General features: G+C 38.8%; 1 long non-coding RNA gene across 1 annotated transcript; it reads left to right on the top strand.

Moving 5' to 3' along the window:
* Window positions 1-32314: 32314 nt before the first annotated feature.
* On the top strand, window positions 32315-42903 carry LOC135446362 (uncharacterized). Its single transcript, XR_010439755.1, has 3 exons — window positions 32315-32396; window positions 33294-33449; window positions 42319-42903. It is a non-coding gene; the product is annotated as an uncharacterized LOC135446362 (long non-coding RNA).
* Window positions 42904-71852: the final 28949 nt, after the last annotated feature.

Raw genomic sequence — 71852 nt, 5'->3', positions numbered from 1 at the left:
TGAAGCAGTAACTAACTGATGTCATGTTAATTTCAGAATGTAAAAATGTGAACACGATGTTTTTTAGAGTCAGAAACTTGTGAAAGTTGGATCGGGGTGCTGTGTCAGTGATTGGATGGTATCCCCTTTTTTTAGCCACGCTAATGTGCGCAAACCCAGGCTGATGCCCTGTGAGCAGCAGCGTGCTGTGCCATGGCAGTGCGGCTGTGGAGCAATCTCTCTGACGGGCTCTCCTTCCCCCACGGGGTGACCTCTTTCCTGCCTCAATGAGGTCAATTCTCCAAGATTCTTGACCTGGTCTGATGGAGGTGGGAATCCGAATGGCAGTTTTAAAATCACTAGTCTCCACATAAACATTGTCTAGCATATATTGCACCGTTAAAAAAAATGAAATAAAATAAGTGCTCTCCCTGCACCCAAAACTCAGCTATGGCTGTAGCATCTTCAGTCACAGAGGCATTTCATGCAATCTGTTGAATTAAAGGGATTTTTCCCTCACTCCTCATATCTAATTTTTATGTATATAACATTGAACTTGTTGGAAAAAACCCTTAAAGCAGTAAGGCAATAAGAATAAATTGCTGAGAGCTCCAGTGAGAAATGTGTCATGTGAAATCATGGAGGAAAGAGCCAGCAGCTGTTACTGTGTTCCTGGGAGAAATAACCCCTTCAGAGTGAAACACAAGGATAAGACAGAAGAAAACATATTTTAGCTTTCCTAAGCTCTATCACTTGATGTAAAGCGAGTTCTGATTTGGAGAGGGTAAAAGAAGGGTATTGGTTTTCTGGCAAGAAATGCAAATTACTTGTCATACTTCTTATTGCTAATTGTAGTCCTGTAGATTGGTCAGTGTATATAATTTTTTTCCACTAAATTACAAGATCAATTTAGATTTTGGCATATTTGCAAATAATCATTATGTTTATTTTTTGTTGCACATCAGATACATGTATGTTAATGTTTGTACTTTTAAAAGAAATCATACGTCAACTCCATTTTCTAGTCTAGGAGTGATACAAGGACATTCTAATCCCTAAGTTTTTGTGCTCAAGACTAGTTGAGAAAGCCAAAACAAATTCACAGTTTAAAATAGCATATTTTTAAGATTTAGGGGTTTGTCAAGAGTTGACAAGTTATTTTTGCCCCATATGAATGACACTAGGTACAGAATAGTTATGGTAAATTTGGGAGGTTACTGCTCAGAATCCAGTATCTCCTAAACTCTAATCAATTCAGGCTCTGGATGTGTGGATTTTATTAATATTCCTGAACTGAGTCATATAGACATGAGTTATTTGAGGTGGCATTGCAATTTTTCCTTCGCTACTCAATAATTGCTCTGGAAAAACTGTTCAAATTCTGTTCTTGCTGCTGGAGGAAGCTGGGATGTTAACCCACTTTGCTTACTTTGCAGTTACTTAAATTTATCACTTTGGGGAGGTTTTTTTTTTCAGAATCATGTCCTCAAATTGCTGAAAGCTCATTTCTGGAGAAACTTTTATCATTGTTTCATCTGCAAAGGAAGGGGTAGTGTAATGGATTCTTCTGCTTCCAGGCTGTATTTTAAGATTCTGATACCAAGTGGTCTGAGTGGAGCAGGATTGTCTCAGACACTGCGACCAGAATTCACAGCTTACCTATTGAGGGCTCTCTGCATTCAGTATTTCTGAGTCTTTCCCTGTCTCTGCCATTTGTTGTGCTGTTTCAAGTGCCTAACTGTTCCCCATAGCCTGTAACTGCAAGTACAGTCTAAGGTGAAGCTGTGCCTTGTTTAGGAGAAAACATGAACAGTCTGTTTAGGCCATATGTTGTTGCCTTGTCCTTTTCTTGAAGCCTTTGGGTAGCTCAGGATGTTGTGTATGATGATTAGGAGCATCAAAATCTTTCAGAGTACACAACTGGGGCCATCTTCGTTCCAGGATGCTTGGCAATTTTGTGGGATCTCTGCTTGAGTCATGGATGGGTAGAGAAAGAAAGTTGTTCTGGTCTGACATTTGATTTTGAGAGTTAGGTACTACATATTCTCTGGCTTTTCTTGCTATCTTCTGTATCTTTATTGCAGAGAACAAAGCGCATCAGGTATCTATTGTTCCCATTTTTTTCCAAAAGCATAATATTTCCCACATCCATGGGTATGGCTGCTCTGTATCAGCCAGTAGCCAGTGTCTGGAGGACATTTTTTCAAATAAACTTGTTGGTGTTCTTTTTAAGAACTGAGACGTTCTTTGCCATGACTGCAAAAATGAGGAAAGGGTCAAACAATGTAAGGATTTCTCTTTGACCAGCAGCTTGCCTGCAGCCTTCCATTGATGTTCAGTCTAGGTGTTTCCTTAGCTATTTATTTGGTAAGATGCACATAAGGACAGAGATCTATTATTTCCTTGCTGAAAAAAAAGCACAGGCTACAGCTTTGTTTTAAAACAGATTATGGTTGCTTAGTAACAGTCCCCTAAATTGAGTGTCTTCCCCAAAAACTAATCCCAAAGTCTTAAAAAGTGAGAAATGAAAGATGCAATAAATCTTACTCTGTCCGTGTGGTTAACAGATATTCTGAGTTAAACCTTGGTCCCACTGCTCTTGGTGGAGAAAGCTTCTGATGACTCAAGGACACGAGTGTTTCTGTGCTGATTCCCTACTCTCCAGAGTGAAGAAATTTGTAGTATAACACACTTATTTGACAAATTTTGTTCTTGTTAATGAGCTAATTACTGGATTTTTCCACATTGCCTTCACCTTCTCACATCTGCAGCATTGGGGTATTTTTTGCTTGCTTTTTTGAGGCAAATAAAGAAATACTTAAACATAGGAATGGAACTGGATATTGTCGTTAATCCAAAAGGAAGAATGCTTCAGATGCGGCTAATGATGGCTGCTTCCATCAGTGTGTATATTTTGTTTCCCAGTGGCTTATTCAGAATTCATAGAATGCCTAGGTTGGTAGAGACCTTCAAGATTGTGGAGTCCATTGTGTTAGCCATGCCCTAACACTTCAACTGAACCCTGGCACCAAGTGCCACATCCAGTCTGTTTTTAAACACATCCAGGGATGATGACTCTACCACCTTCCTGGGCAGGCCATTCCAGTACTTCATTACCCTTTCTGTAAGAAACTTTTCCCTAGTATCCAACCTATATCTCCCTTGATGCAGCTTGAGACTGTGTCCTCTGGTTCTGTCAGTTGCTGCCTGTTGTTCTTATGTTAGTTACATGGGTGTGGCACAGCTCTGCTTTTTCTTGCAATGCTCACAAAAGGACAGGAAAGCAGGTCTAGGCTTTAGGGTTGAGGAATAGGATGACATCCTTCTCCTTCACAGCCGGTGCTTAACAGTGTAAGTCACAGCACCTCTTGATCAAGTCAATAATCTCCTGCAGTGCAGAGACACCCCAGAAAAAGTCTGAGATAGTACCAAGGATGGAAGTGAAAGAGGGGTGGAGCTGGGCTCTGCACCTGAGCTACAGAGCTCTGCCACAGAAGGTTTGTTAGTGGAAGTGCTGCACTGACACTTCTGGACCAGGGTAAGTTCACCCGGGTGTTGCTGTGCAAAGTAAATAAATGAGCCTGGTCAGGCACTTGCTTAGATGTTTAAGCCCCATCCACTCATACTGCAGCCATGACTTCCAATAATTGTATTTGTGAACTTAGTTATGTTGTATGCTTTCTGTCTACTTCTTACTCATCTGAAGATTTCAAACTGTTGACAGCTCACAGAAGTTGCCAAATACTATTGCAGTTAATACTACTACTTTTATGTTTGCCCAGTTCAGGGACCTTCTAAACTGACTTACAATGTGAATTTCTCTTTAAAATACATAGAAAGACAGGTTTTCAAGTCTCTCAGCATAAACTTCTCTGTTTTGCAAATGCTTTTGTAAGAGCAGTACTTTTGCCAGCATGCACAAGATGATTATTTTATGCCTTTGCAATTAACTAGACAACACAGTAATGTGAAATTCCAAGTATATCGTTTCCCAGTCACTTGGTACTTCAGGTGTCGGGGCCTAGTGCACTGGAGGGTTTTGGTTTTTTACCTTCGACATTGAGCATTCCTGCCCATGGCAAGGAGATTGGACCTGTATGGTTTTTAATGTCCCTTCCAAACCAGAACAGTTGTATGATTCTGTAACTGGGCTTTTTTTGGGCCTGCACACATTGCTCATCCTGTCCTTGCTGTGATGCTGTCCTTTTGGGGGTGGTGGGCTCCTGTGCAGTCACCTTTAAATGTTCTGAACTTGTCCCAGGCTCAGCATTGGCTGGTTGGAGCACGTGTTGTTGAACAGAAAGTCTGTGCAGTGTTGTGTTCTCAGCTGAGCATTTCCTGGCTCTTCTGTGGCTGACAAAAAAGCAGGAATAGTTTTAGTTTTAGTCCCAAAGTTTTAGTCCCAAATAGTTTTAGTCCCAAAGTTTTAGGACAAAATTGCCCATTTACCTCCTTTCCCCCCTCACCCCCCAAAAAAGGTATCCGGAATATCACAAGACTCAGGGAAAATGGGGATCTCAGGAGACTGCACTGTTGAATAGGGATTATTAAGTTATTCTTCTTCTCCCTTCAGATTTAAGTCATTGAGGGTAGTTTCATCCTTGTTTGTCTAAATGTAATCTCCTCGCAAGCAGCTTTTTAAAATTAAAAAAACCTCACCTTGTAAAACCAGATTTTTTCTGTCTTCTTCTCAGTAAAAGGAGTGAACTGAGAAAATCCTGCCCATGAACTGTAACCTGTGTTGTTTCTTTAGAGAGGATTTGTGTGTGTGTGTGTTGGGATCTATTTAAAGCATTTTCATGAATTGTGTCCACTTAAGGAAGTGATTCAGCCTGTTTGTAGCAGTAAGCAGCTCCCTCATTGCCTACCACTCCACGAATCTCTGTCAACTAATGTGCCTAACTGCCAAAGATTTTACATTCTCATCCATCAAAAATATCCTCAAATCATTGATTAAAAATATTAATGAGAGGTAGACTTAAAGAGGTCTTTGAAGAACCTCACTGTTTAGTTGTCCAGTTCTTTGGTGTTTTGCCAGTCACTTCATTTCAGATGTGCTGGTAAAGTTTTCTCAATAGTTTTCAAGACCCTCAGTATATGTTAGATGTTGGTACTTGTGTATACTGTCATTTTCAAAAAGCAAGATTTTAAAATCAAGATGTCATGTAGTAGTAAGCAATTTTATTTTTTTAAATTTAATTGTTTTATCAACAGAAATATTATTAATAAACTCATATCTGTTAGAAAAGGTTAGTGATTCAGTTGGGAAGACCTAGTTACCATGGAACTTGTTGACTGAAATAGTTTTATCTTTTATCATATTTTTGATAGTCTATTTTTTAATTATCTATTTAGATATCTTAGGAGCCATATCAGCACCACCTTCCCATTTTTAACTTTAAACTTTTTAATAGACTTCTAACAATGAAACCAATTTTTATTTTTTATGTTTTTGTAATAATGTACAAATCACCTTATTTTTCTAAGATATTTATTAATAAATAACATTTTGGAAAGCCGTGTATCCTTTCAAATAGTAGATTCTACTGTCATTATCTTTACTTTCTCATTATTTCTATATTTGTGGCTTTCATCAGTCCTTTCAAAGCAATTTTAATATTAATAATAACAATAATTGTTATTTAAATATCATGATCATAGTCATGACTGTAACATTACCTTTTACAAGTTCTTGCTGTATTCTTTAATTTTCTGTACCACATGCTGCTTGAAGAAAATTAACACAACATAATAACTGTTTTTCAAACCAGCCACTAACTTTTAAAGTCAGTTTTTATCTCTTTTGTCAATGGTACTCAGTATTGCACTATCTTTGTTACTGCTGCATATGCTTGCTAAACAAATTGTGTGCTTTTTAAAAAATCTAAATGTAAACTGTTTACCAGAATGATATTCAGTATAAAATATTTTTGTCCAATCCTCCACAACACGGGCAGCCACTCAAGAAAGATTTTATCTGTTTTTCTGATGATAGCTGCTACTTGAAAAGAGTGGATGACCTCTCTTTCAGTATCCTATGTTTGTGTTTGTGTGCTGTAGTTCTTTAATTCCACATTATCACTGAAAGGTGGATGTACAGTGATGTACCATGTCCCTGGTAAACTTGAATTCCATTGTCTTAATATTACAATCCATTCCATTGGGTTTCAGTTCTATTTCAAATACTTTGGGATTATTTCCTCTACATAATAATATCTTCAATTTGTGTCTCCCGTTACTTAGGCAACTAACATTGTTGAGCAATTTTTTTTAATGTTCTTCAAAAAGTTCAGTGGAGTGGATTTATGTTGTTATGAGACTAGCTTACATAGCACAGTGTTTGTGCCAGTTATTCTATTGAATGGAAAACCTTTTGGGCTACCCAGTCAAGTTGATGACTTGGGAGGGCGAGATTTGAAAAAGATGGGGCCAGCTGAAGCAACAAATTGTATCACAACAGACTTTTCAGTACTTCTCACTCAAACCCTCTCTCTAAGTCCTGGTGACATTTTAGCTCACCCACAGCCAGCTTTATAGATTTAGTAAATTCCTTGTTCTTGAGGAAAAAGGGACGTTTATGACATAGCTTTCCAGATATCCCCCCCAACATCCTGAGGTCTTCCAGGATCAGAGGAACATGGGTTAGTAAGGTGTCAGAGGCTACCAAAGGAAGCTGCTGCCAGAGGAACTCCTCTTTATCACCTTTTTCAGTAGTGGAAGGAAGAAAACTGTCCTGCCTATGAAATTTCCTGCCTGTTCAGCTGCTCTGGAGCCTTCTCTTCCAAGCAGACTTTCGTGACCTCGTAGTAGGTCGGTGTATTTGGAGCTGGACAGGAGCTCAGTTCTGTCCTCTGGCTGCTTTTCTTCTCTAGATGACTCATTCTGCATATTGATGAACCTTAGATCCACCTGAGAAGATAAACCAAACTGCCATTGCAACTTGGTACATTAGTGAAATACAAAACTTTAAATGTGTATCCAGTCTTTGGCAGCTGGCAATTGCAATGATGTCTACATTGTCACCAAAATATGAACATTAGATCACCTTGACCAATTTTAAAAATTATTGAAGTAATGAATACCTTCATTATGTTTTTCCAAACTCATTTCTCACAAATGAATGATTTGTCTTTAGAAGTAAAATTGCATTGCACTTATTTCTGCATGAATTCAACAATTACCCTGAGAAGGTATAATTTTATAAGATTGACAAGAAGAAAAAAAGTTTACAAGAATGAAATAGTCCATCAGATACAAATTATATTGTGTTCTGTTACCTTAGCATTTTGTTTTAAATTCACCAGATATCCAAATTGCAAGTCTAAGTAATTTCAGTTGGGCTTTTCCCATCATTTTCTCAGATTTTTGCTTTCCTTTCTTTTCTACTGTCACTCACCTTTAAACATCCACTTTTTGTGTCTTGATCAAAGGCAGAAAGATCACTGTTTTTATCTGAAAAGAACTAGTACAACATGAATCTCTCCCCTCTTTTTAGGGTATGCTATTTGTGATCTACTGTAGTAATTTACAAAAATGCTTATGAGGACCTGTACTCATGAGAATAAAACTAGCCAAACAGAAATCCCTGGTAATGTGAGAAATAACTTTCTTTCACTAAATTTAACTGCAGTGTTGAAATGAAATATTACTACAAAGAGATTTGTGTTAAGAGATCACATTATTGTGCTATTATGGTAATTATAAAACATTTTCATAGGTCAAGAAACTTATAAAGAAAATAATTGATCAGGTTAGGGAATCCATACAAAAAACTAAGGCTATTTAAAGTATTCATGATAGACCCCTGAAAATAACAAGTGCCTTATTAAGAAGAAGTTCTGTTGCTAGGAGACAGTAACCACAGTGTCAGAATAACATGTTTTTATTTCATATAAGAAATGCTGGTTAACACACCTAGGTAGATAATGAGCAAGGATAGCTAGGTGATGTAAAAGACTACCCAGTGAAATACTTAGTTTGTGAGATATGAAGCCAATAAAAACTGCAGGTCTATAAAGGCTGCCTTAGAGTAGTGTCCCCAAGAACAAACCAGTGACCAAGCTGGACTGATTTCATATTGTATCAAAATTTACCAGGACATCTGTGACAAATTATTTTTGATCGCCATAAGTGGCTGACACAATGGCTCCTGCCCTTGCAAATAAGGGAATGTGGGTGAACAGCATGAAAATGCTTTCAGATTTTTACTTGGGGACACATGTTTGTGTCCCTCCATCTACTTTGGACATTCTTTTGCCACAGCTTTGCTGGCAGAATTTTTCATAGAAACAGTAAAGGTCAAATCCATGTAAGTAAGTATTTGTGGAAATAGTCTGGGGGAGGGGGGGTTCTTTAACATGTAAAACTATCCTACTAGGTTTAACCATTCAGATAACAGAAAAAATCCCCAGTAAGGGAATTTTTGAACTTGCTCAGAATCCGACTATATGTCTGATTTGTGATTTAAATGAAAACATAAAAATTTTAAGCTGCTTCTGTTTAATTTGCAGAGGAGGGAAAACAGCAAAATACAAAGTTTAATTAATTTGAAAAATGTATTCCCCTACAAAGTCAGCCATTCAGCTTGAGATATATTTTCAACCTGTTCCTCAGAGGATACAGGAGCAGCCAGAGAGCATGTTTTGCACATAATTACATCATCTTGAGACAAATTCTAGTTTGACTGGATTCTTACCTGACAGCTATACTGAGCATGTCCTGCACTTTTTCTCTGGACATGCTAGCAGCAGAAACTAAGGAAAATACCTGTTGATCAGTGAATCCTTTGGAAACATTTCTTATGATGTCAGTATGCTTCAGATAATTCCTCAGAATGGATTCTTGCTATGATGATATTATACTATATAATAATATTATATTTTAAAAATCCAGCTTTTGACCTAATTTAAATTAATCTCTAGTTCTATTTATAGGCCCAGCAGTAGCAGACAACTGCACCAGATAAGAAAAATGCCCTTAATTTTTACATACATTCCTAGATAAGCTGTTGTCCATCTAGAAGTCCATAAGTTTTCCCAATCCTTCATAAAATTCATTTACATATACCATTCATTCTGGAACAAGGAAACAGTTATGAATTGAAAATTCAGACATTTTCTTATAGAAGTCTGAAATTATGCCATGATACTATTGCCCTGGCCTGTTCTCATTAAGGCTTATCTCATGTACAGTTATCTTTGCAATCCTCTTTGCAAAGAATACACAGCTGTTTCCTATCTGAGCCTGATTTTCTGACTCTCCTTTGCTCTTGTGCTTTCTTCTCTTTTCAGACACTCCCTTGTTAATTTCCATGTTTTCTTCTACGCTCCATTTGCTGCAATGTGAGGAATGTCTCCGGCTTTCTATTTGCAGGCTGTTTTCATGGTGACAGCTTCTGCTCAGACCTTCTTGCCATGCCTGTATGATCCTGAAGCCATGAGCTCAGGGTCATGTTCTCCTTCAGATTCTTCCAAAACTAGACTGGAAGATTCTTTCTTTCCATTGTTTCAGATAGCCCTAAATATGAGAGAGTGTAGTTATGACCCTTCACAGGTGATCTTGATGGCTGAGTTGGGGGTGGCTAGGGATGTTTAAAAAACATCCATCCATTCCTAGCTCTTGCAGGGCAAGAATGGCATGGGGGGATTTATGTTTTCTCTAACACGTATAGGGTTTTCATATACTAAGACCATATTGTAGTGAATAAGCAGTAGAAACAAGTGAGTAATTTAAGTCATGTGAGGTTTGGAAAATAAATCTGGTGCATCAAACAGTACATTTTTATTTCATTCAGGTTTTAAAAAATTATTGTGTTGACTCTGCCTTTCACCAAAAACATAGGTACATAATGCAGGACACAAGCCTGGATTAACTAGGAGACCCAAAGACACTACATCTAAGTGGAATAGATAAGCAATGAAAACATAATTTGACATCAATAATTAACCAAAAAAGCAGATGTATAGACATTGCTGGTTTTTGCACGGTGATTTCTTTATTATCATTAACATTTTTTATTAAATTTTGGTATTTGCTGTTGCTTCATCTATATTTATGATTATAAAAAATACAATGACCCAAATATGTTGTCTTATGATTCTCTTTTCTGCTAAGGTCAAGTTCACTTTGTATCATAGTGCCTGTTTTTCATGGCACCACTGCCAAATGATATTGCAATCTTAATCATGTTCTTTTAATCTAGTTCTGCATTTTTAATTTCAAAGTCAGGAAAGGTAATAATTAAGGTTGTCTGTACAGTTTTAACTTGGCTCCTGTGTATATGTCCATCCTGATAAGGGTGTTTATTTACACAGGCATGGCGATTTTTCACCCAGTCTGTGAGCATCCTCAGTCCTGTATGTGTGTGAAATAGCTATTGAAAACTTTTCCTGTTATATGCTCTTAGGTCTCACTTATTGCTTGCTAGCCAAGTCTTGTTATGGAGAGACAATTATTAATTCCATTGGGTCTCTCTAGTGGTGTTTATCACTGTTGTTTTATGTGTCTTTCAAATAAGAATTTCTTTTCACATGAGAGAGGTTAGTACTCTTAACTTTCTATAGAGAGATAAATTGTTGTCACTGAAGTTTGCTGATTCTGAGCACGCAGTTTGAATTGTCTACAATGTGGTTTTTGGGTCAACTACAATACTACTAAATCCACTGAATTCTGCACAGCTCTTCCTTTGGACAGTTTCTCCTTGTTAGCTGGAGTCAGCAAGCAGGACACAGAGAAAAAAGGTCTCTGCTCCATGACCTGTGCTTGAGATGTCTGATCCTGGCCCAGAACTGCAGTTACTGGGGAAATGTAAACACAATATGGACTTCTGTTATTCTGAACCTTGAATTCTCTCTATGAAAACATAGCTTGTACATCTTCTGAGGGTGACAGACTCCACCTTTCCAATGGGAAGAACAATCACTTCTCTTCTATCCAGTATACTAAAGGTTACAATTCCCACCTAGGCTGAGACATGAGTTTCTATTTTTGTTCATTCTGAGGATTTGCAAACATATGTGATGTATTGGGGCTCTATCAGCAGATAATGCTGGAGATAGAACATTTTACTAACTCTCATTAAAATGGTTACATTTTTATGGATAAGTGCGGTTTTTGGTTAGGGTTTTTTTTTTTTTATGGGTTGGAGTTAAACTAATTTGAGAGTGGGAGAGGGTGGCAATGGAGGACTTTCACTTAAAAATCAGAACATTCATGTGGTGACATTAATATTTCACTGTATTGGGGCTCCTGCATAGCAGAAGTTCTTTAACTGGAACAAAATATATGACCAATGCTCTTGACTGAATCTCCCCATGCCCTGTCTTCTCCATCACCATAGAAGAATTCAGTTTCAAGTCCAAATACCCAAGTATGGACAGATAAAAGCAGCATGAAGCAGAAATAAAACAGTGGAACTTCAGATGATTTTATGAAAGCCCCAGACATGTGAAAACATGATTTTATGATGTGACCTTTTGGTGATCATTTGGTTGTCTACTGTTTTAACTTCTTTAAATTGGTGCAACAAAATTGAGAACTAGAGGGGGAGGGTTTCTGAATATTTGTTTTCCTTATAATTAATTTATTTAAATATATACAATAAGAACCATAATCTTTTTGGTATTGATTTTATTTGTGTACAAGTAGTTGACTCATACTTACTCTTCCCCCTTTAAGCAGGAATTTTAGCATAAGGTCACTGTAGCTGTGAACAAGTTTATAAATAAGGAAATGGTTTTGTTTGAAATACAGTTTTGGACTAATAGGTCCTTGAGTCTCATTTCAAAGGTTTGTTGTTTTTTTTTTTTTTTAATTTAGCTAAATTAAGAATTTATAATTTAAATTAATGATGAAAAATGAAAGAGCATTCAACATTAGCAAGAGCTTAACCAGAAGCAAGGAATAAAGGAAATGTGTACTGGTGTTCCTGACTTGGGGTTTTTTTGGAACTTTCGTTGATCTTATAGATGGGAACCTTTTGGAGCGCAATCAGGACAAAAGCAAAGGCCTGTACTTACCTAGAAAGGAAGAACAGCTCCATCACAGGGCAGGGAACAGCTGTGGTCAAGAGACCTAAGGGTCTTGGTGGACCATGAGCTGATCAAGCCTGAATAAAAGCAGAGTTGTAGGATTCAAAGTTTAGCACACTTGTGTATCTGGTAGCATTTAGGACTTAGCCTTCTGCAGGGAAGGAAACATGAAAGGAAGCACTAAGTGTTGACCATTTCTAAAAACATGAGCTTTGAGTAAAGCCTTCAGCAGCTTCAGGGACTATTTCAGCCTGGACTGAATAGTCAAAAGAATAGGTTTCCATGGGACAGTCAGTAAGTTTGATCATATTTTCTGTTTATCACCTCTGCAAGCCTGCCTGTAAAGGGAAAAAATAACAAATAAGCCAGTTTACATATTGCAGCACTCCTAACGTGTTTGAATCAGAAGAATATCAGCAACAACTACTGCAGATTGAGAGTTAATTTTTAGGGTCTTGTGTAGTTTAGTCCAAATCTGGCTGTCACAGACGAACTGTTTCCCTATGAAACAGTAGCTGAGTATCTGATTTCTCTAGCCTTAATCATATTGGCTTTATCCTCTAAAGGATGCTTCAGAAGATATAACCATTGCTAAAAAGCAATACAATGTGTGTTTGCAATACAAGGTTTACTGGGCATAATGTGATGTTGACAACTAGGCTGGCAGCTTCTCTACTCAGGCTGGTTTGAGTCCTACCAGATTGGCACATATAGAATGCTTGTTTCTACCAGTCAGTATCTGAAGTTCTGTGCCTGCAATTACCATATCAGACAAAGAATAAGCTGTGATTATAATACATGCTATGTGGGAGGTCTTGAAATAAGCTCTCTTCTCAGTGATTGGTGGGAGAGCCTGAATGGCTTTGGCATAGAGAGCTGAGAAGAGTATTTCTGAATTGGTTTCACCTTTACTTCAGAGAAACCAGGAGGGTGGTCATTTCATAATTTCTTAAAAGTGTTATCAAGATCTAGAGAAGAATAGTGTTATCTGAATTTGGAAGAGAATCCAACTGAGTGCTCTGCATCAGTAAACTTCAGAGGGCTCTATTAATTCGTCATGCTCGACAGGAAGAAAAGCAAATTGAAGGAAGCGTAGTGCTCTTAGCACAGTTTTGGATTTAGCTGAACTTTACTCTTCAGTTCACTGGCTTGTGTGACATTAAGGAGACAAGAAAGGTCAGTCAAATGGTAACTTCAAAAAGGTGCAAAATTCCAAGTATGGCTCTTGACTTTGGCCAGGCTGATGAATCCTTAGCTAACTATCAGAGAATGCCAGTAAACAAGCACTCTACTCTAGATGTAAATTGTGGTCTTTTGATTTTAAAAGAATTTGCAGTGATAAAGCAAAATTCCCAAGTTCCCACCACAATAAAGCAAAATAGGTTTTGTGAATTTGTTACTCAAAGTTTTTAACAGGCTCTAAAAGAGGGAGGCTTTGATTTGTGTAAAGCTGTTTATGGTGCTATTGAGATTTGACCTCTCTCTTGATGCGATTAAAATGGCAATATAATTAATACTGTTTCCTGACACTAGGGCCAGCAGGTCAGTAGTTGCCAAAGAAGGAAAGATGTTATTTCTAGGAGCCAAATAGGAGCTCTACTTTTTGAAGTTCTGCTTGTACTAAATGGGATTTCAGTTTGGGAGATAAGGGAGCTGTAAGCAAAATCTCAAAAGTGCAGAAATGAAGGATTCTTTGAACTTCTTACAATTGACCTACAAGTTTCTTTAACCTCTGTGGACCTCCTGCATAGACCTGTAGCCACTAGATTTATTCACTATGCCCAACTCTTCTTCACATGAACAGTGCTGAAAATTGTAGTAAGGCTGGCAAGCTTCCAGAGTCAGCAAACCATTGTAGAAACATCTTTAGTCTTTGAAGAGCAAACAGTAAAGAACAAAGGAGTGTTTCTCAAATGTCCACAGATGGAAATTAGCCCTGATCATTTATGGATGGCTGTTAGCAGAATAGTGGCATAAATTAGAAATACCAATGAAATGCTATTCAGGTGATTTAATCAAAGACAGCAAGGCCAACTAGTTCAAAAAAGAAAGTGAAAAGGAATAATTCCAGAGATGACTGCTGATTTAACTTGTTTCAATTAATACACTTCAACACCCTTGAAATGCCTCCAATTGATGAATGCTATAGTAATGGCTACTGAATCAATCAATCAAAAATAAACATGTTCATTGTGGGTGCCTTTTGAATTTAAAACATCCAGAGGAGAAAGTTAAGCCATTGGGCTAATTTAAAGCACCTCATCATTGCAGTACATAGCACTCTCCTTTCTTGGGTAACACATGCCTGTGTGCACTGAGTAAGAGGAAGCTGGAGTGGATGGGCAACCCAACTGAGGTCACAGAACCCATCATGTAGCAGAGAGTTTTCTGTGTGTTCCTAAGAGATATTTATATATCAGTTCCAGGCTAGACATATTTTGCAATTGTGGGTGTGCTTGACAACTGAGAGAAACTCTTCTGTCCATCAGTACAGCCTGATTGTTTCTAGATACTGCTCCATGAGCATTACATCTGTTCTCCCAAGACAAAATGCCAATTTACTCCTTGGAAGTATTTTTTTGGATTCTGTTGACCACCAGTTTTCTCTGCACTGTAACAATTCAAGCAGCTAAATATTCTGATCCTAACCAGATTAAGTAGTGCCCTTTAAAAATTCTGTGTGATCATTGGACCTAATTTTTTTTGTGCAGTAGATTTATAAGTTTCAATGCTTGTGAACACCTGTGAACAGATCCAACTGTGGATGCAAAACACATCTTCAGGCTGATATCCCAGAATTCCTGATAATGAATCAATAGCAGTTTTACTGTCATGCTCAACTGGGGTATAAACACATACATAATGATAATAGCAGCATTGCAATAGCCTGTCTAATAAAAAATAATAGAAAGAAAGCTAGATGTAGGATAGGAAATTTCAGTTAGAAGGGATCTACAAAAATCATTTAGTCCAACTGCCTGGTGGCTTCAGGGCTAACTGACAATTAAACCTGTAGTTAAGGGCATTGTCCAAATGCCTCTGAAATACCGACAGGCTTGGGGGCATCAGCCACCTTTCTGTGACTGAAGTGCAATACAGAATCCATAAGAATTCCTTACAGTAGCTAACTGCCCCAAAGAATTGCATTTTAATCACCTTGTGTGCTTGGTATTTAGAACATAGTTACTGGGTTTTATTTATCATAAAAGATACATAGATTGATTTGAGGGAGTTTTCTGGGGGAAAACTGGAGGGAAGACCCCTTTTTGACTATATGGTTCCAACCATCTTAATTTAAGTTATAATGGACAAGCTCCCAACTTTCTGGTATTCTCTGTTAGAAGCCGATCCCAAGCCTGTCACCATGATGGCAAGGAAGAGAGTCTTTGGAGAGGCAGCATCTCATTTGCAGTGAATTCCTGGATGATTTTTCTTAAATTGGCTCTTCCCCAGGAGTAGCTTAAATGTGGTTATCCATTTAAATAGTTTACTACTGGGAAAACAAAGCTCTATAAAGTACAAGATCTCATTTGCAAAGGGGGTCCTGGGGATCAAAAGTGGATTTACACGTGCCATGTGCTGCAGTCTCCATCCTCTGCTTTTCCTGCTGTTAGGAAATAATTTGAAAATTATCTAAAATAAGAGCAATATATTCCATGGCTGAACAAGAAGAGGTTCAGATCTGTCTCCGCAGCAGAACATGGAGTGGTAGCCTGTAGTATCCCATGAACTCTCTCCTCCTGGTCAATCCCCAAGCCCTCATGCCTAGAAATAGCAGTAACTACTTACCATAGAGGTAGCTCTCCTGGGGGAAAAAACTGACTCCCAAATGGACCCTTTGTGTCACAACTTCCTCTGGTTTCTCCTTCCCCTGATATTGGCTTGGGTGGGCACCCCCCTTCCCCTGGAGTCCAGCCCTGTCCCCTCTGCCCAGCCCTCGGCTCTGCCCCCACCCCTTCCCCTTTTTAGGCTGCCTGCTCCGTGTGGTTCCCCCTCTTTCTGGCGGGGTTTCCCTTCACCTACTGTGTTACTCTGCTGGAATAAAACCTGGCAAAAGAGCCTTTCTTGCCTCTGTTGCTGAGCCAGTTGTGGTGAGTGTTGAGTGGAGGCTTGACTCCATTTCCTGAATGTTAACTCAACTTGCTTTTTTGACAGGAGAGGTTTGTTGGGGACAAGAAATAGGCCCTTCAGCAATAGTTCCTGTAGCCCACAGGAAAAAACAAGTGAACAGTTACTGGGAGGAATAGCACAAACTCTTCCCAGGAGGCATGTCTCAAAGGAAAGGCTTGGCTGTAGTATATGGGGACCTCTGGTCATGGTTGTACTACAGTCCCAGGACTGTTCTTTAGTCATAAGAGCATCTGCATATAGCAGCTTGTGTCCATGATGATTAAAAATAAAAAGAAAAAGGAAGAAGTCTCTCATCCTCTGAAACAGAGAGGCTGCCTCAAAAATGACTGGCTTGCTGATGATGCCTTGAATCATGCCTATGTCCAGACTATGCAAAGGATTGGTCTAAAAGCAAGGAAAGTTACTGGCAACACTTCTTCTCAGAGATCCCTTGGAATTATGTAGTGAAAGGCATTTCTTTGCCTCGTGTTGGGTTTGTGTGGCTTGCTTTTGGTAGCATGGGGAGCCACAGAGGTAGCTTCTGTGAGAAGCTGCTGGATGCTTCCAAAACATCTGGGAGAGGCAATCCCTGATGGCTCCAAAGACAGCTATGCTGCTGGACAAGGCTGGGCCAATGAGAATGCCTCTGTGATAACACAGTTAAGGAGAAATCGAGGTTGTTGTGCAGTTGTAATTCCAGCCAGAGAAGAGCTGAGCTAGAACATATGAGAGGAGCAGCCCTGCAGACACCAAGCAGGGTCAGTGCAGAAGGAGGGGCAGGGGGTGCTCCAGGCGCCAGAGCTGAGATTCCTCTGCAGCCCCTGGAGGAGACCCACACTGGAGCAGAGGAATGCCTGGAGGAGGTTGTTACCCTGTGGGACACCCATGGAGAGAGGGCAGAGAAGTTCATGGAGATCTGTCTCAGGGGAAGGACTCCTGTCCCTGAGTGGGAGAAGCCACCAGTGATGAACTGACCACAGTCCCCATTCCCATCTCCCTGCACTGCTGAGGGGGGAAGTAAAGCTGGAAGGATGGGGGAAAGGTGTTTTTAAGGGCTTATTTTACTTGTCATTATCCTGCTCTGATTTTGTTAGTAATAAATTTGTTTTATATCTCTGAGTTGATCCTGTTTTGCCTGTGATGGTATTTGGTGTTTGGCCATCTCTCTCCTGGGCCTTATCTCAGCCCATGAACTCTTCATTAAATTTTCTGTCCTCTGTCCAGCTGCAGAGGGGAGTGAATGGCTTTCATGGGTGCCTGGCAGTGGGCCAGTGCCAACCTAGAGCATCACCTAATTTAGGGAGAGAATAAGCTAAATCCTTGGGTCCAAACTGCAAGTGATAAAAGCTCTAAGGAAACAATGCTGCTTTCATACATCCAACATTTCTTTACTTGGAATGACAGTTTGGGGAATATCTTTTGGGAAATATTCTCCAAAACCATCCCAGGCACAAGGAGTTGCCCTGAAAATAACAGCCATCTTACTAATGATAAATGAGCACTGGGTCTTGGTACTTGTATGCTTCTTTGAAAAATCAGAACATGTTTTAAACGCTTCCACAAAGTCCATTAATATGATGTTGGTTGGAACAGATTCTGCTATTATGTGTAGTTTTAATTTCCTTATCCAATAGAATTTTAAAAAGTTTCAGAAATAATTTGCTATATTTAGTTCAGTTTGTTTTTTTTTTTGTTTGTTTGGTTTTTTTTTTGTTTTTGGTTTTTTTTTTTTTTTTTTTTACTTTTGAGTAAAAATTTTTTGCTTAATTTTTTGTAAATTTATTTTACTCAATGCTCTGGCCATTGTGTAGTCTGGGTTTGGCTGAAGTCTTTTTTGGGAGTTTAAAAGACCTCAGAGACACATCTAAGAGCTTAAACATAAGTATAAAATACAGGGGAAAAAATAGGGAGACCTTTATATGTACTATAATGTATATAGAAAGGTACATGCTTTTATTGGCATACTATTAGCATTAAAATTTAATAACATATATTGCATCTCTGGACTATTACATATAAATGAAGACGACAAAACTCCTTTTCAGGTAAAATACATAACTTCAAAATATGCATATTTCTCCTACATATTCTTCATTTTTTCTGCTATCTCTTTTATCATAAACACAAAAAGTATTTACAGACCCTGAAGGAAGACATAAAATTTAAGACTGCAGGTAGCACTCCTAGGTTTTTGAATTCTCTAAAAAAAAGTGATTTCAATTTACTAAATATAATCACAGTTATTATATTCAATACGTGATCTTCATTTATTTTTTGAGGGGATAACTTGGAGAAGAGAGTTGAAGTTTCATATACCTTATAAAACCAGCATTTTATCATGTTGATATTTGTCTTCTTCTGTGAACAATGGTTTCCATTAGTGTCTTGTACAATTACAACTGTTTGATTATTAATGCATTCATAAAACATATTTTTTTACCCTACTTCTGTTTCATTGTTCATTCTGGCTGGGAAAATAATTTCTTTCTAAAAATCATAGACCCTAGTTGCCTAATCTAATTGTATTCTCAGTTTACTTTAGGCAGAGACTTTAGTTGATCTAAAGTAAAAAATGTTGGTTTATGCTATATGCCAAGTGAACAGAAGCTGTGCTTTCCCATTTTTCCCTGCCTTTATTACATAATTGTTATTCCTTATTACAAAGTGCCTGCCCTTATGTTATTTATTTATTTTGCAGCAGGTTCCTTTGCCTTCACACTTGTTCTAACTGGTAGTAAACCCTTAATGCCACAGTGACCAATGGTAAATCACCATGTCTGGCGCTGGGAGACAAAAGAAGCAGGAGGGATCTGTGAAAAATGCCTGCAAGAAGCAAAGCACAGCGTGGATGGAGATGATTCACGTCTCTGCAGTGAATCTTCAGTAAAAGGTAGCAGAGCAGAACCAAAGACCATTTTCACTCATCTTGAATTCATTTCACCTGATCTCTAAAGTATTTCCCTGCTACCCACCAGAGCTTTGAACCAGGCTGCATGTTTGAGTACTTGCTTTTTTATTTCTTTTTTCTTTTATTTCTAAAAAAAGTGAGTGCAAAAAAGGCAGCTAACAGAGGGAGAAGCTACAAGCAAGGAATGCAAAAAAGAAACCAATTCGGACATCTGTCTGTCCATACCTTGAAACTTTCACAGATTTTTATGCAATCTGATTTAGAATAAGAAGTTTCCCAAAAACATGTAATGATCTCAAATTCCCAAGTTACTTAAATGCTTTTGGAAAAGTTGCTGGAAATTGATGCATCCATACTTAAAAAAGAAATCCTTTCTCTTTAACAAAGTCTGCTGGTAATTTTTTGTCTATTTTTATTGCTATTTTAGCTGTTTCCTTGAAAAATTAACTTTATTTTTTTTTCTCTCTTTTGCAAGTATTGTAATGCCTTTGATTGAGTTTGATTTAGTAACTTGGGACTATCTTATTCCTGTACATATCTATGTAAGTTTCTGGTTATTTTTAATTAAGCAGAATCAAACCTGTTGCCCTTCATCCTGAAAAGCTCTAGCAAGATGCTTATGAGTCACAGACTCAAAGTAAGTAAATTTAAGCTTGCACAGATAAAATTACACTGAGTTGAGGGTGACTTTATGAATTGTTGTATTCCTTTCTAGCACACACAACTGCAAGCATCATACAAGCTGAATTCCTTGGGGTTTAAACTGGTGATGGGGCTAGCCCTGTAGTATGACTGAAAAGACACTGTGTTTTCCTGCTTTCCTGGCTTTTTAGGCATTCCAGCTCATTTCTGCAGGACAAGAGACTTGGGATGCAAGTCTGCGTGCTTTCTGATTAACTTCAGATGAAGTTGGAAAAAATCAAAACAAGATTTTGCCACTATTGGGGCATTGAACCTAGATTCCTCATATGTAGAAATTTCAACTTAATTTCACTGGGGAGTTTACCAAGATTACCTTGTTAAATTCTTTGGGAAGTGGCTGCATTTTTCCTAGCTGCTGAGGCTCTCTACTTGTTTCCTATTCTGTCCACAGCTGAGAATTTCAATAATCATTCCCCAGGCTCCCTCTTTTCTTGTAAGAACTCTTGGCTTCTTCTCACTTTTGTGACTGAATTTTGGATCCTTCTTAAAAAAAAAAATTCTTAAAGTTTTGGCCTTGTGGAAGTAATGCCATTGTTCCTTGTGTAGTACTACACTGTGTAACCTTTGTTCTAAGATTTATTCTAGATACACTGCTGAAAGTTTAAAAGGAGCTGCTAAGGCCTGTGGATCTGAATCTTTGCTAAAGAAGCAGTAATTTACTACCCAGGAAGTGATAGACAAAGAGGGTTGGAAATCATAACACCATAGGAAAGTGAAGTATGGCCCATTTCTTCTTGCACATTCAGGGTAGAATCTTTTTATGCTTAGTGGTCTGCTTTGCAAACATTCACAGGAGCCCCTGTGCTTTCATCTTAAAAGAGTGAGCCTGCCAATATATCTTATGTCACTGATGCTATATGTTGCAAGGGATAACATTTTCACTAAAGCGGGGCTTTTGATTTGCCTGGGTTATAAAAATATAGCATCAACCCTTTTATTTTGCTGCCATCGGTGATGTTCCAGGCCCTCATACCTAGAGGTGGCTCTCACTGCATGTCAGGGTACTGGCAGAGAATACAGAGTGCTCACCCTGCTCTGTCTCAGAACTGCAGCCACAGCCCAAGGTGGCAGACAAAGGAAAGAGAGAGAGAAAACACGCGCATGTGTTTGTGCACGCGTAGGCAGTGCTAACAGAAGGGAATTAGCTGGCTCAGAGCTTTGATTATTGCCTACAGAGAGCTTCAGCTTTGGTCTCTTGTGTGAATCAGTCAGTTCCACGATATCCAAAAGGGGTTATCAGCTGACGATTGTTTGATTGCCTGTGAAGTAATTAGTTTGAACTGGGCTCCCCCAGTGAGACTCCCCTGGGGTCTGTGCACCCTTTCCAGGTGCTCTGGGGCCAGATGAGGAGGTGATGCCTCCAGGCAGCCCCAGCTCCCTGTAACCCTCTCTTTGCTGGGGTAAGGGCTGCCTCTGCCACAGCACTGCTGATGGCTTGCTGTTGTAATTGCATCCAGACCCATCTCAGTGTAACTGAGCCAAGTAACCCTGAGAGCTGAAATAAGCTAAGCTGGCTGGTTCTGCCAGGGGTGGTGGGGAGATGGCCACACAAACCCTTGTGGAGGAGCTGGTGGGCTGTTAGCAGAGGGGCTGGCAGATGGGGCTGGGGCAGCAACCTGTGCAGCTGACACAGCTTTGTCTGCAATGGGATTGAAGGGGATCTACAAATACTAATCTGTTTTCTTCACTCTTGTGAAGAAGCCCATTTCCAGGGACTAAATGAAAGTGGGAAATCACCCTCTTGGCCTTACTTGCCATCCCTTAGTTTTCCTGTTACAGACACCAGTCAGTAAAGTCTAAACCTTGGTGCCATTATAAGAACAGCCAAATAACCATTGCTTTCTTTTAAATAAGAAGTTAGCTCTTAAATGATGAGAAAGTTTGTAATTCTTTGATCTAAAACAGTGTAAAAGTGCTCAGTGCAGCAAATATAAACACTAACTAGCCTGATAAACAACTACTCCTGTGGCCCTTCCATGGTCAAAGTGAGATTGGCAGACACCTGGATTATTCCAGTCCTGCAGCCAGGCTGCCTGACCTGTGTGTAAAAAGGGCTTCCAGCAATTTTAGCAAGCATTGAATTCACTGTTAAATTTAAAAGAGTGAGAAGTAGAGATTTTCTTTTGGTGCTAACATTTCTGGAGTGGTAATTTTGCATTACAGATGCAGTATAAATCATTTACTGTACTAATGGGATGGGAAATTTCTGTGGGAGGGAGCAGTAGCAGCTATCCTAGAGAAAGGTATGAGGTGTGGCCCTGTAGTTTGCTTTTTTGCAGCCACTTCTCTGCCTGACCTGGAAGTTATAACTCTGTAATAGAAGTTGTCACCTTTTGGCCTCTGCACCAAATAACCCTCAAATAATGACCAAAAACGTGAAGTCTTTTAAGTTAAAAGTTTTGCACCCATCAAGTTATTAATGCATAGAAGAGAAGGTCTGTTATTCAGTCACATTAAAAAGCAGCTGAAAGCTTCTAAACTGGAGCATAGATGCCATTATGTAAGAATACATTTTTAAAGAACATATTCTTATTTTCATGAAATCCTCAATATAATCTTCATTGTTTCCTGTCTCATTATTTGACATGCAACATATGTTAAGTCCTCTAAAACCAACTCACTGTCACAGTTTGTGTGTGTTCTACACATATCTCTCCCCACTGTATCCCCTGTCAGCAAGCTGGTCACCTCTTATGATCTCTTTAGTCATCTGCTTCCCACTATTTCAAGTTTAAGTTCTTTTTCTGACAGTAGCTGGAAATGTTTCCTTCTGAGGGTCTCTGGGCCCAGCTGGGAGGTGCAGCATGAGGGGAGCTCCTGAAGGTTACACTGTGTCAGGGTTTCTGTGGTTGAAATGGCTCCCAAGGTATTAAAAAGTCTCTTTTTCCCAGCCCCACGACTGGAGAAGAAGACGAGATTCATCGGTTCTGCTTTTCAAGGTTGTTTATTTTCTCTTGTCTATAACATTCTTTCTCTGACCTGCTGAGGTCTGTCTGGCAGGTCGGTTGCAGCACACCGACCGCCCTTGGGGAGGTGTTAGCTTTTTATACTATGTGTACTTTATTTACAATAATTTTCCAATGCCTATCATTTATGTTAGACAGTGTCTCTATTCTAAACCAATCCAGAAGTGTCACCATCACAGCAGAAGATGGAGGACAAGAAGAAGAAGAAGAAGAAGAAGAAGAAGAAGAAGAAGAAGAAGAAGAAGAAGAAGAAGAAGGAGGAGGAGGAGGAGGACAGGACACGCCCAGATTCCTCCATCTTGCCTCTTGAATCCCCATTCTAAAACCCCAAAAATATACTTTTTCACCCTGTGATAAATTAACTATCATTCTACTCAAACTCTTGTGGCTTGGAAATCTTCACACAAAGTTGGTAGTTTTTTCCATGGATTAAAATTGAAGGCACAGGTGTTTTTGATTCCGTCTCTGAGCCCCTTGCCAGGGTCTCGAGTCCTCCAGGACAGCCAGAGGAATGTCCTGGGTTCTGACAGCACTGTGGTGTTGCCTGCACTTCTGGAAGGAGCACCAACCCAGAGCAGTGCTGGGTGAGCTAATGTGTACTCTGCACAGTGATGCACCTTGGCTGGTCACACATCCCACACAGATGAAAAGTGAACCAGGGCATTTCCTCTGGACATTTTACTGGGCAGTTGGAGCTATTCACACACAACATGGAGTGACAGGCTTGCTGACTGTTTCAATTGAAACTCTTGTCCTCTCAAAGCATTACTTGGTACCAGCCACACAACTCCACCCCATCCGGTCCAGTAGTTTACATTTTAAATACAGACATGGCCAGATCCAGCCATTCTGGCTGCAGCAAGGTTGGACTAAGCAGTTCCTACCTCTGATCCCACCCTACGCTGCTCATTTCTTCTCATAGCACCAAAGGGTAGCTATTACGGTTCTGAGGCCTTTACTGCTGGACAGGTTGCCAGAGAGGGTGAGAGATTATCCTACCTACAAAACCCTTTAGACAGGCATTGTGGACAGAAGTTGGGAAAGGAGGGAAATCTGAATTACAGCAGGACCAATGACTCTGTCACAGTGCAGATTTTCCAAAATCTGGAGATGTTGCCATGCTGGTGTACTTTCTAAAGAAATGTTGTAGGATAATACCATTTGTCCAGGATCTGTAAAGTTCTTTATTGATTTACTAAAGTTAGTATTATTAAGGTTTCATTTTCAAGCTTTTACTTTAAGTTGTATCTACTTGTGAGTATTCAGAATGCTCTATGCATTCTATTAACTTTTTTCTGTTTACTACATCTAGATAAAAGCATGGACCAACACTTAACAGAGTTGTTATATTATATGGTGTTATTTTAGCACAAATGCTTACTGTTCAGCACTTGTGTAAGATCAGCCATGACAACTGATGGTTTAAAATTTATGATTTTCATGTTGACAATATGATTTCAGCTCCAAAACATACAAACTCTACTTCAGTCTTCTTGTGTTTGCACATATAATTTTAAGCAAGAGGGAACAACTCTGGACTGTTCTGAAAATTGTATATCTTATTGCATTGTGTAATGTGGATTACATACAACAGAGGTGGCCGAAAAGTGGTTTCCCTGCAGACTCTGCCCTGACAGATTTGCTGTCTGCTGAATCCTGCAGAGAATTGAGGATGTGCATTACAATGCCTTATCTCCTGCAGGATGCTGTGAACTTTCAAGTTGTTTTCACTGTGTAATTCCTACAGTTTTTAAAGCCAGATAAGAGCAGTAGATGACTAAGGGATAGATGCAAAAAAAATGCAATTTATGAGTAGTGTTTTCACATGTAGGGTCATACACATTGTAAATCAGATCATTGTCTAGTTTGCTAATACATGGCACAGTTGTGCTGCAATGTAAAGCTACAGCAGAGCACTTACCCCATGAGGAGTACTATTACTTAATTGAATGCAGATCATGTGCCACAAAAGCAGACATCACATATATAAGGACAAAAGTGGAATAGGATGATGTGATGAAGAAAGGCATGATGCTTTTTTGCTTTGACACCAGATGATGAAGTGACTGCAATCCATATATTTCAACCCTTGTAATTCACGTATTTCATGCCATAATGATATTTATTAATTTATCTTCAGCATTAAAGTATTAATATTATAAATTGTGAATAATAGAGTCATATGCAGAATTGTATATTTTAAATCAGTGGTGAATTTACCCCAACACTGCTGAAAAGAAACCATAGCTTCAGGGTTTAAAACCAAAATTAGTAATGAAGTGAAGAAGTTGTTAGTGTGTTGGTGCCAGATTTGGCAGGGCAAAACGGAGCAGTTTTGTAAATTTAATCCCTCCTCCACAAAGATTACCTAAGCTAACTATTAGTAATTTGATATTTACTATTTAATGAGCTTGGATTTAAGCAAATAAATTTTTATCTTTGTGTTTATCCTTGTGAAAGTATAAACTGATTTATTATGCCAATAGCATCATCTCAGGTAAATCCACCAGCTTCCTTCATTCACACTGACTTGTGTGTGTGTTCCCATGTAGACACCTTCATTTTGAATATCCTTCTAATCCCTTATTTATTGATTTGTAGGTCTCTCATCAAGAAAACACTTCCTTTCAGCTTACTTAACTTCTGTTGACTCCAAGATGCTGGTAAAAAGCAGCCTCTTCCCAAGCAGCTTTGGACTTGCTGCACTTGGGTTCATGGCTGGCTCAAGGATTTGCTCTTGAGTGCTCTCGGTACTGTGAGAGAAAATCAGGTTTAAAATAACCTCAGCCAAACCATCCCTGTGGAGTGAGGAAGCCAAGAAAATTTCCATATGATGTAAAGAAACAAGTACAGTAAAGGGGCAAAAGCGATCCTGATGAAAACATGTATGTTCTATGGGTAGAAGTAGGAGCATTTCAGAGCCCTTGGAATCCAAGGGCTGGGATTGCTGTAAGCCATTGGCTTGTGTCAGTATTTAACCCCAGGCCCACACAGCCACGCAGTCACTTGTCCTATGGGATGAAGGGAGAGAATCATGAAGGTAAAAGTGAGAAAACTCATGGGCTGAGCTAAAGACAGCTAAATAGGTAAAGCAAAAGACACAAGCAAAGCAAGACAAGGGAATTAATTCACCATTTCCTATAGGCAGGTGTTCAGCCACCCCAGGAAAGCAGATTTCCATCATGCATAATGGAAACTTGAGCAGACAAATGCCATCAATCCAAATGTCCAGTCACCTTCCTCCTACTTCCCCCACCTTTGTATGCTGAGCATGAAATTGTGTGGTGTGGAATACTCCTTGGGTCAGCTGGGATCAGCTGTCCTGACTGGGTTCCCTCCCACTCCTTGTGCACATCCAGCTTCCTCGCTGGAGTGGTGGGGTGAGGAGCAGAAAGGTCTCGACTCTCTGTGGGCACTGCTCAGCAATATCTAAAAAATCTCTATTATCAACACTGTTCTGGTCACAAATACAAAACACAGCCTCTTAATAGCTACTATGAAGAAAATTAACTCTCTCTCAACCAAAACCAGCTTGACTTACCAGCTCCCATCTCTGGCCGTGTGTTTGTATTGCTTCCTGAAATCCAGGCAAGACCTTCTCATTTATGTACCTCATTGTAAACTCCCTAACACAGTTTTAGAAAGTGGGACAAATATTGCAGCAGTATTAAGACAGGATAAATAGTAGTGTTTGCACCATTCTTTCTTTAGAAGCATGCACAGATTTACCCCTATGATTATTTTCTTCTTTGAAGAAGATAATATAATAAAAATAAAAATAAATTGGGCTTCTGACTTACTCCTTACACCAGAAGCTTCTGGAAAGCAGATGCAAATGTCCATTAACCATATACACAACAGAAAGGGCTGGGTCTAAATTATTTATGTGGTGTGCTCAGTGGGAGGCAGATAAGCACGCACTGGCAGCGGTTGCTGCTGTGGCATGGCGCTGAGCTTGTCACTGGCCCTGGTGTGAAGAAATGCTGCGTGGAGGGGTTTGAGACAAACCCGTGCATGAGAGCTGAGGACTGTGTATTTGTTGTGAATGCTTTTAATTTCTCTGATCATAGATTGTTATGTAGAGTGCAGGGAACAGAGAGCAGCTCTCACCTCTCCTTCCAATGAATGGCAAGTCACCTTATTCTGTGATGTACAAGGCAGAGTAATTGCATCTCAAACGCGTGGTGCACTTTTGTTTAGAAGGTTAGCGCAAAATTGATTTATGAAACAATTTTCCCTGTTTCATGTCAGAGAGCCCATTTTCTGCTGAATAATTAGATGGGGGTTTCTCCTGTATGGTGACATACAGTTTTGTGAAGCAAGGGATAGTTGCTGCTTTTCATTAAATAAATCTCAGAGGAAAGTTTGTCTAGTTGTTCATGAGAATTTTTTTTCCTGTGACATTATTTCATAGATTGATTCTAGTTGATTTTGGAAGGGTAATTTTTTGAATTGTGTTTACCTGTGTTCACCATGACATGCAGTAAACAGCTATCTTGTTCTACTCTGGAGGTAACTGTCGCTTTTCATCTCAAAATCATAATCTTAGATCAACATATGTGAGAATACCTGTACAGTATAATTGCACTGGACATGGAAATAATTGTCTTGCTGGTCCTCAGACTATCCCCTGGGCTTGCAGTTCAGTTGTGAGAACTTTAGGACAAAAATATTCTCCTGACCTGGTGCCTTTATTTTATTACAGTCACCTACAAGAGGCACGCACAGTTTATGCAAATTCATTGAAGATTTTTTTCATCCTTTACCATAGATTTTTAGGTAATTTTTCAAACTTTGGTAGCTGAAGTTATATACATAAATATTGCTTGTTTTTTTCTGGGTATCCATTTTAATAATGTACATACTGACTTGAATTCAGATGGCCAGTATATTTAATCTCCTAAATTTGAAATAGTTTGAAATAGTACTCTACCTTTTATTAGTCATTGAATTGAACTATATTTTTTTTTTAGGAAATTATAGGGGTTCCAATGAGTTTCCTTACAATACAATTCAAATCTCATCAAGTTTAAACAAGTAAAGTTGAACATTAAATGAGCTATTTACTTTTTACAGCCTTATATTTAATCTGGGAATACAGCAAACAAAAACTTACCGAATATATTTGTTATGTTATTGGCATATTAACGCCAATTTTTTTAAAAATAGTATTTTTATGAATTTGTTAGACTAAGTGATTTTAAACATACTATAAAAGAAAGAAATCATAATTCATTGAACAAGGTGATGCTGTGACTTCAATTTTAAGAAACTGGTGATTCTACAGATCTAAGGTCATTGCTTCAAATAAATTTCTTTGTAGATATTTTCACTTTACATCCTCCTTTCCTTAGTGTAGACTGAAAATGCACTTTCTTTCCAGGGAAAACAGTGCTCCATTCTGGATCTAATTTCTGAATCTGGCTTTCCTCTCAGTGGAAGTAATCTTGACAGTACTTTAACACAAATGAAACCTATTTTATCTGTGATGATTTGTTTACTGTTTGTTGGGACATACCTTTAACACTTAAAGAATGTTAGGATTCTTTAGAAGAGAAGAAGAGGAGAAGGGAATTTTGTTTCAGAATATTTTGAGTAGTAGCACCATGGACTCTTTTCAGCTGGTTTTATAGTTATGCAATTTCTCTAATAAAAACACTATACATATTGGATTTAATACCTGGAATTATATTTCTCAGTTGGTGTCATGCGTTAGGCAGAGTCTTGTATGGGAATTATGAAAAAATGTAGATTTTCTAAACACATGGAGATGAAGGAATTACATAAAATCTGACAATTATATGAAATATTAACAGAAATTCTGCTATGGATAGGAGGGCTTCTGGAAAGCCAGAACACATGCAGAGTGATGCAGGGTCAGATCTGTAAATGGATGGGAAGTTTAAAACTCTTCAGGCAGATGATTTCTGGCAAGGTAGTCCAGAATTTAAACTTCTGTGACCTTCTACCAAACCTCAGATAGCAAAGGCGGATTAGAAATAGTACTAACTGCAGTCATAAAGTTCATTCACCCAGACTGTAATCTTCCTTAAAATAGAAGTTACAGCCTTCTTGGGAGGATCATTCCTAAAGATTAACAGAGCATTCACTACTCATGGGGAAAAAAATGGGCCTAAAATTGGAAGGCATCATTTTATAAAGCGGATGTGGCAGGAGAGAGAGAGCGAGTTGTGGTGAAGGGATGCATGGCCACCCTGGCATCTCAGAGGAAGCCATTAGGAGAACTTGGTGTGGGGGGAAAATCTCTCTCTTAGCATGAACATTACTGAGAAACTGGCTGGTCCCCACACTGGCTGCCTATGCTGAGTGCAGGCAAGACAGACTCAGAACTCTGATTATATTGATCTATGTAATAAAAAATTTAAAAAGAATAAGGTTTTTTGTTGGTTTGTGTTTTTTTGGTTTTTTTTTTTTTTTTTTGTAGGAGCAGAAATGAATTAGGAAACTGATTGTAGCACAGACTGGTAACTTATTGATCACTGTTCAGGGCAGCTGGAAATAGAATAAAGGGACATGAGGATGGGAAAGTCTGCAGCCACCCCACAAACAAATGAATAACCTCTGGCTAGCATATGGGAAAACTGAGATTCAGATTCATAACCCCTTGATCATGCTACATGGCAGAAATTTAAAAGAGAGTCAGAGATGGGAAACTTATCTCTTTGTGAAATTTGTAATTATACAAATTCTGGTACAATCTTTCATTGCAAGTTTCCCCTTGCTGTCCTGAGTGGTTTGCCAGCCATTGTACTCTGCAGTTTTTATATGTGTTGATGTAGACAACCATGTTGATAAGTAGATGGTTGAGATCAGTATATTTGTGGTGCCATTAAGAGACCTACATTATAGCACACAGAGAATTATTTATTCATACATTGAATAGCTCCCAATGGATATTTTACAATGTACATGGAAAATAGGCTCTGTGAGATCAAAATATAAATGTAATGATTGAAATGGGAAGGTTTGGAGAGGGAAGAAAGTGAGACTTTCTCATATATTTGTTCATTAAAATATCTATTTCCCTAAGAAATGAAACAACTGGCTGCCATGCTGCCCTCAGTCTCGGTGCTATTAATTGACTGACAGGCATTGCAGCATACTGAATTTGGTACAGGATTGAAGAAGATTGCTTGTAGATTTCTCCAGAGGATGTTCTAGATGCTGTTGTGTTCTGGAATACTCTGCCGGAGGATGAAGAGTAGAATATGTACTCAACTCCATTACACCTCATCAGTGTGTGCTACAACCTGCATGCATTTCTGATGTTCTTCAGAAATTTACATTAAAAATGGCCCTAATCTGCTGACCTACTCACTGCAGAATTGTTCTCAAGCAAAGAGACAACTCCTGTGAAGTGGGATAGTGCTTTTCATCGTGTTAATGTTCTTACACAAGTGGCTTAGCTGTGAAAACTCCCCTCAGAAAAGTACCAGGACATGAACCTGAAGGTCCATCCCTTCTGATGGGCCATGACTGATAAACTCCGACAGGGAAGAGGCAGCTGTCGCGTCTTAGAAGGTGTCAAAGACTCCCAGAGTAGTGGGATACCATGATCCACAGTATGATATCATACAGTGTGAAACTTCCCACCCCAGGGGAGGCACCTGGGCCATCCCAGTGAGCCTGAGCATATTAACCCACCAGACTTTGTTTTTCATGGGTTTCCCCCCATTGCAAGAGATCAGGACTGCCCCCATCAGTTTGACCAACAACACCAAAATTGCAACAATCAAGTCTAATTTGTGGATCCAAGGGTGGAGACTGTACACATTTCTGCTCTTATCTTTTTTCTCTTTCCTTTTCATTACACATTCTCTTAAGCATTATTTTTATGCTTTTATATTGTTGCATTTCTAATGAAAATGGCTACATTTCAAAATTTACCGAGTACCATATTGTACCTCAACATCCTAAAGTTTGCAAGGAAAAGTTTGTTATTGAACATCTTGAGAATTTTCTTGTTTTTCCTGCCCACTGCCTGGAGTAAATCAAACATCTTCCCCCTAAGCCCACCAAGCAGACCCAGCATAACACTTTGGCTAAACTGCTGCTTCCTGCCTTTTCATTCCTTAATAACAGCAGCCCAGTGACTGAAAATCCCACAACCAGTGCATAAGTGACAATTCTTAAAATGTAATTCAACTTCACATGAGACTTAAAATACAGTGAAAAGATTTTTATCTTTTCATATACATGAAAACAAATTTCAGCTTTGCAAGCACTGTGGGAGGTTTTAGAAACACTATAATAAAAGATTTGACCACCTCTTAAAGATTTTAGACAGGTAATGGCATATAATATTCCAAAATAATCCATCTTTTAATGATTTATGCAAAAATTATTTCCTGTTTTCTGCAACTACAGAAGTATATGAGAAAAATCTTGATGTCTTAAAAATTGATGATGAATAAATAACTGTCTTTAATGCAGTATATTTAGTAGTATCTCTTTATATTTTCTATGATGCATTGGTTTCAATGCAGGCTCAACTTGTGCTTTCAATCTCTTTCCATAGCCCTAGTCTAATTTTTGTACAGGAGTTTAAACTGAGATATATTCACATTTTTTACAGATGTCCTACAGCTTTCTATTCTCAGACTCACAATCTGCAGAAGGGATTGCTGCACCCTTAATAAAAGAACTTGTCCCAAACCCATTCAATTTAGTGATTTAATATACCCCATATTTTTCTAAGGTCTAGAAGAAGATTTTGAGGATATTTTGGAAGTCCTCCTCATCGTTCTATGGAATGGCATCAAAAGTATCTGTAGAGACATTTCTGTAGTTGTGGTGTAACTTCCCTGTTCCATCCTGAGTGATACTCAAAAGTCATCTGAACATGGTTGAGGGCAAACAGATCTAGGTTACCCTTCATTAATGGAGGGTTCGACCACACGACCTCCAGCAGTCCCTTCCAACCTTAAACATTTTATGATCCAGTTTTTCTCTCTGTGTGTATTCTGTAGTGATGGCAACCACAAATAACAATATTTGATGAATAATATTAATAAGGGTATTCTTGTGAGATGTATACTCAGTTAAAAGCCTTTTACTCAATGATATCTTCATAGATTTTCAGGAAAAAAAAAACAATCACGAAAAGATTGAAGCATCTATAGGCTATAAATATCTCTATTTCCATCTATCTATCTATCTATCTATCTATCTATCTATCTATCTATCTATCATTTACCTACCTACCTACCTATCTATATCTATCTATATCTATCTATCTATATCTATCTATCTCTATAACTAAATGTAGGCATCTTTATCTGTGGATGTCTATATCTATCTATAGATATCTGTAGTATCTTTACAGGCTTTCATACCATGATTGCTGCTTTTTGATTAAAACAATAATATCATGCCTGACTCAGTACAACACCTTCCCTACACACACACATATTTGCTTAAAATTATTGTGTTGTGGAGGGATAGAATGTAAGAAAATAAAGATAGTGCAGAAGGTAGTCTCACAGCTGAGGAGTTGCAGCTGTACTAATCACCAAAGATTAGGAACAGGCCCACCCTTAATAGGCTACAGCTGTGTCCAATAAGAAGAAGAGTGCTACAAAAGAGTGGGTTAGCTGGGTGAGGAGAGAGATGGAGTTTGTTGGCTGTGAAGAAGAAGGTGTCAGTGCTGTAAGGAGATGCCCATGAGACATGACTGACAAGGTATGGGAGCTTTGCAATAAGATGACAACAGTGTCTCTGATAGGAATACTCCAAATTGCTGTATTTAGAAAATCAAGCTTCTTTTCTATTATTTTGTGTGTAGAATATCCTCTGGTTAAAACCTGCTGCTTGTTTCCACATACATGTTCAGTTGGACCACAGTTACTTGAGTAGTGATGAAGTTTAGAAGTTAAGTGGATGGGTTTTTTCTTTTTCCTGCAGGGAATAGGATTTATAGCATAGGACAAAGAACAGTTTACAAAAGCTTTATACAGAATTTCATATATGAAAGAGTAAATTAAGGAAGTCACTTATTTCCCTCCTCTTTCAAACTTTTCACTTAAATCTAGATTTATCTGCATATAAATATATATAGGACATTTTCTGTAATTGCTCTGCTAGTAGAGCAGATGACATGTCAGATAATAGATAATAATGTACTTAGCATTTAAATAATTCTTTCCTATATATTATTAGAAAGCATTTTAGAAATACAGTCCTATCAATGACCATTTTACAAACAAAGAAAGGAGAGATAAATTAGTTGATTTGTTATGAACTAAGCAAAGGATAAAAACAGATAAAAACTTAGGACTGTAGGATAAAATTCTTATGTGCTGTACATCAACAAGAAGTTTGCTATTCATTTTATGAAGCAACAATTTTATCCTGACTGTCCAACCTTCTCCTCTATTGTATAGCCTGGGACTGGTTGCCTTTACCTGCACTTGAGATGATTGACCTGACACAGGGAGTTAAAACTCTAAAATAATACTTTGGTTTGAATTTTTGCTTTGCTTATGGATGAGATGTCTCTCAATTCAGCTATCTGCAATTAGAAATTTAAGCTTGAGCTAGTATGCTGAGCTTCTTTTTTTTTTTTTTTTTTCCTGACAGCAAGGAAAAGATGCAACTCTAGAGTATGCTTCTTTCCCACTATTTGAAGACAAACTTGAATTATCAGTTTAAGTTGGTCCTGCTGTCAGAAGAAACAGTCTTGGAGTCTTCCCCCTTCTTCATGTGTTCATCATGAAGTGTGAGATGCACCATGTGGTGAGTGGATCTGAGCTAAAACAACTAACCTTGGGTGAAAATGGCTGGTTTTCAGCCAGATCAGCTCCCTGAACAATTTACCATATATTCATACAAATGTTGGTATCAGCACAAGACAAATCTGTGCAGGACTGGGAATAGGGCATGTGAGTAAAAGCAGCGCAGGCCTGCTTTCTTTCCCTGGTAGCATAAGGTTAAAAATGTACTGAAAACCAGTCTTAGCCACCTATGCTGGTTTTGACTGGGGCTGTGTGTTTGGGTTTGTGACCAAAATTGTGCTGATAATTCAGGGCTGGTAGTTTTACTGACGAGCAGCACTTACACAGACTCTAGACTCTTCTGCTTCTCACCCCACCCACCAGAGAGGGGGCTGGGGGTGCACATGGAATTGAGAGGGGACATAATGAGGATAGGTGACCCCAACAGACCAATGGAATATCCCACAGCATCCCCCCATCCTCCTTGGTGGGGCTGAGCTGGCTGCTGGGGTTAAAACATGACCCCACCTACCATATTAATGATTAATCTCACCTAGAGTTTATGTGCAATCACTGCTACCTGGCGTTAACCTTATCAGATAGAGTTTAGTGTGATATTAGTTCAACAGGCTTTTTAAAACTCCACCTTGTGGCATTCACATTCTCTGAAAAAAATTCCTTTGCCCAGAATTTTTCTCCTAGGAAGCCAAGAAGTCTCAGAGAAAAGGAAAACAATTCTTACCTCATTTGCTTCTCCTGTGTTGTGCTCATGTGTGGAATGTGTTTGGAGATTGTTTACCCACAGGTGATTGTTTGACTCGTCTCCAGTGTGAGTTGATTTGACTCTTTGGCCAATTGGGGCCAAGCTGTGTTGAGACTCTGGAAAGAGTCATGAGTTTTCTTTATTATCTTTTTAGCATTCTGTAAGTATCTTTTCTGTATTCTTAAGTATAGTATTTTTTAATATAAAATAGTATTATAAAGTAATACATTAGCCTTCTGAGAACATGGAGTCAGAGGCATCATTCCTGCCTTTGTTGGGACACTCCCAGAGAATACAATACCACGTCCATAAAGGAATCTGACATGGTCAAATAACAGTTAGAGAAATGCTGTTATTGGAAGTGGAGATGCTGAATTCTCTGTTTATTTGTGACATCTTACCTGCAAAGATGTGAATTTCCAGATATCCTAATTCTGAAAATTTTAAGAATTACAAAATTGAAGAAGACTGAACAGGTTCACCCCATGCTCTGATTTTATACTTTATCTAGTTACAATTCTCTTAGATACTTGTTTGTTTTACTGAGAAGGCAAGCCCAAAAGGATTAAACCTTGCCTGCAGGTTTCTTTTTGTGCAAAAGTCAATTATGGCTGGCTAAATATCCCTGAGGTAAACATGTGTGAGGTTGATAATGTGGTTAGAATAGCAACAGCAGTTGTTAAGGAGACTGGTGTTCATGGAGTTAACACATTCCATATTGCTATCATGCAAAAAATTACAGACACTTCCAGTCAGGGAGCATCAATCAATTTTTGTTAACTTTCAGGATTTTTTTCTTCCCAATGGAGCTAATATTACATCTAAATATTATGTGTGCTGCATCTGTAAATTTCATTCCATTTTCTTAAGGAAGCCTTCTGTATGAAAAATGTGAGTTAAAAACTATGTTATTTACCTGGTGCCACTGGATTGATTGTGGAATGGGTCAAATCCTGCCATCCTTAATGAGGAAAATATTGACTAATGGCTTAAGTAAATATTACCTGAATTCAATGAATGTTTGTCTCATGTATTAAATATTCAGAGGGGCAGAAAATGGTTCATAGCTTTTCCTCCCAAACACCACGGCACCAAAACAGCCATGTTCATGTTTACTATTTCCTTCTGTATTTTGGCAAAATGTGGCAGTTTCAACAGACATTGCTACAAACAACATATATCACCACAGTATGCAACCTTGTAGTAAAATGATTCAGCTGGGAAATCCTGGAAGTTCCTTGCAATCAGAGAAAGGAGCTGAAGGTATGTTCTCACGGGTGGGTGGAGCGCTTTAACCACTGACCGCATTGAGGGAGGCAGAAGCTGCTGTACAACTCTTCCAAGTGCATTTTTGAGAAAAGGCTGATTTTACTCCAGAAGGAGGTAAAGGAACCATGACATGCAGTCAGACAGAAAAAATAACATTCTTTCATTGGGGCTTGCCAGAACTGTGCAGCATCAGCTGGCTTGAAGTGACTCCTGACACAGACATTGGCCCAACAACTCGCAACGTGGCATCCCAGGCTCTTTCCGTGCATTATTTCAGAGCCTAATGCCAAACTTTGGCCTTTGACTTTCCCTTGACAGGGCACCAAACTCCTTTGCCCCTCCAGTCTTCTCAATATATTTTGTTGCCTGGTCTATAAAATGGAAATATTTTAATCTCTTGGGAAGTTATGAATAGAAGAGTCTCAGAATAGATGCAAGACCCTCATCTACTGATGTGAGCCAAGGTTAAAATACCCAAACATTAAAAGATAGCAAAGAGGTGCAGAAGAAACTTCAATTTTAAAATATTTCTGAGTATATTAGACCGCTTTTGATGAAAGAGTTAGCCTGGCAAAGAACCAGTAAGACTAATGGTTAGATAATTTAACAACAGATATTACTTTTATTCCTTGTCAATCTGTGAATTGTCATGCTTCAGGAGATAACCTGACTGCCACATGTGGTAGGCGGTTAAATCCCTCCATCCTCTAAAAGTATTTTGCGTTTACTTACAAGACAATTTGCTTTCCTCTCCCCTCTGTCCTTCCAGAAATTTTATGTTAAACAAAAAGGAAATTGGTGACTGATGTGAAGAGGTATTGGACCACACATGTTCATCTCACAGATACAGAAAATAGTATGTTACCTCCTAAGTGGTCTTACTAACAGTTTGAGTTAAAGGCATAAATTTTCCAAGTTGTTCAGATGGAAAATCCATGCAAAATTATTTCAATGACAAGTAGGAACTTCGGTGCTTTTGCAAATATAGACTATAGAGCTTCACTTTCCATTAAATTACACTGGTGTACCTCTATTGTCATTAGTATTTTTCTTGTTTAATAGGCTTACAAAAGCCTAATTTGGCTGGTGTTATTCGTGTTATGATGGAATTTATTTATACCTGTTGATTAAAAGGTGTTTCAGTTCCATTACCAGAATGTGATGAGCATGTGATAAAGAATATCAAAGTACTGTCAGCTAACTTTGAGATATAAGAGCATAGAGACTTTCTGTGAAGGGCTGGAATCCCCATCAGTGGAAGACAATTGATTCTCTTGGACTCTGAAATAAATGATAAAGCGTTTTGCATTCTGAAGTACTTCATTTGGAGAATTTAAAGGGTTCAAAATTAAAACCATAAGTGGTGGAAAATCCAGAAGTCTTTGCAATCTCAATTACAACCCCTTGCACTGTATATAATGCAAAAGTGTCTTTAATTATAAGACCTCATAGAGTGTTGCAGTCACTGCCTAGTTTACCACCCTGAATGGTTGGTGCCCACAAAATGAGTAGTAATTTGGTATTTACTTTAGGGGGTTTTTTTGTGGGTTTTTTTTTGGTTGTTTTGTTTGTGTTTTTTTTTTTTTATTTATTATTTTTTGAGGCATGACCCTCCCTTTTGTTCCTAAGATTGAAACCTAATCCTGAATGCAGAAATATTGACCATGTCAGAGTGGAAATACTTTCTATGGTAGTCTTGCCTAGTGTCCTAGTAGTTCTTATCTGCTCGTTAACATAACTTCAGTATGTTCCTGTGTTAAAGGATGTCACTTTCCTGTTTAGCAGATGGGAGAACTTAAGGAAAGGACTACTGTTGATTCCCAAGCTTGCCTAAAACAAGGATGTAGGTGTTTTTTCATAATTTGCATTCATATTTAATTAATTTGTTTTCAGAGCTTGTATGCTAGAAGCAGGCATTCCCTGGGCTTTGGGAGTAACACAAAGAACTTAACTCTAAAACAGGTTTCATAGGCCATGTGGAGGCCATAAAATGAAGAGCATGAAATGATCTAGGAGATGTCTGATTTAAGGGACCTCTGTGATTGTACACTGACAGTGTAACACAAAAACTCCAAAGCAAAAGTAAGGCTAAAACTTTGAAAAATAACTTTTCAAGCATTACCTTGAAGAGCTTTCTTTGAACCCCCTTTTCCCACATATTACACAGATTTTGTGTTCAGTTGTGAATGACGTGAGTAGGAATCTGATTCACCCCACAGTCCTCTGAACTGATGGAGGAGATGTCATTGGTGGGAAGAAAAGTGCTAAGTTTTTCATAATATGAAATTATACTTCTTTGTAATGTAACACTGTAATAACATGTGGGGGTTCTTCAAATGTCTGTAAAAAAGCACAGTTTGTGTAGAATTGTTTTATCCAAAACAGGCAATATGAGCAGTGTCACAGTCAGGAAACAGCATGCAGATGGCAGTAACAGACTCTTGCCACATGTCTGGGGCTGACAGGTGATGATTTGCAGTGGGCTTCACAGATAGTTGTTAATAGTAGAACAAAGCTTATAACTTCTATCTTGGTTATTTTAGGCTGCCCTTGTCTTTCTTTAACCACTGTGTCCTCGGTATTGAAAAGGAAACCTAGATGTCATCCCATACAAGCTCTGCCTAAGACATCTTGTATCAGGCTTGATCATACCTTCATTTCACATGCTCATATTTTCAAGATATGAAGTACAGTAGACTAAAAATATCATACCTGCCTTGTTGAATTTAATACTTTCAATACAAATCCCTACATTAAAAAGTCCACAAACTGAAAGGAATTCCAATAGCTTGTCTTTCCCTTTGTTTACTCTATGTAGGTTATAAAATTGAATCTTTTTTGTAAGACTCCTTTCTTGTCAATGAAAACACACCACCTTTTCCATTTTGGCAAGTGATCATTTAGGGTGTTCAAAGAGATCAGTGCCTAGTTCAATTCCTTTTAAGAACTTTATGCTAAGCTATACTCATGTGTTCCAGCTCTCTCATGTGATTTGATATGGATATAAAAACGTATTCTATCTTCTGCTGTTATATGCTAGGATAACAGACAGCAGCTGATAAATATGCAGATACTAAATGCAATTCCTCTAATTGAATTGAAACATTCCTGTCAGAAGCATAAAGAAAAGACTTATGATTCTCATGCAAGTAAATGTAATAAGGCTGTCTTTTTGGGGTTTTTTCCCCTCCCTCATATGTCTGTGGCTCTGTCATACCATAAGGGATAAAATGCTGTTTTAGCAACCTAAGGAGTTGCTTCTAGTAGTGGTGGTTGCCCTTGGTGAAGAATATATTTGGAAAGGATTTGAATGACCTTGTACTTTTAAGACAGTCTGATGCTATTAATATATTTTTGCTGAGAAACTCCTAAAGAGGCAATTATATTGTCTGTTTCTTCAAATACAAGAGCACTATAGGAATATCCAAAAAGTTGTTTTTGCACAAAAATAACACAAGTTGTACTTACAATATTATTGCATTAAAACTGTAGAGATTTTTACACTTTTTTGGTACCGTAAGGTTTCAAATATGTGTGGGTCTTCTATGCTCTCTTTCACTCAGCATAGCAGCACACAGGTGAATGCTGAGCTCCACTCAGCAGCTGTTCCAGGTCTCCTTGAAGGGAATATATCACATGCTATGTGAGCACTTTCCATTTGGACTCAGAACTCTAAACCCCAAGCTGCAAATTCAACCCCCTTTTTTAAACGTGCACAAAAAATAGAGGGATAATGTGTACTTCAAACTCCGCATTCACACATGTGGAATTTGTTAGGCTGTGTGCTTTGGCAGTGACAAAAAAAAAGGAGGAAAGAGAGAAGTAGTAAGAAGGACACCAGCAAAGACAACTGCTAACAAAGACAAAACAACATAGCATGAAGAGCAAGGCAAAGGGGTTGGAGGACTTTTGTAGAACTTTTTTGAAAGACAGATTTGTTTCTGTCTCTTCTTCACATTGGTGGTCCTCTGTACTTCCATCTTCCCTGTCTTGGGATGGCATTTCTTTTTGTGTTGTCAACATGATGTGGCAATTAGATAATTTACTTGCTTAGCCCAAGAATTCCTTCTGTATCTTCTCCTGGTTGGCTTGGAAAACCAATTAGTCCTTGTTAGTCGTATTGAACTCCATGCTAGTTGATTTGTGGTTACATGCTCTCAAGCCCTAATGTCTGACAGAAAACAGACACACTTTATTTCTGATCTACTTGTAGTTTGCAGGTTCAACTCTTAACATTTGTATATTGTCATTTTTGTACATTGCCATTTCTGGACTGAATGAATATGAAATCTAATCTTTGTTCTCTACAGGAAATCACTGTAACACTTGAACATGTGACTGTTAAAGGTATTTGGGTCAACTATTGATTTTTTTCCAGTATTCCAGTATCAATCAGTGTATTTTAATTTAATTCAAAATGCGGGGAACCAAGAGTTCATGGAAATAAGTGATACCAAGGTGGGCTCATTTTCTCAGGGCTGCTATAGTGGGAAACAGAAATAATTCTGTACTTTAAGGAAGAGCTAGGCTGCTGGGTTGAGATAGCCTGTATTTATACTCGTTCTGATAAAATCAAGAAGCAATCTGTTAAGTGAAGTCTCTCCAGAGAAACATGAGCAAGGTGGCTGTCAATGTATTGAAGCCCAAAGGATAGGGTTGGGGGAGGGAACTGATTTAGTAGCATATTTTATGGTGCATGGGTGCAAACAAGGGTGTATGTCAGAGATTCCCAATCCAGAATATCTCTAGCAGTGAGCCTCAGAAAACAGACTGGCCATGGCAAACTGCATTTGTAAGTAGAGAATGAAAACAAGCCAATGTTGCTTCAATGTGCGTTCCTACCAGACATTTAATGCTTCAGTAGAACTATGGGCTTCACAGATGTGGTGCGCCTTTCTGGACACAGAGCAGAATTCCAGATGATTTTTGTATATTTACATTTGGGATTTTTGACTAGTACAAGGAGACAGAGCTATGTGAGTATGTATTTTGTTGATTAGCTTACAAAGTAGAAATTGGGAAATATGCCCCCAATTTTGGATGCACAAGTTTGAATGCTTCGCACCAATATCTAAAATGCAGTGGTCTGCAAAGGAGCCCCTGTGTCGGTTCACATAAATCCTGTGAACCTGTAAATTTGTTGTTTCTGTAACTGAAATAGATTTTCTAGGGTCCAAGGTGCTGTATCCCCAGTGCAGGGATTTTAATAATCCTGGCAGCAGATTGATTTTCAATAAGTAGAGTTCGGATTATGAAATCCCTTCTCTTGCTAACAAACACCTGCTCCTGCAGGAAGATCCACTAAGACTAGTGGAATTACTGGAGTTTTGACTAATTTCAGTGAAACTTCCACAGTCTTTGTCCACTAGAAGGTTGGTAGTCAGATATAATTGCATTTGAAAAGAAATGGAGCCATACCATAGTACGGGAGGGGAGAAATGCCAGTGGTTCCTATGGGTATGCCTTCATAGTAGGTGAAATCCGCATTCTTAGCTGAGGTTTACCCAGAATCCCACCCTGCTATTCACATCCCCTTAAATCCTTGCCTATCTGTCCGCTGAAAATTGACACATTTTCTCAGACACAGCTACAAGATAAAGTCTGTGCTGTGCTTTAAGAACAGTTCTAGCCTATCTACTTAGCAGTGAACATGTGAGTGAAACTCATTTTGTTTCCCCAATTCTATTTTATATCTGAGAATTTCTCACCTTTTTCCTTCCTCCTGCACCAGAGACTGCATGCATATGTGTTTATGTGTGGTTACCATTTAAATCCTCATTTCAGATGCTCTGTCACATATCTGACCAGCAGAATCTGTCTCAGACCAGAAATATAAAAACAAAAATTCTGTTTGAGGTTGGTGATTGCTGACTAGAACACTGTTAAGTCAGCCACAGTGATATTCATTGGTTGAGGATGTGAATTAATATTTCCACTTCTGAAGGAAAGACAAAATTGGTCTGAGTGCTAGGCATACATAAGCACATGTTGAGTATCTTATCTATGCCATCTAATTTAGAAAGCTGAGTTGGAAGCTGAGTTCTCAAGTAGAAAATCCAGAAGGAGATAGGCAGCAAATGAGGCAGAGGAGGGAAGAAAAAAAAAGAGTGACAGGGAGGACAGGGGGAAAGAAAAGGAGTTTTTGATTAAAGAAATTGATGCAATTTACTGTCACAGAGTAATTCATAGCAAAATATTTTGAGTTGTCCTCTGGACTATTTTGTACAGGAGGCTATGATTCCTAATTCACAAAGTAGGGGCCTGGGCAAAAATTGTCATGGTGCATTCTGCTATGGGCTGCAAGACACCCCCAGAAAGGCCAGCATGGTCTTTATTAGCAACCCTGTATCTATTGAATCATGACCCTGACATGGCTCTTGCAGCACAAATTAATCTGCCACTCCAAGGAGATGATTTCTTTCCTTCCCACTGACTTTCTACTGGTCACTGCTCTTATAGTCTGGCTGTCTTGTGATAATGAAAACTAGAGCTAAGTGTCCTTTCAGTGCATCTTTCAGGGCATGCACTCAAGTCTACAGCTGCTGTCTTATTCACTGTCACCTCAACTTCAGTATCCTGCTCTCTTTTCCTGATATTCTTGTTTTATCTTTATGTGGTCTCAAATCAAAGCTCAGCGTTATGTTAATCCATCTATTTAGTGAGAGCACAAAAATGTATGGGGATGCTAAAGGAAGGGGCTTCAGTTTAGTTCAAGATAAAAGAAACAGTGGTTGGTGTAAATTCTGAAAACCACAGCAATGGGCAAGTCTGACAACTGACATTCACTGAGATTTTGCAGTTTTTCCTGAGTGTTCCATGAGCCCTCATCCACAAACTTTGAGGTTTCTCTCACTTTCAGATGAAATTCTGGGGTCTGCATTGGTGAATCCCATAGCAAAAGGAGGGGGAAAGGAGAAGGGAAAAGAAACAAACCCAACATGACCTGATGTCCTGGAAGTTGTGCTGAGCAGATACTGAGGACCTATGGGAGATGAGTCTATGGAAGAAAGAAACAGCAGAGTTGGAATCAAAAACCAGCAAATGGCTGCCAGTGTCTTTGTGGCTGTGACTGTTCCTGAAACAGCAGCAGCAAGAGTGGGAATATTTCCCAGGCAGTAATCTATATAGTAAGAACTAGAAAAACTACTGTGCTGTTATATGCTGGGTCACCTCAGGTGGAATTCCAGGGAGATACTAGGGGCTTTCCCTTTGAGTGCCATCCAACCTCTGCCATGTACAACCCAAGACAGATTTACACATGTGAAAAATATAAGATTGGAAGTACAAGTTTACTCCAGCTACATTTGAACTTGTTGTGAATCTTGCAATCCATGTCCTTTGCATTTTTCTGTCCATAAGTCCATTATCTGAACAGACTCTTATGCTGTTATGCTCACAACACTGTCATAGATAATTAAAAATCATGGAAACTGTGATAAATGAAAATGTCTCTTGATGTAAAAATTCTTTTTTTTTTTTTTTTCAATTTGTGTTTGGTAATACTTTGCTTATTTTATTTAGAAGGAACTGAAAGCAAACAATAAGTTTCTTGATTGAAAGAAGGTTCCAATAACTCCAGTAGCTACCTGTCTTGGTCATTTGGTGGCCAGGTGCCAAGTAAGCAAGCTATGAAATATTTCTCTTTCAAGTAGATAACTGTTTTCTTAATGAGAGTTTGTAAAAATCACCTTTAGTACAGAACTGATCTGATGTCTCTGCTGCACCATCCTTTTATCTTTCTTCAACTCAAGCCTCATCTTTTCTTCCTTGTAGTTTTATTTCATTGGCTTTGTGAGGTGTGGGCCAGTGTCAGTCCTTCAGTGTATCTTTTCCACACGTCAAATGGTCTAACATGTTTTAACTTAAAAATCTTTATTTGCTGAATACTTAAAGCAATTCATAAGTGAAGTCAGATAAGTTTGCAGCACTATTTCTGCATGGCTTTACCTTAACTTGTTAGTCAAATCACACCCCTACTGTCCAAGGAGAGGTGAGACTATTCTTTATTTCTGTTCATTTGACCTTGCCCACTACTGAAAGACACAGGAAATCTCTTAAAGTCCTACCAGGAGGATACATTTTGGCACAGGCACCATGCAATTTAATCCATAAGGAATCTAAGCTCCAGAGAGTCAGTGAGCCTCCAAGAAGTAGAATGTAAAGGATAAATGAGTTGGAAAAATAGTAGGGAGGTAAGGAAGTTGGTTGCCACATACTCCTAAGCAGTGGTCCGCACCAAAGAGTCAGAATTATCCTCTGAAGGCTTGACTGACTACTGAGTGAGAGCAAGGCCCTGTGTCAGCACATGGCTTAGGATGCTTGAGGTTCATGTGAATTCCTTCTCACTTCCCCTCTGCTCCTCGTGCCCGTTTAATAAGGAGAAAATGGATTCCCTGTTTCTGAACAAAGGTCTGTAGCTGGGAGAGAGCATGGTCTCCCTGGCTGAGTAACAGCTGGGGAGAAATTGAATAGACCATATGCTGGGAGAGCAGCCACCAGAACATTGGGACAAAGCTGTGGACCAGTGCCAAGCCTTGCAGCTAAAGCCACGGCAGCCAAGATGAGGGGTGAAGGGAGAGTGTTCAGAATCTCACTGTCAGGGACCCTGCGCTGGGTTAGTTTTAGGAACTGCAATGTGTAAATCCTGAATGAGACAAAAAACCCCATTTTCAGAAAGGCCCTTGGAAAGGAAAGTCATTTACCCAGGTGGCCCTGAATATCTCTGTTAAAACTTGCCTAGTTTGCTTATGTTTTCCTTTCCTTTTTTCACCTTCCTGCTGATTCTCAGGAAAGCCTAGACCACTGCAGAGTTTTCTCTGAGGGAATCAATGCCTCCTGATTTCTTTGTTTTATTTTTTCACCTTTGTTTCCCTTTCTCTAGAAGCAAGGTCTACTGTTTCCTGTTTCTCTGTCATCTGGGCTCACTGACAGGATGAGATCTGCACAGGGGTACATCATGAGCAGCTGTGACAATTCTGCAGGCTCTGAAAGAGGAGCTTAGTTTGTGAAGACTTCCATGCAAAACAAATCAATAGGCAGTATTTTCACTTTGAAACTTTTTCCCTCCTACTCATAAACTGATTATATATGCCAGTCTCTTCCAGGCCCAGAGAGGATGCCCTTGGTGGTGATGTATAATTTCATTAGAAGTGGGCTTAAGAGCTATAAATGATGAACTTGCTGAGGCTCTGTGAGAGAAGTAAGGTATGAACATGAGCAATCCTTAGGGGAAAAAAGGAAACTCAGACCTGGACCTGAATTGCCAGCTCACAAGCTGTGGGTCACAGCCAGTTTTTCATGTGAGATGATAGTGTGAGCTGGGATAGCTGAGAGCTGCTGGCCCCTTCTCTACTTTGTGTTAAGTTCATAGTGGGTACTACAACCTCATCAGGCTTAGTCTGTGTAGGTGTAAGTCAATGACCCATCTGGTAAGTGGGCAAACAAAATAGAGTCTTGGCTAAGTTTTTGGTTAAAAAAAAGGGAAATTTTAAAGTAGGGCAATTTTTTACAAAAGAATGTATGGAAATACGTTTAAAAACCACACTTCAACTTTCTAGTAAGAATCACACTCCTTATAGTTCTAATTAAATTTATTTAACCACACTCTTCTGAAACTTTTTTGCTTTAAAACAGAATACCTGCTTAGACACAATTAAGCAAAAATAGGGAAACAGTTCACATTAATTGATTGTGACTGATTAAAGTGAAACCTAATTGCTTACAATGCTGATACTTATTTGTCTAACAAACCTAAATGAAAGTAATTGGGGAAAAAAAATCCTTATGCAGTGTTTACACCTTGTTGGCTCTTCCCCTGTAATTATTCATTTTAGATTCTAGATATCTAGTTCAGTGTAACTTGTCAAATATTGGCTTATAATGTTTAAGGGGAAAAATAAATGAGAATATACTTCTGGAATGGCAGCGATATCTACCAAATTTCCTTTTAAATATGCGCAGCAAAATGGATTGTTAAAAATAATCCCCTGAGGATGGTGCCTCTTTTGTCAGTTTTCTACCAGAGTGCATCCTGCTCTCTGACAGAAAATTGCTCATTAATCTCCAAGGAATGACCAGTTTTTCAAAACAGTCACTCAGCTATGCTGCCACTGTTAATTTTTAAGCATTATGGATGCCATTAATTGCCTGATGTGGTTGATAACAACAGTAATCCTTTTTGAATGGGACATTAACTCCAAAACAAGTCATTAGTTTTTGTCCACATACTGTAATTAACACTTACCTTCCAGGAATTCACAGAAATTGCAAAGGCCACATGTCACTGGAGATTTAGCAACTCTGTCTAATATGTATATTTAGTTTAAAGATATTGTGGCAGGGTAGGTTTCTTGGTAATCACTCTTTTCCTAGCAGCAATTTGCGTTCTGAGTGGTGTACATAGTTAAGGTAAGGGATCTGATCTGCAATTTCAGCCTGACTAGATTTTTCCCTACTTTTTTCCCTCCAACTTTTCTTTTTCCTTCCTAAAATAGGAGAAAGGAATGTATGCCTCAAATTGCTTCTTCTCAGATGTGTGAGATAGCACCATGTCTGGCCACCCAGCAGGGACACACTGAGCCATCTTTTTGAGCAGAGCAGAGGTAGTCACTGAGCGTCTGTAAAGGGAAGCTTAAGGATTGGTTGGGGTGGAAAATATAAGAGACATCATATTTTTATTATTGCATACACATAGTTGCGTAGTTTTTCCCTGCAACCTCTGCTCATGTCCACTACATCTCACCCCAGTGGATGCTAAAATGAGTGATGAAGAAAAAGGAATAGTTGACCATCATGGAAAGTAAGAGCCTACTAGAACTGGAGCTGCTTAGATGTGAATTTTGTCAAGTAAATTTGTTATTTAAGCTTTAAGGTAGACATGGAGGTTTAAGTTTGCAGTGTCTGTCCCTCACTGTGATGCTTTTCTTGGTAAAAGGTGCAGAATTACAGGTGAATGTGCATGTACGTGCATATATGTGCTTCTAATTAATTATGGTATGATTTTGACTCCATTCAATTTTACAGCATAGGACTAAACTTAGTGTGTTGAAGTACACATACATGGGCAGAAGGGAGGCAGAGCATAAAGCATATTTGGTTTTATACTTAAGAAAACAGTTCTTTCTTTGCTCCATGTTTAAAAAACACTACAAAATGCAAGCAAAAAACCCAAACAAACCCAACAACTCTAACCTGCATTATAAACCTCTAGTAAGTCTATTTAGTTGAGATTTTTTTTTTAAAGCACTACATGATTTAAGATACATGCTGTCCCAGAAAACCTGAGAAGTTTGTGCTTCTAGGCTGCTAAAGCATATTTGATATGCCTGTTTATATTGGATTCTTTATATTGGATTCACTGGTAGCTTAGCTCAAATTGAAGCAAGAGCTTTGGTTTATCATTCCTCCAGGACTATAATGTCAGCTACTGACACCATCTCCAATATTTTCTGTATCAGGAATGTGCTTTTTCAGAGCAGTGCCTGGTGGTATGAAAGGGCACTTCCCAGTGGCAACTTCTGCTGGTTGAGAAATTAGTAACCTGGAGATGCTCATAAGTCTTGCCTGCTTTGCTCAGAGATAGCAAACACTCAAGCAAAATTACACACAATAATACTCCCTGCAGACACACTAGGAAGGCACTGGAATTTCCTAAACCTGCAGCAAAAATTCAGCTTACTTAAACATGTTTTGCTTATCTAACTCTTCTTTATCTGGTTGTTCCCATACTCTGGCCCACAGGTGTTTTTTCCTCTCTATCCCACTGTTTTCCCCCCAGCAATTTGCCTAATATCATGGAGTGTATAGAAAAGGCAGGTATGAAGTCTCACTACAGATTTTTTATCCATAAGGTCATTTGTGTAATAACCTTGGGGTGATGTGGTTGTCTAGCAGTGCTTTCTGTACTCCCTACATTTGGAAGTATTCCAGAATCTTTAGTCCCCATTGTTAAGCAAAATCTTCCATATTTTGGGCATCCTGCATTATTTTGACCGATAGTTTTCTAAGCTTTATTTTTCAGCTGGAGCTATATTATTTTTGTCATTTAAAAATATTTTGAACGATTAAATGGCAGAGGTAAAGAATGCTGACACTTGAGTCAATACAACTGCATACAGTTAAAAGAGAGAGTGCTTTTCACTAAGATCAGAAGGATTTTGGACTTCAGACTTCATTTATCCAATTTTTTAGGGGTTTCTGATAGTATTTTCTGCAATAGCCATTTTGATTTGTACATATGTGCCATACACTCTAAGTTACACTGGAAAAGATTTAAACTATATGCAATTAAATCTATGCAGCCAAATGTAACAGGGTTTGATTAAGAGCTTATATTAAGTGGATGGCTGGCCCAGGAAGACCATTTTCACATGCTGATGGTGAGAATTGAATATTGGCTATTATTATTGAATATTAGGATAGAGTATAAATATAGAGTCCATCTAAAGACTCTATATTCAATTAAAAAATGTGCAGCTACACCTTTGTAACTGAAAGTCATTTGTCTGCATCAGTGTGTACATTTTTCTGAGGAAAGTGCTGAGCTCTAAATAAAATCTTTGTGGGATTATTTTCAGATTAATTGACTAGAGCTCATGAAAAGAGACTTTGTTTATTTTATGGATTTAGAGGCAATTTATTTAAAATAATCTTTTTTTAAGTGGGCCAGTAGATCATAGTAAACCACAAGAGAAATATTAGTTTTCTTGCTTCTTCTTCTATCCTGGAAGAGATGTGTGAACTCACTGTCTTTGGTAATAGAATTTAAGTGTTTTTTTCCAGGTAGTTTGAAGATTGCTAAAGGCAAAAAAGGACATTTGTTAAGACGTCCATTCCATCTGGTTTTTTTTAGAAGTGTGTGGGAAAAATTTGAAGTAAAAAAAATGGAAAAATGATTTGGCGCTGAAGTAGGGAAAACCTGAATGGATGTAGTGAAACTGTGTAGACAGCATTTTCTTTAGAGGTTGTAGAAGGTACCAAAACAAGTCTTTCACATCCAGTGGTTGCTGAGCCATCGAGTAAGTAAATGCTGGATATGAACACAGAGTTTTTAAAGATTGTCCCTCAATAAGTTTTGGAATTGTTTACCAGGTGTCTGAAAAAAACAAAGCATTTTATTTTGATTTCAAAAGGACCTTTTGTGTTGAATGAAACAACCTTTTCTTCCTGCCTTGATTAAATAATTGAAAAATATCCTGTTCACTTGAGTCCGTTTTATTTTTCAGTTTGCAACTAACTAAAAGGGTTCACTATCTACCTGTTTTTTACAAGCTATCACTTTCTTGGTAGATGCAAGTTGTAAAGGCATCCATAGGTTTACAGAGTTATTCTGGACATATTTGCATATCCATGCATAAACCTAGAAAAATAGCACTTGAAATAGCTGCAACAATAAAAAAAAAAAAAATGTAGCCTATATTTACCATTACAGATTCCATTAGTAATACCATCTGTACCAAACTGAAAGAGGCAATGGCAAGAATGGCTGAGCCTATGCTTGCCTTCACTGCCTCTGTCATCTGTTTTAGAGAAGTTGACATGTTAAGACCATTACATTTTTCAATTTTCCTTCTTAGTTCTAAGGAGCTTTCACATGCAGCAGAACCCCTAGGTTCCTTTCATATTCTGTGAGGTAGCAAATAACATGGATAGCTTGTATTTTGAATTGGGAATTGGCTTTTCTCATCTTTTAAGTCAGCATCAGCAAGTGATGTGGAGGTGGGAGGATTTTAGAGCAACAGTAGTGACAGCTCAAAGAACATCAGTTAGTGTGGAACTTGTGATGGGACAATTGCAGAACAGCTGTAATTCAAGGTTTCAATGGCCTAAAATGCACGTCTGTTGAGAACATAGAACATAAAACTTTTAGAAGTCCACAAGGAAGGGAAAATGACAGCAAGGGTTTTAGGTTTCTGGCAGAAAGCCTGTGCTGAGAGGCTAGAGGGAGTGGAAGTTTTATCAGGAGTATTTGTTCTATCAAAGAAAGCTGAATAAACAGAGTAGCTACAAATTTCTATAGAAGTGAAGAGTTGTCGATTTGGAGGGCTGTGGATTTGATAGGAGAACTGAGGCTGTGACAGGGCACTCCCTGTAAATCCAATCTGTGGGGCTCGATGGTTTCACCGACCTGGCAGGAGCTCAGAACTTCCATCACTTTGCAGGATTTTTCATGCAGCAGCTAGGTTGAGCATGTGAGAACATGAGCTCAGTGCTGCAGACAATGTTCACAAGTCTGACTTGACACAAGAAAGCACCTGCCCATGTATTTAGATCATGCTGGAGTTAAGGTGATTTGAATCCAGGTTTAAAATTGATCACATACTTAGACCTGTTGCTAAAGAGGAATGAACTTAAGTGTTTGCTGAATTGGGGCCCAGAAGCAGTAAAAAGGTTCTTTTACTGTTTTTTTTTTTTTTTTACCTTTAGAATTGGCTATTCTTGCAGGGTGTGTAGCCACCATTCATAATTACGAGAGAAGGGGCGGCAGTTCAGGAGCCAAACCGCACACCTTCAGCCCCCAGCATCAAACACCAAACTGAAACACTGAAAAGAGCAAGGGGGTGGCTCACTCTTTCCTAACCCCTGGCTATATCATTAGGGTGGTAATATTACTTGAGCCTAATGCATCACAAGGAAACAGTTTCATTGTTATCCAGTGGAGCCCCTTCACAATGCTGTGGTGACTGAGGCTGTAATGAGGAGATCTAAGATTTCAATGGCAAAAGGGATTCATTGCTAGTCCATGACCTCACCATGAAATCATTACAATGAAGTCAGAGATGTGAAGTTATTATAGGAAAACTATTGCAGAGCAAGTCTATAAGGACCTTTTTGACAGTGCCATTATGAAGCCATTACAATGTAAGGTTATGATGGTAAAATGGTTTCAGTGAAACCCTATTATAGTTTAAAAACAGGCTAAATGGTGTCAGTGGAAATCATTCTGCCTTCTAAAACCAAAAGTTAACCAGACCTCTGTTTCTAAACGAAAACATGTGATTCTGACTTCCATTTTCTCTTAAGGGTAGATGTGACATATCTCAAAAATGAATTAAAATTCCACTACCACTCCCAGTCTCGGATTTTGAGTGACATCTAAAACTGACTGTCAAAGTAAATAATATATTTCAGAACTGAGTAAAAACCCCCCTACCTAGGACTGGCTTTTTATCAGTAAAGATAGCTACTCTTTGTCTGGTTAAAAGTCTAGCCCAATCTAATCATCTGCTTTATCATTGGTGGTGAAATGGAATAAAATGGACATTTAAAATTAGTCTGTGTTTTCCACCTCGCTATGAGATAGAGTATTTCCACACAGGAACATGCCTCTGAAGTATCTCTGTTTTTATCAGATGGAAGTTCAAATCTTTCTTGTCAGTCCTGTTTGTTTTCAATGAATAACTACTTATTAGATGTTCAAATGGTTCAGTAAGGTGTGGTCGGACAGGGACTTGGGTGTAAGGCTCCATGGAACTTATGGTACTTAAGAGTCCACTGGCCTTTTAGGAGGGAATGTTCTGGGCCGCAAGAACATGAAGTGTTTCCTAAGGTGAAGAACTTTTTTATGGAAATGAAAGATTTCTGAAAAATGTTCCAAGTTTCTCTTGATGTAAAGAGGGGGGGGGGGGGAAAGCAGATTTGTAAAAAGAGGGAAAAATATTCCATGTAAGCTTTATATGTGCTGGAGTATTGCTTCAAAACCAGTGACTTAGGTGGGAGCTTTCTTTTCACTCCTCCCTCAATAAGTGTGCAAAATGATCTAGCACACTGTCGTAGAGGTCCACTATTTTTACTACCAAACCACACTTACCAGGTATGAATCCCTGTGAATAGTAGTAGGTGTGTCTTTCTAAGAGAGCTTGAAGTATAATCATTTGGGTTTTATGCATCTTTGTTTCAGGAGACTGTCACTGCACGCATTTTTGTCTGGAAGGGCTCTTTAGCTTTGGAGGAATCCCATTCCCTTGCAAAAACTGTGGTTGAAAGCAAAGGCTTGAACAAGAACTTTCCTCTTGAAAAGCAATCTCAGTGGTTTACAGCAACCTGAACTTTTTGTATCTCCTTTGCAGAGGCTTTTAATGGATGCTCACTTCTTTTTTTGAACACATGCCTTTTCTATACAGTGACAGCGATAGAGTTAGATTAGCAAATGAAAAATGAGCTCTGTATTTCCCATTTCAGATAAACTAGAAATTATAGATTTCTAAAATTATTTTGGTATTAAAAGCTACACCCCACCTATCAGTTCATCAATGAAATAAAAATCATCATATACGCCAAAGGATGTATTTTTTCTTCTGGAACATTGTAAACCAGGAATAAATATGGTCTCCAACATTTGGGAAAGAAAGCTATGCAATACTTTAGAAACATGAAATATCTCAACATCATCAGGTGTCTCAAATTCTGCTGTGCTCATTCCTTTCAACTTCTTAATAAGTTCAAACCCTGTTTGATATCCTTTGAACAATATCATCAATCTCTGGTATCTGTGGTAATGAGGAAGTTATTCTGTAGACTGGTATAAATTGGACATTACAGGTGCTGTGGAGCACATGGCAGAGAGAGTCCTCTGAATGTGTCTGTGTACTGCCAGCTGAGGTTTGCATTGATAGAATTGAGCTTGAAGTGATGGTTTTTCCTGGCCTCAGTGACTCCTGTTGGTTATCAGATGCCCATACCACAGTTCCAGTGAGGCAGGTGCTGGGAGGGTGTCCTGCCCCAGGCACTGCTGCTTCCATACATTCATGTCATGGAGCATCCAAGATAATGTGAAAGAACAAATGCAGCAAAACAGGGGATTGATGGGCTGATCACCTCTTCAGGTTATGCTGCTATCAAAGGTCACACTTCTTGCCTGAGAGCAGATGCCTGAGACCTATAAAGATGCTTTTCAGACACTTTGCCCTCCTCACTCTCTATGGCCAGTAGCCTTACAGAAGTGAGACTCGCCAAGGGAGTGAAACCTTGGTTTCAGTTTTAGCCCAGTTGCTAGAATTCATATCCCCCATCTCTTTCTGTCTCTGAAAAGTGTCAAGTAACACAGTGCTGTGCCTGTGGGGTCTCCATGCACTTGCACTGGGCTGCTGCAGTGGGTTTGGGGGGGACAAGAAGGGAGGTGGACATCAGGCCTAGGCAAAATCTGCCTGTAGTTTGTAGATGATGGAGATACATCATCAGCTGATGCTTATCTTTCTGTGATCAGTCAGTGTATCACTACCTTCCTTTTCTTTCCTGCATCCAGCTATGGCAAAATTTTTGCTAATGGCAAAAATTATTATTCTTTTACATTCTGTTATTCTTTTTTTTTTAATTGCAGAGTTCTCCTTGTACTCTTCTTCTTCCATGGTGATTTACCTTTGTTTAATCAGCAAATTTGTTGATTACTGTTCTCCTTTTTTCCCCGAAAAGCCATTAATGAAGATAATAAATAGGATCTCTTTCACTAAATACATTTACCCTTAAAAATTCTGTCATCTCTTTTTGGCTTGGTAGCATCCCTTTCAAATGAACCTGGAAGAAAATGCAGATGAAGTAAAATCACTCTGTTAACCAACATTACAGACCTCACAACCATCCATACTTCAATTTGAAGAACAATTTCCCACATGATACTAAAATCCATATATGTTGGATGACTACTTTGCTTGAAAACAAGAACATTGCAGCTATTTTGAAAAAATAGTTGATTCCATTCCAGTTATGATTACTTTTCTATCAATTTCTTTGTTTGTGACTTAATGGAATATTTTCTTGATACCATATTTGACCATTGTAATTTGACTAATCTTTTTTATGACAAGTAGGATAAATATAACTAATGATTACTTTATAAAGGTTGACTAGGGGTGACATAGGCAGAGATTGCTATATAATGCAAGAAATCACTAAAAAAATTTCATAAAGAAATAATATCTCTACTTTATGGGTCAGTTCTTAAAACATCTGATATAATTTAGTACAATTTACAGCAATATCTGTTCAAATGCTGAGCACCATAAGTGTACATTACTAGAAGAGAATTACAGAGTGGTTTTTGTTGAAGGGACCTTAATGATTATATAGCTCCAACCCCTCTGCCATGAGCAAGGGACACCTTTCACTAGACCAGGTTGTTTGTAGCCACATCCAACCTGGCCTTGAACACTTCCAGAGATGGGACAGCCTCAACTTCTCTGGCAGCCTGTTCCAATGTCTCATCAGCCTCCTGGTAAAGAATTTTGTTCTAATATCTAATTTATGCCTCCTCTCTTTCAGTTTGAAGCTGTTCCCCTTGTTCTGTCCCTACATGACTTTGTAAAAAGTCTTTCTCCATCTTTCTAGTAGGTTCCCTATCTGACAGAATTCAGACATTCCAGGTTTCCAAAGTCTTGATTCTTTGCTAATTTTTGCCATAATTATCCTTACTTAGAAATAACTTCAGAGAGTGTGTTATCTCAATCTCTCTCTAACACATATCTCTGGATATGTTTTCCTGTGTATCCTACATTTCTGGATTTGTGGATCTCTGCTTGGTGGACCACAGATTACTTCAAACCTGGACACCTGTGTTTCTGTCAGGACATGCAGAGCGATGGTGACCATCCCCGTCTTTTTCTAACACATACAGTCAGGATGAAGTAGTACACTGAAGGATTTGGAGGTGTGCTGAGTCACCACAGTTTAAGGATGTGCTTTAGACATGTATAGAGAGTTTAAAAACTTATGGAAATAGGGCATTATGAATTCTCTTTGTATTCTTCTTACTTGCTTTGCTATAATGTTAGCACATGAATAGCTCATTCAATGACAAAGGGTATTCAAATGTGCCATATGAGGCTCATCTGCAGTAGATAAAAAAAAAAAAGAAGATTGTAACTTACAACAGACACATTGGGAGAATCTAACCTTTGCAAACACGAAAAGGGCCACCAGCCAATTAGCTGTTGGTTAATAAAACGTAAAATTCTTTGTTGAACACAAGCGTCAAGATCTGGAGTAAGCAGCCATCATTGTGTTCATGCTATCAAATAGCTTTTGGGGAAAAGAAGGAGCATGCACTGGATTCTTGGAGCCACAATCATACATCACACACATGATACACATCAGAAATGATACACAAAATTCACATAATACACCTCTTCTTCAAGTCACATTCTGATCTCGTGTAACAAATGTTTCCCTACGTATTTTAATGGCCATATTGCAGTCTAATAGAGTGATTCTAAATACATTTGCAAATTATATTGGCAAGGGGAGAAAAAAATTCTTTGCTTTATACACAAGTTCTCTGTGCTTTTGGTATGGCAATGATTCAGAAACACACCTCGAATACGAATTTTACACTAAAAAAAATCTTTAAATGTATATACATTTCCCTTGCTACATCACAGTAATGATACAATAATCATTCTTTAGCTAATTGTTCTCTGACTACTACACTGTCTGTGTAGAGGACAGATGGATTATAGGGATGTTTCAGAAAGTCTTTATTTCATAGTACAGTTCTATATGGGTATTTCTTTTTCCAATTTCCCAACCCCTTTTCCATCCCAAAGGATAAAAAGGGTGTCTTCTGGAAAACCAGGGCAGCAAAGACCCTGTTGCAGAATTGAGCCCTGTACAAATTTTTTTGAAAGAAGCTGTTGCACAGAAAATGCTGACTGGGCTGGTTTAACAGAATCACAGAGTGGATCAGGCTGGAAGGGACCACAGTGGGCATCTCGTCCAACCTCCCTGCTCAGGAGGGATGTAAGGATTTAAAGAGCAGAGTTTCCTGTCTCAAACATGGTTAAGGCCAAAGAAGATGTCTCACTGTGAGCTCTCTGGAATAGCAGAAACTGCTTGGATTTCTTTCCACTTTTCCCAATTCTTGAAGTAAAACCTGAAATGTCGATGGCAACTACTTGCACCGTTGTTCTCATGTTATTCTAGCTCTTCTTGAAAAATCTAAAAAAAAATCTAATCTCTATGGATGTTATTTAGAAGTCAAAACTGAAGAATTATGGAAACCAAAGAGATATTTCTCACTCCTACGTTTGAATTCTTCCTTTTCAAACTGCTCTGATTTATTTCTATCGTTCTTCCTCATCTCTTTTTACAAGCTGAAGTATCTTATTTTATTTAAAACATCATCCTATGTAAGACTTCACATATGGTAATCTTTCTGTTGCCCTCCACTCTTTTACAGACTCTAACTTTTCTTTTCTAGGGATGACCAGTACAGGGTCCAGTCATCAAAATGTGGGTACACCACGTATCAGCACCCTGGCTTCATGATGTTTCCTATTTTTCTTAGTACACCTCTCCAATTAGTTCCCTGTTTAATAGCAGCTTCTTCATTTTCTTAGTCCAGGCCCTGAGCTATCAGAGAACTGTCCTAATTTCTTTTTATAAAATGCAATATTTCATGGAGGAACTTGTTGCTACAGTATAGTACAAATACCACAAATTTACATGGATTAAAGAAACAATTAAAGAAATTCATGACGGGAAAAATGATCAATGGCTATTAAATAACAGAAGGAATGTTGCTGGTTCAGGAGTTTTAGGCATTGCAGTGTCAGGAGATGGGAGAGTATGGTGGGCCATTGTTTTGGACCATTACCTTCCTTTCCATGACTCTTTCTAAGTTTGCTATTGGTCTTAGTCAGGCAGAATTTTGTGCAAGGTGGACCTGGGTCAGGTGGGCTGTTCTTATGCCATGTTCTTATCAACAGTAGTTAATATATAGAACTTTAGCATATTACTGCTGGTTTTCCCATTATGATGATGATTTTGCAGTTGTCAGTGTTGCAGTTCAGCTGACAACCCATTTACTGAAGACTGGAGACCTTTCAAAAGCCTCTGCTGTAGGGTTAGTGAACCTATCTCATCCTGAAGATTTGTCTATTTGTCTATTTGATCACTATCAGTGACTTTATACAGGTTGTTTACAGATATATTGAGCAAGGCAGGCTCCATTGTAGCTCCCTGGGAGACTGCCTCACTGAAATTCCTGCAGTGTAAGCTTCCTTTTATTCTTGATTATTTCCCCCCATCGTTTAAAGAATAACTTGTATATGTAAGGTGTGTGGCAGTTGTGTGTCTTCAGACCTTTTTGTATAATCTTGGTTTACCTGCTCATTGCTCCTTCAAACAACTTCAACTGGTTTCTGAGAAGTTACTCCCAGTGCAAAACTCAATCAGACACTACCTGTTGCATTTGAACATGTGTCCTAATTCTGTGCTTTCTGCATGGTGTAACCACTTTACCTAGCATGAAAATGTGAACGTGCAGTTTCCACTTCCTCTGAGATCTCTGAAAGAAATTAGTGTCATGTTTCAGTGCCAAAGCTAATGCAGATTTCAAATTACAGCTCAGTACCCAGATTTTGAAGAAGGTGTGAATGAGTGAAGTCTGGGCTGACTCTTCTTCACCTCTCTCGGCTGACCTTTAGCCTTGAAATGATTTTTTAGCATATTCACCCTGCAGAGAAGGGCTGAAGGATGGAAAACTTCTCTATAATGAACAGTAATACAAGTAATTCATTTAACTAGTCTGTTATGTTCTTGTCCTCTTTTACATTGCCCTGACACTTCAGTGATGACTGAGTGACCATTGGCAAGGATACTGTTGGGAAAGAGGTATTTTTTCATGCTCTTTATGCCTTTAACACGTTGTATAATTCCCATTTTCCTTATTTCCTTATTGACACAAACATTCAATTTCCAGCAGGCTGTCTTCTCACTGCCCCTCTGTGACAGTGGGGCTGAGGGAAAAAGTCTTATCAATCTTTTTGCTTTCTAATGTGCTTTCACAGTGATGTCTTAAAACAGTCCTCTTTGCCATTTAAATGCATTTTATCCTTTAGCTGCTTGATTTTTTACCTTAATTGGACTTCTTTGTTTCTATGCAATTCCCTATCTGATCTCAATGCTGTTAGATCTATGGTGGTTATTGTTTCTTTTTCACTCTTATAGGGATGCTGAAATTCACCCTGGTATTATAGAATGTATCTTTGCCAGTGACTCCCTAAACTGAGTTGCATGCCTTGCCCAGGACTGCCTTAAGGTTTGTTTCTTTTATTGTACCAAACATTAGGCAGAATTTCAGTCCATGACAGTGTTTGGTCAGGTGGCTGCTGCAAAGTTTGCATCAGAGACTAAAGACAACAAATTATGTCTGGGCTGGTTCATTACAGAGGGTGCAGAAGGACTGACTCTGTTTTGGTGAGCAGTTGTCCTGATCATCCTTGGAGGATGGTCCAGTGATGGTTGTCTTAACAGCTGCAAGTGACTTATTTCCTCACTGTGCTGCTCTGCATAGATGTTCTTCAGCAGTTGCCATGCCAGGCCTGCACGTGATGTGGCACATGAGCACGCGCTGCAGGTGATGTGGCACATGAACACATGCTGCACGTGATGTTGCCCATGAACACGTGCTGCACGGGATGTGGCACATGAACATACACTGCACGGGATGTGGCACATGAACACGTGCTGCATGTGATGTGGTGCATGAGCACGTGCTGCAGGTGATGTGGCGCATGAACACGTGCTGCATGTGATATGGCGCATGAGCACACGCTGCATGGGATGTGGCACATGAACACGTGCTGCACATGATGTGGCGCATGAACACGTGCTGCATGTGATGTGGCACATGAACACATGCTGCATGATGAATACTGAAACCACATTTGGAAGCTGTGCCTAGTTGAAGAGCTTTAAGCTACTCATCCTTGCTGTAGAAATAAGCCCTTTTGTCCTTAGAGTCTACAAATCTGGTGCTCTGGCTGTGGCCATTGAAGAAACATAGATCCTTACTACTACAGAACTGTAACAGTTTTTAACCCTTTGAAATGTAGAGGATATTGTGACTTTTACTCAAAAATCTGTTATTGGATTGTCCCCTGTCTTGGATTATTCCCTGGCACACAAAAGGCAGGGCCTTTTATGGGACCACATTTTCTGGATCAGGGGATATCTTCTATGGGTAATTGGACATCACTTAATAGGAATCATGGCAAATGCATTATTGTAACACCCTCTGCTCCATCCTTTTGACCTTACTTACATCATGCATATTTATTCTTTCTGCTGATATGAATATTAACCTCTTGTCTTGCATTAGATTCATATATTCACCCACTACCTGGGAAAACAGAGAGAGGGGAAAAGACTGATGGAGGAGAAAGGGGCTTTTAGTATTCTGTAGCTGAGCTGTCTGATGTAATATGTTAGAGAATATAGGTGCCAGTAATGTGCAAAGAGCTTGAAAAATGACCAGACAGTGCCAAGCCCACAGTGCCTGTTGTCAGGAGGGCTAACAGTGTAATAAATCAACCTGTCTTGTGTCAAGGGTCATGTAGTGCAACGTTCAAAGCTGTTTGGCTAGCCTGATCCAGACAGGCATATGCTATTCATTTCTGAGCTGTTGGTACTATTACTAGAACCTTCCTAAAGCAGTGTCTACCCTGTGCTGCTTTGGGCTTTAAGTCAAGGTTCCAAAGGAGAAAGTATCTGGGAGAAGAGAATGCATGCTGCTTAGTTTCATGTTTTATGGTTCTTCTATAATTTTTTTTACTAGGCACTGATGAGAAGAGTACAGAAAACGGCTTGTCAGATGGGTTCTTCCCTTGCCTTTTGTGTAGGACAGTGTGCTTAACCTGTTCCTGTTGGATGAGCCACACAGGCCCACAGTGGCAAATGGGAACAGCAGTCACTGTCTTTCTCTGTTCACTTGAGCACACACTTACAGAAAATGGACAGAACATGTCGCAGTTTGAGTAAGTGGATATCGAGCAAAATGCAACTAAATCATCCACTACAATCCCATTTACTGCACTTTTTGACAACTGTGTTGCTTCGTTGCAGGTCTCATTCCTACTGTGCTTTTCACCTTTGTTCTGTCATGTTTAGGTGGGCTGGAGGAAGGAAAATCTGCTCCTAGCTCTGCTGAGATAGAAGGACCATCTTTCCATCTGCCTTCTCCTACCCCAGTGTTTGTAGGGCTGGGTAGGTACAGGCAAGCTGCAGTAGGCATTTCAGGCCAGTCTGAAACTTCCTATGTTCAGGAGCTTTAATTAGTCTCACTAGATGGGAATATGCAGGGAGAAAGGTTAAGGCAGCAAATCAGGCTAATTACAGGCTGGAAGTCCCAGGAGTTCAGGTCAAGTGATCTTCCGTGGCCCTAATCTCTGAGAAAGAAGCTGTTAATGCTGTGCTGTCTCTGCCAGTGCTGCAGGGCTGCTGGTTTTCAAGCCAGGCACGTGGTGACTTCCCAAAAGACCATTCTGCCCTGGGTACCCACAAGGCAGGTTAAGTTACAAACCTGGGTAAGCTGGGTCACAAATTAGTATTTCCCCTCAGTGCTTTTGGGTGGTGATGGCAGTAGGTCCTTGGTCTCTGCTAGAGCACTCACAGATCCACAATCTATTAATCCATCCATCAGGGGCTCATCAGGCTCCTACACTGCACCCATCCTCACTCTCACGTGCAGCTGGGGTCCTGAAACATCCAACTGTCAGAAGCAGATTGATGTGAATACAAATGACATGCAGCAAAAAAAGCCCGGTACACATTTTATATAGCAAGTAATTTTGCAACCTGAAACAAATTTCAGCAGGAAAGGTTTGACTAGGAATTTAATTAGTTTGCTTCCAGAATTTTTCTCAAAGATTTGTAAACTCTGATGTTTAAAAGTTAATTTTATTCAGAGGAACAGCTATGATTATAATGTAAGTCTTAATTGTACATGGGGTTTTTAATCATTTCACACATCCTATGAGGACTTTATTTCCTCTGAGCATTTGAATGGTTACTGTTTTTGAGAAAGTTACTAAGCCCATCTAGCCCCCCAAACACACTGGTTATATTCTTCTCAGACTGAGGAAAATATCATTGATTTCTGTTTTTCTTGACATACCCAAGTCCTGGGAAGGTCTTTTACAAATTAAAATCAAAAGTTGTAAAAGTACTGGACTGGAAGTAGTGCTGGTGTCTCATACTCAGGGCACTTTGCAACAAAATCAGCCCTTTTGCACATCTGCAGAGACCGTGATAATGCCTGATGCCTTTGTAAATGCTTGGAGAAACTTCTAAGTCATTTGTATAAATAAGCAAGTCAAGTCATTATTGGCAGAGCCTAACTGGAGTATCAAGATGCAAGACAAAAGACAAAAAGCAGGTTTGATCACTTAATGCCCATAAGTACATATCTAGGATTATTATTTTTCAAATTATTTTTCAAATTATGGTTCCAAAGATATCATCAATGTTAAATGCTTGTGAAAAATTCTGTCTATGTATTTCAATAGGAAACTTTGTAATGATGAAGCATTAGAACTGGGAATATTTCTCTCTCTGAAGTGTTTTAGGCAGTGCAATAATAAAAATAGAACAACAGTGTGTAAAACTCCAGAGCAAGGCAACAAATAGTGAAGACAGAGGGCAGAAGGGACCACTTGATGTAAAAGAAAAATATATTCTTTTTCTGTAGCAGTTAATTCAGTGCTGTTAATAGCAGTGTTGAACTATGTGTTATCATGCTAGACAAGAGTGCCATCTCAGAGTCTGAAACAGAAAGCTATGAATTAGAAAGGGCTAAGAAAATGCCCAAAGAGTGACATACTGTTTCTTCCAGTGAGCTAATCAAGAAGACATTTTGCAAGTTTTTTTTTCCTTCCAGTGCTTACTATAGAAAAGACCTTAAAAATCATCCAGTTCTTGCCATGAGCAGGGACACCTTTCACTAGACCAGGTTGCTCAAAGTCCCATCCAACCTGGCCTTGAACACTTCCATGGGCGGGGCTTCCACAGATTCTCCAAACAACCAGTCCTAATACCTCACCACCCTTGGTTTGAAAAGCCAGGGTGTCAATATTTGATATGTGTTTGTTTGGCACCAGAGCTGTCCTGAAACTCCCAAGGATCCACGGCCAATTTATTGCCCCCTCTGGATGTGTTAGAAAATGCTTACAGCTCTGTGCACGAACAGGGTAACTCCGATGGTTTGGAATCAAAATAGCCATTGAAATCCACCAATGGTAAAAATCAAACTGTTTTGGAAGATGGTGTAATGCCAGGTATCAGACACGGGCTTTGCTGCTGGAGCACAATGTAGAAGCTAGCAACAACAAAGGTGTGCAAGCTTCCACTGAATAATTCCATTCATGCAGCTGTGTTGCAGGATTAACCCCATATATCCTGACAATAATGGATTTATTCCCATCCTGAAGTAAGAGTAAGACTTTTATATAGGGAAAATATATCTACTATATCCAGTTTGCACTTGATAGGTAAGAAATTATCTCCAAAGAAAGGATTCTGCCTGTTTATTCATCTCATGTCAGGCTGCTGTTAGTTTCATAGAATCAAAATACTTTTTGCTTATTTCTATATATCTACAAAAAATCCAGTAAATTCTTGCAGTATCATTTAGATTTCTACTTCTTTTTTTTTTTTTTTTTTTACAAAAGAAAGTATGCATTTAACCTGGTACAAAATGATATGTAAATGTTGTAGGGGAAGAGAACTTTTGATTTCCAAAATATTCTGGACTATTACTAAGGCTACTATAAGACTCCAGTATTTAGAATAGACCTAATATGCCTATAAGGTTTGTGTTTGTTTTACTCAAATTATTGTAGAGTCAGAATGCTTGTTAATTAAGTGTAGGGCATTACTATTGGCACTTGTTGGTGTAGTAGCTGTGGGTAGTGCCTTATGTACCTACAAGAAGAAAGCGACTGGCAGCAAGCAACTTAAAATCAAATGTGGACTCTTAAGCACCTGGTGCACAATCAGGTAGGAAAACATGAGGCTCTTTCAGGCTCTGCAACAGCAAAGTAATGAATAAAAACTAAAGCCACTGCAAAAATTTTTAAATGCACATAAGAGGGTACTTTAATATACAATGATAACTGCAATACTTTAATGTTCTTATGAATTTTGTGATTGTTTTATTTAAATATTGATCACATTTTGTTTTAGTTTGTTTTTCATGTTCCTTATCCTTTCAAGATTAGGTGCTGAGCAATGAGAATAATTGGAGATCAGTGCAGACTGCTGGTGTTAATGCACCTTGCTATAACATTGGCAATGTTTTTCCAGCTTGTATCAACCAGTTGACCCAGCTAGTTGTGGCTAATGAAAAGCAGAACAATGCATTTGGTGGCCATCAGCAGGGGTGTGGCATGCATGTAAAGATAAAATATTTTTCCATGCTTCTGCAATCTTTGCTTTACCAAGTAAGTGAGAGCTGTATGTCCAAGGCCTGTACTTTGTGTGGTACATCGTAAATGCCAATTATTTACATGATTTAATATGATATATGGATATTCTTGTTACTGAGCCATTTACAATAAAGCAATCACCCATATGGCTTCTACCCACCCTAGAGAAGAAGCAGGATGGGGCTTATTGGACTTTCCTGCCCTTCTGTCCCACAAGGAGAGCACCTCAGCTGCCTCCAGGAAGCCAAGGTGAGGGTGGAAGGGCCACCTGTATGTCCCTGTGTGAAGGGCCACCTGTATGTCCCTGTGTGAAGGGTTATCTGTATGTCCCTGTGTGAAGGTGTGCACTGGTCTGGGGGAGCCTGGAATCAGCTCTGCCATTCAAACTGCGAGTGCATCCACCTTTGCCTGCTGCACAGGTCTCTGGTTCCCTGGCTGGTCTTCAAGAAGTCATGCTAAAAGCATTCCCTTCCCTTCCTTTCTAAAGGAATGAGGAGCAGATATCCTCCTCTGCTTGGAGGTGAGCACTTGACCAGAAGATCTCAGAGGTCCATTGAAGCAGAAGATGAGGATTTACAGGTCCCTGCTTGAGGCTGCAGAACCTGGGGAAGGTGATGTGCCCTTGGATCACCAAGCTGGGCTCTGTGAAGGACAGCAAAACCAGAAATGTCTCTGGGAAGTCCATTTGTCCAGAGCTTGGGTAAATGATCCCTGGCTACACCTCTCTCCTGAAAACAAGTGTCTAGTACTTCTCTTTGACAGAATTCAGCTGGGCTTACGCTCAGCACTAGGAAACAGAAAAACCTATAAGAGTAAATGCTAAAGGATGGCATATTGTAGTTTGTTGAGATTTTGAGAGATTAATCATTGTATATGCATATTTCTCACGTTGAGAAACATATCAACATTTAAAACTTTAATGAAAGAGTTAAAACCTCCTGAAACCATATTTAAAATATTTAAGTAATCATGTGTGTTGATTGACCACCTAATTTTCCTCCTAATTAATTTCTGGAAATTATTAGATTTTGAATTTTTGTTTTTTTCTCTGGCTAGGAGTTTTTTTTTCAAAGGTGGAAAATATTCCAATCACCATGACAAAGCCCCATGCCACCCCAGTCCTTCAGCTTCTGAACTGACCATAACCTACACATGGTGCTCTGTGCAGCTGAAGAGATGCTGCAGGTACAGCTTTTGTGAGCATCCCTTTAAGAGGGTGGTAATTGCTTCATGGCAGCTTTTGTGGTGTCAGCATTGTCTTCAGTTGGCATGGGAACACAACCAGAACCTCCTGAATGTTTTTCAGAAATAATTGGTTTGAGATGAAAAATCTTGGACTTTCAAACAGACTGCATGCTTTCTCTGTTTTTGCCTTCAGAAATGACCAGTAGCCTTGAATCTTAAATACCTCCCTGATTAAAGCTTCACGTAAACAGACACGTTGTCTGCAAAATTTTTGGCTCTGACAAAGCAGCATATTTTGATGAGACTTCATTTAATGAAAACGTTCTGACCAGCTCCAGATGCATACTTTAGATATGCATAGATGGGTTCAATTGCCTAGAAAGAACCACCTAGTAGACAGACAGGGTTTGCCAAAAGCAATTATATTTTATCTCAGTTTGGTTTCACACCATTTGTGACTATCCAAGATCATGCTTTGGTAAAACAAACAGATGTGGTCCAAACTGCAGCAAGAAGCTAAACTGTAAGAGACAAATACATCTTTATGTTGTGTTAGAGTAAAAATTAATATCGTGCTGCTAGAGAATTCCATCCACATTTGTAGCAAATAAAAAGAGAAAGGATTATAGGATATTATATTCTGAGGAGCAATGTGACCAGTGAGGCAGAACTTGATCCACAATTGCCAAGTTACAACCTGATAATACACCATCAATTCTGCACGATACCGATCGGGGATGGTGCTTCATAATCTAAGCAATTGCTTCAAACGGTTCCACAAAGTTCCAAGATCTACTGTACTGAAGGCAGCAGAAAGATCCATCAGCAGGAGTACTGTAATTTAACTTGAATCAGCAGCTGGTGATAAATCATTTGTGACCTTAAGTAAAGCAATCCTAGGACAGTGGTACTCCCTGGAGCCAGACTGAAAACTCTCATATAATCCATTCCCAGATAAAATTGCTGGTAGTAAAAGGGCAACCACTTGCTTCATCTTTCCTCACATCCCCAGAAAGAGTGCTTGTCCAGTTTCCATTAGGTAGAACAGAAATCTGCAGTGTGAGAGTGGGGAAGCTCTCCCCACTAACAAAGAGCAGCTGCAAATTTCAGCAGCTCAGACTTGCAGAAAGCAAAGAGTCATTAACCATGTTAGCTATAAATGAAGCAAAGCACTGAAAGACTGTCCGCAAGCAGCCATATGGGCCAAGAGTCAAACCCAGGAGTAATGGAGCATGATTGCTTTCCCAACTGTGTGATCTCAGCAAGAAGCAAATACAAATGTATAACACTTGCAGATACAGGCACTGGGAGCATAATTGCCAGCCCTAGTGCTGAACAGTCGCAGCTGATTAGAAATTCACTCTGCACTTGCTGAATTCCTCACAGGAGGCAGCTGAAGGATTGTGCACGAGGAGTGATTTGTGGGGCAAAATGTGATCAATAGCACCAAATAAGGCTTTAGGTCTGTTTTTTCTCATTAATAACAGAACAAGGAAAAGTAGATCTGGCTGGATCAAATGCAATGTGCTAAGAGTGCAACAGCTTGGTGCATCAGGAGACTAATTTCTGGACTAAACAGTCACTGAAATAATTCCATGAGCTGCTGGCTTCGCCTTAGTCAAGTCCTGTGATCACAAAGGCAGGTGAAGTAAACACAGAAAACTGAGAATAAATCAGGAGCTTCACAGACTTGTTTGGTTTTTAAATGAAAGGAAACAGCAAGAATAAAAAAATCATGGTTTGCACAAGATGGTGAGTTAGGCAAATTTTATGCAAGTAATGAAATAAATGTTGGATCACTTATTTATCCTGGTTATCTTTGAAGACTTTGACGGGTTGCTCAGAAAACAACATAATCCTAGGAGAGGTAAATATGAGACATTTGCAAATTACAGGACAAATTATACATTTTGATCACTATCAAACATATACAGGACTAGCTAGACCCTGCATTTAATGCAGGTAATTTTCTAGAAGAATAGTCATAATACACTTTTTCTAGCTGGTTTATCCAAATAGTTGCAGTAGTTCACACTTAGACTAATTGTTGGGGCAAAAACCCACCCACTTCTCATAATAAATATTGTGGAAACACAGCAAAGAAACAGGGAATAGAAGAAAATACCACCACTCCTAAAGAATCACCAGTCTTATACAGACTGCATCTCAACTGTAACTTTTAATGATCGGGGCCTGGGACTCCATTAGTGTTTAATAAATAATGATGATTATACTCTACCTGCACAATGCACACGAAACTACCATTGATGTTGATGTGAGTTCTTGGCACAGACTGATGGCAGGATACTCCTGTGACAGAGATGAATTTTCCATTAGAACAAAATGAGTAGGACCTGTCTCAGTCAGCAGAATTCTCAGCAACAACAGACATTCCTCAGGGGCTCAGTGAAAGATGCCCATCCTGGGTGGTTGAAAGCAAATTGGGTGGGAAGCAGTGAGGCAGGCTTGGACAGCCACAAAACCAATTTGGGTTGAGGTAAAATTGCCCTGATGCAAAAAATATATGTATAACATGAAATAAGATCCATATTTAATTTGTATCGTATGAAAATCGTTGCTTTCTTTCTTATCACAGCACAAGGGAAATTGGTATTTTCTTTGCTATGAAGGCAAAGGATAAAATTAATATTAGGGGAGGAAGAGAGAGGATGCAGATGTATAACAATCTTTTGAAAACCATCTTTTATTTAAAGTAAATCAAGGAAAAATTAAATTCTGTTTTGGTAAACAACAGGAGGCCATTACCCAGAAATTTGGACGGTGAGTCAGACCATTCAGTTGCATTTTCTTTGAAGATTTTGAAAAAAATGCAGAGATGAGGAATTTGTTTGAAACTGTCAGTGTGTGAGACAGGGAGACAGCTAAGCACAACAGGGACACAGAGACAAAGCTCTTACAGTGTGGTCTTGAGAAAAAGAAATGACAAAGGGAAGATTTTGGCAAGGGGTTGGCTCAAAAGACCTGGATCTGTAAGTCAAGAAAAAGCCTCTGCTATTTAGGCATTAATTTTGTTGTGGAATAGGCATAGAATTTCTGTAAACAAAGTCTAGTGCCCAATTTTATTATCAGCTGTTTTTCTTGGACATCTGCATATTTTGCTTGACCATTTGAGTAAAAAGAAGTAACACTTTCTACCAGTTTCTAAGGTGAACAGTAAAGAAAAAAAGGGAAATTGGAAATATAAGAGACCCCAAACAACTCAACTGCCTTTTTGAAGGATATTTAATAATAATAATAATAGTAGACTGTAGCTAAGTGAGCAAATATATTTTCAGGAGTAAAAACACAATTATTAGAACATATGCCCTAGCAAATCAGGTGGAAAGGATTAATCTGGCAAGGGGAATACCTATGCTCCAGTCCTTATATTATGCTAATGATTCCAACAAAAAAAATCACAGCTTAGAATAGGCAATTAAAAGAGCACAGGAAACCATCATCTACTTGAGTGAAAAATAAAAGCTGAAAATAGTTAAAAGAAAGAAGGTTGGCAGTTTTTGTCAGTGAAATATTTTTATTTTTATATTTTTATTTTTTATTGGTGAAATAAAAAATATATCAGAAAGATTTCATCTTTTCTACATTAAAGTGTTACGTACAGGTAATGGACAATGTAGGGTCAGGAATATTGACGCTTGCTATATACATATTTTTTAATAATAATAATTTTTGAATGTGTAGAGCTGAGATTTCTAAAGTGTGCATTTGTAAAATGTAAAACTGACAGTTCACGTCTCATTAAAACTGTGCAAATTAGGTACCCAAAACCCAGACTGGCATTTCAAAACTCTGGTCCAGATTTCTGTGGGTGCCACTAGAAAACTCTGCTTTTTATTTAATAATATTTTCAGGGTTTGTTGCTCTAAAAAGTGATCCCAACAATTTATTTTACTCTCATTACAGCTTTTACATGGCATAGTGCAAGGAATGTAAATATTTCTTGAGCTACTTAGTGGTGCAAATGGAAATGGGAAAATATTTATTGCTGAAACAAAAGTACGATCTCTATTGCTTAATTATGATAATCTAGGGAAATTGTTCTTGCATAATTCCATACAAAGTAGTAAGAGAAAAAATAGCTAGCTGTTCTTTTCTATTATTTGCCCTTAATAGTTCCAGGTAAGATTCTATAAACTTGCGTTTTCATGTCAAATTTCTTGCCTAAGCTTCCTTATTTTGGAAAAAGTATAGTACTTTAAAATGCAATCACTATTGCTTGTGCTCGGAGAACAACTGCTGAAGTTCTGGGAGAATTATAGATTTTAATGTAATGTCATTTACACTAATCTCTGAAATGGTAGGCCTTTTTATTTATGTATTTCTGCTTTTAATTTTTTTACTTTAGGGTCATGAATCTGTTTTCTAGAAGCTAGAAAGTTTTGAACAGAACCCAAGTTATTTCTAGTCCTTCTGGCTGTGAAGATATCTTCTTAATATAAAAAATTACTACAACTAAGTTTATAGAGTATGCAACCTTTGGGGCTGTGGAAATCATCATGTTTTGTGCAAATAGGTATAGATTAGGCTTGCCTAATGTGAAATTTTGATATGTGTGCATTTAATTTCAATTCTAGCTCTGGAAAAACCAACTGGAGAAAATAAATCATTATGGCCTATAGAATTTGCAAGGCGTTTCATTAGGTTTACATGCCAGCTCTAAGGCTTCAAAGGACTTTCTGGGGAAATCAGCTACACTTTAAGAATAGCAAAAAATATGTGGCTTGGTTTTCCACGGTGCACTGTTTGGTTTTGCCTTGTTGGATATCATTGTTGTGGCTGGAGCACTCTTGAGAGCTGCTGAGCATCAAAAGGAGACTGCTTGGGTGTCCAAATGACATCTGAGCTCCTGCCAGTCCCTGTTGTGGGGACAAAGACTTGTGTCTCCCTTCTCCACCTAGCTGTGTGCTTCTGTGATGTTTGGATAACTTTACATCCTCAATACCTCCAACACGTGTAGAGGTGGCTTAAGCAGGCAAAACAATTCACCAGTCACTGAGGGGAGCTGGAACTAAGACATACAAACCAGGTAAATGTTATTTCCTTAGAAGGGTCGAACACAAATCTTGAGGAGCAGTTGGGGCAGCTGGGATTCCTTAGCCTGGAGGAAAGGAGGCTCAGCAGGGACCCTGTCACTCCCCAACTACCTGAAAGGCAGCCAGAGCAAGGTAAGGGTTGGTCTCTTTTCCAAGGTAACAGAACAAGGGGAAAGGGCTTCAGGTTGCACCAGGGGAGATTTAAGTTGGATATTGGAAATTTTTTTCGCTGAAAATGTTATAAAGTACCAAAACAGTCTGCCCAGGGAGGAGACACAGTCCCCAGAGACATTGAAAAGACATGTAGATGTGACACGCAGGGACATGGTTTAGTGGTGGATTTGGCAGTGCTTGGGTTAATGGTTGGACTTGGTGATCTTAGAGGACTTTTCCAAGCTAAATGATTCTATGATTTTAACGACAGTTGAATCAAGTACTTTTTAAATTTCCAAACAGAAATTCAGAGTATGAGCACCAAAAGGAAATCTAACACTCCCTCTGCCCAGCTTAATCTCTGTCCTGATGCTATCTCACAGCCACTTCAAGACAGCTCGAAATTATTAGAGACCTCTTTCTTGCCCCTGTTGCCTTCCTTGCCTTGGGTCTACAGTGTTTTCTTTTGGGGTTTGTTCTCAGAACAGCCCATCACCACACTGCAGACTAAGAATGAGTTGATGGTTTTTTGCTCTACAAACCAAAAAACTATTTTACTTTGTTTTAAAAATGTCCCCTTCTATTTCTGTAGTTACTCTGGTGATGGAAGTGAGAGTCTGGATAAAGATGTGCCAGTTTCAGTGCTGTGTGTCTCACTGAACACTGAATTCACTGGCTGCTGACAACTGATGGTGCCTTTCCCCAAGTCCTCACCCCCTCCTCCAGAGTGGGCAAGTGGATTTTAGTGTATTTGATGCAAAATACAGCCTAAGTACAGCCTTTCCCACATCCTTGTGTAATGCATTTTATCCCTGTGAAAGGTGTGCTGCTTCAATGTGGCACCACCTGAGGACCATCTCAGGGAGAATTTAGTTCTACCACAGCTCTGTTTGTATGTGATTTGGATACCATTTGAATGTAAAACTGCAGTACTGTACCATTGTTATGCTTTTATGCTTTTACCTCAAGACAACTAGAGTGGATTCATTATAGAAGGTTAAAAATAGAGCTTTTGCAGTGAAGACATTCAGAGTTGAGTTACCTTTCATATTTTGTTTGCCCAGAAAGTTTGCATCATCCCAGAACAGCTGTGTTTTCCACCTGATGTTCTGTCTGTGCTGGAGAAAAAAGAAAGGTAATTCAACTTTTCTCTTGTTTTTGTTCTTTTTTTTTTTTTTTAGGCTAAATAAAAGAGCAAAGCTTTGTTTTCTGGCCTTTGCTTCTGTTTCACCGACTGCTCTGTCATCCCATCTTTCCTTTCTCCTGGCTTCCCTTCTCTCCGGACGATCTCTGTTCCTGCAGTGGCGATTCCCTGCAGGAGGAGGAGGCAGCCACGGCTCTGGCCCATGGCTCTGCAGCTCTGGGGATGTGTGGGTGCCTGTGCTGCAGTGCAGACACAGTGGGAACATTTTGGGCAGTGTCACAGGGTGCAGGTGGGTTTCCTCTGCAAGCAGAGCCCTCACCTAAAATCATGAGATAAATGACATTTCTGTGAAAGGAAGCACAGTCACCATCTTTCAGTTACACCATCTGATTCCAGTCTCATTGCTTGCAATGAAACTATAAATAACATTTACAACTTCTTTTGCTTCATTTGGATTTAAGAAACATATTTATTACATAAACTCTTCTTACTTTCTAGCAGTAATTCTACAGCTATGTTTGCCATAGCAGCTCCCCTGCTACATTCCTGCAATTATAATAAATTATTGAAGCAGAAGCCTAAATATGTACCTAGCCTACTCTTTCAATTTTAATTTCAGTTTAAATATTTTATATAGTTTTCCTATAGATTCTTCATTGATGGCTAGTAATGGCACCAACACAGAAAATATAGTTTTGTTTTGAAAGATGTTTTTGGAAATTGTACCAGTATTGTTAATTATTCAAGGCAAAGAAACAAGTTAAGACTGTCTGTCTTCACCATGTCAACAGGATAAAAGAGAAACATTGTTTGTATCTAGATGGGTATATTAAGCCCAGTCATAAATTTGGTAGAGAAAGGAGGGAAGAGTTAGAGGCATGCCTGAGACACACTGTGAGCATCTGGTCTTCAATGCAGAGATGAGTTTCCACAGTTAGAGCTATTTTACTAACTGGTTTAATTTGAAGTAGGAATACGAACAGAAAAATAATTGCTGCCACCCATACTTTCAGTCCTACCCCCTACCTCTCCTAGTTTTCTGGTCAAACCATATCTCTGCACTCCTTTGATATGCCTTATCCTTTTCTGTAAGAAGCTGGACTCTATCATTCTGATGGGTCCCTTCAACTCATTAATTTTTAATTGTAACATAAGTTACAATTTACTAATTGTGTGGTGAAGGGCAATGATAGTGTTGTACCAGCAGATTATGTAAATCAGAGAGAAGGGGTTTTTGTGTCAATGCATTATTAGTTTTCTTTTTTTCTTTTTCATATTTTTGTATTTTTTTTTCATTTTAAGAACCTGTACCTGCGGAGTAATAAATTTTGTCCGCAGTTATTCAGCACAGAGGGTCAAATTCCACTGTAAGCTTCAGATAGGAAATGGCAGGTTTCTGCTTGCCTCTTTTCTCCAAGCTTCTATTGTTCTAGCAGCAGACTCCCAAAAAGTTTGAAAAAGAAAAATTATCTTTATTTAATTGCCTTGGACTAAAATATAGAATTAAGCTTTATATTAAAATTATTAAAACATGTAATGAAGAACACAATTTTATGAAGACAGGAATTCAGAAAGTTGCCATGAATTTTCTAGACGTAGCCTAATGAACAAAAATAATAATTTTGCTTAAATTCTGTTATCTGTCACAGGAATAACACATCTT

This window comes from Zonotrichia leucophrys, chromosome 3 (assembly GCF_028769735.1).
Source record: "Zonotrichia leucophrys gambelii isolate GWCS_2022_RI chromosome 3, RI_Zleu_2.0, whole genome shotgun sequence".
Taxonomy (NCBI): domain Eukaryota; kingdom Metazoa; phylum Chordata; class Aves; order Passeriformes; family Passerellidae; genus Zonotrichia; species Zonotrichia leucophrys.
This window is presented reverse-complemented; position numbering and strand designations above follow the sequence as displayed.